The sequence below is a fragment of the Solanum dulcamara genome, chromosome 3 (genome assembly GCF_947179165.1).
Source record: "Solanum dulcamara chromosome 3, daSolDulc1.2, whole genome shotgun sequence".
Lineage (NCBI taxonomy): Eukaryota > Viridiplantae > Streptophyta > Magnoliopsida > Solanales > Solanaceae > Solanum > Solanum dulcamara.
The window spans coordinates 47,843,338-47,915,426 of record NC_077239.1 but is presented as its reverse complement, the minus strand read 5'-3'; the positions used below and the strand labels follow the sequence as shown (position 1 = coordinate 47,915,426).

General features: G+C 37.8%; 1 pseudogene; it reads left to right on the top strand.

Annotated features, from left to right (window-relative positions):
* Window positions 1-28,359: 28,359 nt before the first annotated feature.
* On the top strand, window positions 28,360-58,079 carry LOC129881640 (uncharacterized; annotated as a pseudogene).
* Window positions 58,080-72,089: the final 14,010 nt, after the last annotated feature.

The window sequence follows — 72,089 nt, the reverse complement described above, 5'->3', positions numbered from 1 at the left end:
ATTCAGGGGTTTATTAATGGATTGAGCTTGCCTCTCTATTTATCCTCACAACACTTGATAGTAATTGGATCTACTTTTACCTAGGTGGTCAATTATGTGAGGTCTATAGAGAATGCATGTGTGGGACTTACAGAGGTAGAGGTAGAGGTAGGAGATTCCACTATTAGCGCAGTAGAGGTAGCATCTCTCCTTGAGGTAGGAATCATCCTAGTAAGGGTTAGCCTCACTCTAGACCTATAGGACCTATGTCGGGAGAACCTCAGGTTCTAGACGGTCCTATGATAGGTTATTTCACCCACTATGTACAGAGTTTGCGACGAACTTTACAGGGTTTGCTAGTTAAGCATTCAGGTTTTGGGGCTTATATTAATTAAGATGGTTCATCTCAATAGGTTGTGTTTTATGGGAAGTTCTATATATGCGGTGAGTTTGGGAATCTGGCTAGGGAGTGTTCTACAGTCACATATCACAAGTGATAGGCTTAATAGAATCGAGCTCATAGGGCTCGAAGATAGTCAGTTAGAGGTAGTTCCCCAAGTATTGCAGTCGATAATACATATATTCCTTTCGAGGCCAAGCGCATTGCATCCCATGTTGTTTTAGGTTAGACAGAGGACAAGGCTCCAGGTATTAATCGAATTTTTGTAAATTTTATTTTTAGGACCTTTCTTGCTTATAGTGCTTGGGTGTTGGGATCTTCGTTCCCATCGGTGATTACTTAGCTTGTTAGATTCATCTTTTGAATCTGTTAGTTACTCTATATGGACTTATGTGGGCGTGCTTACTTAGACTGATTACTTGCCTATTGTTTTCTATGACAACTTTACTTAGAACTATGTGTATGTGTTTATCTTCTCTAGATGATTTCTTTTAGTAGTAGATCATATTGGTGTTACTTTTCTATGGCATTAGTGGTAGAGTTATACCTTGTGGATGTTAAGCTTAGTTGATTCCTCTGGGGGATTCCTGTTTAGCCATCCTAGAGTTTTCTTGAGTTGGCCCTTTTTCCCCTTCCTAGCTTGCCCCTCATAGAGTACTTAGCTAGTATGAGGTTGCTTCCAAAAGAAGGGTGTGTTAGTAGGTGTGGCTCTTGTGGTCTACTATGGATTTCTTCGTTGATTCTCTCTTGTTTCGATGTCCTATTTTAGTTCCTAGGGTGGTGAAGTTAAGGTCTATTCCTTCTAATTGGCTAGGTTGTATCATCATAGTAAGTTTAATGGTTAAATTATTGGTTCATCTGGTTGTGTGATGTGATGTTAGATGGCTATGTTTGAGTTGGGAAGGCTAGAATTAGAATTGCCTTTGTTTATTATATGGAGATATTTTAGCTTGAAGTGTCATGTAAAAATCATTTTATTGGGATTCATGGAAGAGATAGAGTAATATAGTTGTGATCGACCACCGATTAGCTAAAAAGGGGTGATTTTAGAATAAGAGTGTTCATATTGATAAGTATTGGTTTATCAGAATTGCCTTGGTGTGCCTTTTTGACTTATGAACTTTTAGGTGGTTAATCACTACGTCTCAAAAATTTCAGTCATAGGCTTATTTTGCTTTACAACCTGGACTACCTTCAATCTCGGTTATTTCTTTTATTCCTTGGTTCTACTGGTAAACTACAATGAGTTGTCAATGGTTCAAGAAGTTAGATTATTGATTTGGCTCTTCTGTTGTGGTGTTCTTTGACTAATTCAGACTCTGGCTTCTATGGACGAATAGAACTTCTCAAATGACTATCCTTCAGGATGGAGTCAAAGTAATTCATGGAATCATCTCCTGATTCCTTGTTCAGGGTGCGAGGTTCATGGGCATCATTGTGGTTAGCTGGTGGTGTTCCTTGTGGTATACCTTTCTAAGGTTCAGCTTCATTTGAGTCACTTTGGTTGGTTGATCCACTTACTCGCTACTTATTGGCTTAGGTTTTCTTGAGTTTGAGTGGTTAGCTCAGACTTGCACTAGCGGGTCGACTTATAGTATTTGATGTGATGAATCGGTTCCATTGGGTCACGTTTGGCAAGTTTAATATGCTAATAAATTGCTCATTGGGCTAGTTTTCCCCCTAGATTAGTGGGTTACTCAGATTTGCACTCGTGGAGTGGTATATGGACTCATGGCCTAAGTTCTATTGCTTTTGGTGTTAGATTCTCATATTGGTTCAGTTTTCTAGAAATTGTATTGGTAGCAAAGCGACATTGGAGTTGGTTTCAATGCGATATTTCTAACCGTGGGTTTGGTTGCCCCTTGGAGTAGCCTTTTCAATTTTGAAAGATAGACTTCAGACTAAAGTTATTGGTTTTGGGAGTTATTAGGTTGGAACTTTGGGCTTATGCCCTGGGCTAAGTTACTTATTTTGAGTTCTTTCCACTCTTTAGTGTTCAAGTAGTGCTTGTTTTTCCTTCGTGGTTGTTTAGGCAATGTTCAGATGGTGCTGGGAGCTGTTACAGTGGTTTAGGATGGGTAGGATACCCATGATGACTAAGGAGTTTTGAGTTTGGAGTATAAACCAAAAAAATCAACTTGGGAGTTATTTAGTATTTTCTCTTATCTTTGGTTCGCTTAATTATGAGGTATCTGTGTGGTTTTGGTTTATCTCAAGTTAGTTTGTTGCGTTCAACTGAGTTTGTTCTTGTTGGGTAGAAGTCAGTATCAATAGAGAGAGATTGGAAGTTGGGTTGAGTTATGACTAAGAAGAGTGAATTTTGGGAGTTTTCTCTTAGCTTGAGTTCAGGGTTGGCATCGCCCAACCCGGGTAGGCATCTGTAGGTCTAGCGGAGCTTGTGGACCAAGTTTTCTAATAGTTTCGTACCACTGGTTCTTTTCTATCCTTTGACTTTTGAGGACAAAAGTACTTTTAGTAATGGATGTTGTAATGACCCTCCAAGTCATTTTCATCCTTCTCCGATCTTTTCAGGGTTTAGAGCTTTCCTGTAGAGACTCCAAGCCATTTATGATTTGCTGGCACTGACACTTTGGTTGCCTAGTTGCTCGTTTGGTTTTTATGCTTGTTTCCCTGTTTTGAAATACTTGGAGTTTGAATGATTGATTTTTGTCAAAAATCTAGTAAAACGACCTTAGAATGGAATTCTGATGGTTTCATGAGCTCTATTAAGGTCATTTTAGGCTAGTACCATACTCGGCTCGAGTCCCAAGCCTTTCGATGCGAGTTTGAGAAGTTAGGCATTTTAGCCTTTTAGATTTAGCCTAAGGTTGACTTTGGTTAACATTCTTAGGAAATGTGCTCAAATTGAAATTCCATCAGCTAGGTTAGCTCTGGAATGTTGAGTTTGGTCTAGAATGACCTTTTGTGCGATTTCCGAGCCTTCTGGTCTCATTTCAAGCCTCCTTATAGATTTGGAAAAAATGATGCATTGGTGTGGCACTCACCTTTTGTCGAGATGATCTCCAATGAAATTTCGACCGCGCTATTGATTTTAGAATGTCGAACTTGGTAGGGTAGAATCGTTTGTTTGTGTGAAATGGATTCCGAATGAATCCCGAGCACCCCATGGGAGCTTTTTCAAAGCTCAAGTTTAAGCTGGTGCATTTCTTACTAGTGCCAATGGTTCTTTTCATCGCGATCGTGATGAAGCCTCTGTAATCACAGAGGGGCACTCAGCTTAGCCATTATGATCGCGAGGCCCCTGATTTCTATCACGAAGGGTTTCCAGTAGGGGTGGACCAAATGGTTATTGCGATCGCAAGGATTTACAACCACGATTGCGTTGGTAAATTAATCTGGGTATCATAATCGTGAACCAATCTTCCGTGATCGCTATGCATTATGTGTTTGGTCTTTTAATTTGAAAGCAAACGCGAACCAACCCTAACCCCCATATTCATTCTTCGATTTTGGGAGCTAAAGAACTCCAATTTGGGCGATTCCAAGTGCTAGTTGTTCGGGTTGATCTTGGATACGTGTTGGTGTGTTCAGGGAAGCATGCAAGGCGGCATTTTGAGGTAAAAAGCCACCCCAAAAGGGCTGCCCAAGCTTAGTTAGGGCTTTAATGGTGAAATTAATTATTGGGTTGTTTTCCTCGCTTTGAGCATCGATTTGTGCCTTATTTTGGGGTACAAGCTCAATAATGCATTTACAAACTTTTCACTGAGTCATTTTTAGGATTTCCATTGTGGGTCCCATAATCCCATTTTGACCCAATTTTAGGTTCGTCACCAAAAAATATGATTTTAGTGTCAAAATATTCGTATTGATGAGGTGATCAATATTTTGATAGCGTGGAGGCATTTAGAGTCATTTTTGGAGCGAAAAGCTACTGAAAAGTGAACTTGGAGCGCGTAAGTTCGGCTTTGAGGTAGGCTACGGTCTTCTTTCTGTTGATTGAGTCTTATGAGGTAGTGTATAGTATAAATTGCTTGTGGTTTGGATTGTATATGACGAGTTAGGCTCAATTCCTAGTTTCTTGGTTCTTTGTCCCGGTGTGAGCTATCACGACCCACCCTCGTAGGCTGCGACTAGGGTTCGACCTGAACCCCCGTATATACATTTATCAGCTATGGTCAAGTCAAACTATAAAAAATATCGTAGCATGAACCAGAACCCTATTGGGTGATAACATTTCCATAAACCTGTAGCCTCTTTCATTTGTATCACATCATGAAAGGGTACGTAGGCTAATAAGGCTGCCGCAACATAATAATATGTACAATATATCATATAGACCCAAATGAAACAAACTGACATACACGACCCATATATACATGTCTACAAACCTCTAAAAATATCAATGACAACATATGGCGGGACAGGGCCCCCGCCGTACCCCTGAACAACAAAACAAAGATATACATCAGTGGCTAATGACAAAAACCCCGCTCCAAAACAATGGAGCCTTTTCCAGCTGAGCTGAATGGAATCCTAAGCTGACGGACTCCCAAAACCTGTATCTATACCTACGGGCATGAACGCAGCCCCTCGAGAAAAGGGGGTCAGTATGGTGTTCAGGGAAGCATGCAAGGCGGCATTTTGAGGTAAAAAGCCACCCCAAAAGGGCTGCCCAAGCTTAGTTAGGGCTTTAATGGTGAAATTAATTATTGGGTTGTTTTCCTCGCTTTGAGCATCGATTTGTGCCTTATTTTGGGGTACAAGCTCAATAATGCATTTACAAACTTTTCACTGAGTCATTTTTAGGATTTCCATTGTGGGTCCCATAATCCCATTTTGACCCAATTTTAGGTTCGTCACCAAAAAATATGATTTTAGTGTCAAAATATTCGTATTGATGAGGTGATCAATATTTTGATAGCGTGGAGGCATTTAGAGTCATTTTTGGAGCGAAAAGCTACTGAAAAGTGAACTTGGAGCGCGTAAGTTCGGCTTTGAGGTAGGCTACGGTCTTCTTTCTGTTGATTGAGTCTTATGAGGTAGTGTATAGTATAAATTGCTTGTGGTTTGGATTGTATATGACGAGTTAGGCTCAATTCCTAGTTTCTTGGTTCTTTGTCCCGGTGTGAGCTATCACGACCCACCCTCGTAGGCTGCGACTAGGGTTCGACCTGAACCCCCGTATATACATTTATCAGCTATGGTCAAGTCAAACTATAAAAAATATCGTAGCATGAACCAGAACCCTATTGGGTGATAACATTTCCATAAACCTGTAGCCTCTTTCATTTGTATCACATCATGAAAGGGTACGTAGGCTAATAAGGCTGCCGCAACATAATAATATGTACAATATATCATATAGACCCAAATGAAACAAACTGACATACACGACCCATATATACATGTCTACAAACCTCTAAAAATATCAATGACAACATATGGCGGGACAGGGCCCCCGCCGTACCCCTGAACAACAAAACAAAGATATACATCAGTGGCTAATGACAAAAACCCCGCTCCAAAACAATGGAGCCTTTTCCAGCTGAGCTGAATGGAATCCTAAGCTGACGGACTCCCAAAACCTGTATCTATACCTACGGGCATGAACGCAGCCCCTCGAGAAAAGGGGGTCAGTACGACATATGTACTGAGTATGTAAAATGTAATATAATACGACTGAAGGCATATCTGAAATAGAGAAGCATGAGATAAAATGTCAAATCCGAAACCTGTACCTGTAGTCAATGAATCATAAAACCATGCATGCTCAAATCATACAATATAGACGGCCCTTTCGGGGATCCGATGAATTACCTCTGTAGGACCATCATAGGCCCGACGCCATCACCATCTTATTGCAACACATCATTATATTTATATATACGTTCCCTGACACTCTAGTGAGGGACTTAGTGAGCTTTTCATGTCATTGTATTATCATGTCCTCGTATAGTGTACCCGGCTATTTAGTGAAGGAATCAGTGGATAATGCAGTGAACTATGCACGAGAACATACCCTGTCCCGGGACTCAGTGATAGAAGGGTTACAATATTCACGAGTAGAGTAGTGAGTAACTATATGCAATTTAAATCATTATTAGAGACTCGACAAAATAAGAAAGTTTAAGCTTTTGCCTGAGGATCCGAGTAGTAGTGTAGTCATCTCGAGTATCGCTTTAACATATAGAAGTTTCAAGGGAAATAGTTTAACTACTAAAGGAGTTCAATACTCAGAAGTAAATAAGAGACTCTTAAGAATGGAATTACCCGGAGCTCATATCATATTTAACTTACAACTAAGACATGCCAAAATAGAAAGAGAATAAGCTCTATATAGTCTGTACTTTCCTTCCTGTGGTCATCATGGGTGGACAACTATGGCATCATAATCTTGTTTTCATACCAAGTACATATCAAGAGAAAGGAGACATAGCTTTCCACACACTACTTTTTATCACGTAAAAGCCTTAACAAGCAATACTCAATTCTTACAGGACTTCCAATACCAAGCAGTAGATAGGGATTATGAGGTGTACTTGGAGTTATAGGAATGGAACTATCCCCTCATTTCACATACAATTCACTTAAGGCTAAGACATGCCAAAAGGAAAGAAAGATAGCTTTACATACGTATGCCAAAAACATGCCAAGAGAAAGCTTCACATACCTCTTATGAGTTACTCTTTATCACCTTTGCCTCATCGTCCTTTGAACCCATTCAACACGGAAGCAATACGAATATCAATTATCCCTGACTTTTCAGCATCTTAAGTTGCACACGAGTATTCATATAACTCATTTCCTTGCTCGTCTTCTCGACTAGTTCTTTAACTAGTTAAGGAGTTAACGAAAATCGGGCAACACCTCTCCTATAATAGGCCCTATCCGAATTTCTAATTAGATCTATAATCACTAAAACCAACCAAAAATAACAACCTGCAGCTCATATACAAATAAAACATGGCAACTTTACACAACATAAGCTCCAAACAACTTGCTGAAAATTACGATACCAAAATAGGGTTTCTAGTCTTTATTTTGCAAAACCTTTAATTATACGAAATGAGGGGTCATATGGATGAAACCAAAAGAACCCACACCACTTTGAGAATACTTTTAGTCCCTGGAACACACCACCACACACCTACAGCAGCATACCACAAGCACAACACCTTGTTTCGACTACAATTTAACTATAGCGACTCTAATTTAGTTTGTCTTCAATGTCAAGCATTTATACTCAAATTGTATACTTCCATCCACCTAAAGGACGTTTAATACACTTCATAACAACACCATAGACTCCAAATTGAAAGGAAAGACCTTACCTTTTCCGAAATTGGCCAAAAATCGCCAAAACTCACTTCGAAAACCTCTTTGTTGTGCTAAAATGGGGCAGACTGTTTGTGTCACTTCCCCACTGCCCAAAATTGTGATTTTTTGTTATTAAACACTATTATGTAACCATGGGGTACCTTTAATAATTAATTCACAGAACAAAATTGGGTCTTACCTTTTTCTTGAAGCAAACCCGTAGCTCCCTCCTCTTGCTCCTAAAGTTTTTTTTTCCAACTTTCTCTTATTTGTTCCAAGTGTAAAGCTAAAGATATGGTTTCGTAGGAATCATAAAATACATATATACACCCCCACGTGATCAAGTAACACCGTAGATAATTAATTCGCGGAGAAAAATTGGAGAACTCACCTTGAACTCTTCCAAGCCGTGGCTGCCCCTTTCTTTTCCTCCAACATTTTCTCTCGTTTTTTGGCTGAGTTTTTGGAAAGAAACTGAAGTACTTAGTCACATAACATACATATATAGGGTGTATTTGGAGGTGAAACATGTCATCCCCATAGGGTGACACGTGTCCAGCCCCTATTGGGCCATAGATCTATGCCTTGCCCCTAGGCTGCCACATGTCCTTATGGGGCCCACACCCAAGCAAGTGGATCACCTAATTGACCCCAAGTAGGTGGGTCACCTTCTTCCATATGGAACCTTCCCATTCTGCCATGTGGTGCCTCCTCTTGCTTCCACGTATCATTCTACCCTCTTCCTCATGGGTTCATAATCTCATTTTATTTTAAGAGCCCGTGTAATCCTTTCTACGTAATCTTGGTATTGACTCAAGTGGATTAGGTATTCAAGACTTTTAAATTAGTAGCTTACGTAGGTAAATCGAGTCCTACGACTCATTACTTGGCCTCCAACTCCTTTTGGGCTCTCCTAGCCCTATTTCCAACATTCCTTCTCATGGGGTATCACATTCTTCTTTCCTTAGAGTTGTTTGATAGCGTAGTAGATTATATGACTCACTTGGTAACTTCTAAGAAGCTTGAGAGACATTTTGAGCTCAAGAGTGTGGGGTGTAACATAAGCCTTAGGCTAGATTTCCTTTATGAGACTTCCATTCTAGTTGGTAAGATTATCGATTATGCCTTAGTTGGCCTTGATTAACCTATTTTAGGTAACTTGACTAATGTTTATGATGATTGGTGGAGTATTGCCTTAGAATTGATTTTGGGTTGATCCTTAGTTGATATAGCCGTGGTTGGTGGGAGTTTTAGGGACTTAGTGTCCTTCCCTATTGTAGAAGCTATTTTGATAGACTTGGTGTAGTGGTTTTCTCCCAGTTAGGCTTGTGAATTACAGTTGGATCCCATTTCTATATTTAGAGCTAGAATTCCCTATGCTTTCTTATGTTGTTTGGATGGGCTAGCTATGGTTGTAATCTTGAAGTTGTATTCCTAGTTGGATCTAGAGGTATTAATTGACTAGCTAAGCACCTGTTTCCCTCATTTCCTCCTCCTTTTTACCTAGTTAGGGTTGATTTCCCTTTTGGGCCTTTTGATTGAGTTAGAGGAGGAGAGTTGAACTTTAGGCGTCGATTGGAGATCGGTTGCATTTGTTACCCCTGTTTTCATGCTCTAGAAGGAAAGGTGCTTATGGCGTAATTATTGTATGTGATTGTGCATGTTGTTTGGGTGCTGGTGATGGCATGTATTGCCTTAGATTATTGTTTTCTCACAGATGTATGCAACCCGGTGTATGCATTGGTTCTTGGCATGGATTTGAGAAAAATGGGTTATAACTCAAACTATTTTATACTGAATTTTGAATAGAGGTCATAATACCTTTATTACTACTATTTTCAGTGCACTAGAGGCATTGAGGATGCAATCATTTTATGATATTAATTCAACACATTGAGAATGCCCTCATTCTATAATATTAATTCGAGGGATCTAGGATGTACTCATTTTGTGATACTACCTCGGTCGTAGATATTTTTGGCCCTTTTTATACTGATTTGACATTTTATCTCCGGTTATCACGACGGAGTGGATTTTGGTGATCGGATATACATATTAATAGCTATATTAATATAAGACCTGGATCGAGACTAGAAAGGTATATAGGGGTGTTCCTGAGCCCTCATGGCATTCCTAGAGAAGCATCTGGGTCTTACTTCCTGGTCGGGACTAGATGTAGATGTATATGTCTTGGTATGAGCCGCCTGGAATAGATGGTACTAATGGTTTTACCGCATGACTTTCATTCATATATGCATTGCCTATCACTAGCATAGTTGTTTGTACCTGTCGGTAGTATGGGATGCCATGTGGGTTTTTCTATTTGTGAGTGAACTTCCTGGGTGAATAGGGGCTCGGGAGGTATTATCGTACTATTTGAGAATTTGTGACAGTTTAAAGGGTGGTCTCTTGTTTGAAGGTAGTTACTGCCCTTGTTCTTATTTGTATAATTTTTGTGCAGGGATTTAATTGATACGGTTCTTTAGGCCTTTATGTGATATCTGTGTTTACTTCTGTTAGTGGGTTGTCACTTAGTGGTTTCCCTTTGTAGTGTGTTGTCATGTTTAGCTCTTGGGCTGGCACCACCAGGTACCTCTTTGGTTCGTTACTTATTTCCTATCTTTTCTCTCTTTCTTATATCAGATGGTTCTTATTGCAGGCTTCTGTATTATTGTGTTAGTTACTTGTGATGTATACTCCCTGCTTACATATTCTTTGAACTTGCTTTATCTTTGGAGCTCAGTCGGCTGATGCCTACAGAGTGCCACTTATTATTACTCATACTATACTTCTGCATCCTGTAGATCATAGTATGGGTCTTCACTAGTGATTTGTATATCGTGCAGAGTAACTCTTGGATTTTTTGGACTTGGGTGAGCTCTTGGTATTTAGAGCTGTCGATCTCCCTTTATTTTGGACTTGGACTTGTTTTTATTTTATATTTGGAGATAGTTTGTATTACTATTACTATTACAGTTTCTATATAAACCTTGTACTTCCTTATTTAGATTAGTAGCTCTACTATCGATTGATACCAATTCTTGGAGATTATCTTGTTGTATTTATCTTGTCCTTCTTTTCTTCTTATTCTTCTTATTATTATTCATTTATTTTCTTCCTCTTGTGATAGTTTGTTGCCTATAGTTCTGGACTTTGGGATTAGGCTTACCTAATGGTGGGTTGATAGTAGGTATCATCATGACTTGAGAAATTAGGTCATGACAATGGGCCTTGGTTGTAGAATTGATTTAACATTATTATCCTTTTTAGGATCGATTTGATAGTCTTAGGCTATATTTGAGCCTTAGATGCTTAATCATGTGATATACCACCCTTATAGCTAGGCGTAGCTTCCGATATGGGTTGTTATGCATGATGTACCTTTCTGATAGTTCCTAAGAGCTTAGTGGCTTGTTGTAGGCATAGGTTTGGCTTAGCTATGCTCGTTGGGAGCTGAAATGGCATATTTTGAGGTAAGGCATCGATCCTAGAGCTATTTGTCCCCATATTTGATTTTGAGCGATTTCTCGATTAATTTTCTTTATGTTTATGGTAGGTTGTGATGCCTTATTGATCAGTATTATGTTATTAGACCTGAATCTGTATTCAAGGAGCAATTGGATCCAAGGTTAGTTTCCTTTTTCTTGGTTGTGTGGTAAGTTTCGGTATTATACCTTTGATTGTGTGTACCTTGTTTGGATACTATTGGTAGCATGCCTGCATTCATTGATCATTTTCACATGTTTTATGGTACGATCCCAATTTCCTCATGGATTTTTACTATTGTTTTTGAGAAGGCTTTCTCACACTTTTACTACTTTTAAACTGGTTTTAATGAGATTCATACTACCTGGATCACTTAGACATTGTTTTTGAGACTTATGAGGCATCGATGATGTTCTCTTTATATACTGGCAGTATCATAGGCATCAAGGATGCAATGAGTTTTTATTGATATCTAGTGCGACATCACCCTTTTTCTACATTGACTGCATCTGGGATGCCTTTAGCCTGTACTTGACTATCTGTGCGGCATTGCCTTTTTCTAGATCGACTTGATTACTCACTCTCCAATACCACTATGGGGATGCTATATATTATGTATAAGACTTGGTTCGGGCCCAAGAAGTATATATAGACTTCTTCTGTTCCCGATGGGCCCCTCTGGCTAGTGTACCACTGAACTAGATGAGGAAGCTACATAGGTCACACTTGGCAGGCAGAAGGTTGAGGTGGGTCTATACACTTGTTCATTGATGATCTCTGAGAGCCACTGATAAGGTTACTGATTTTTACTACAAACTTGCATTTATTAGCATCACCTATCACTAATATACTTATTTGTTGTTTGGTCCCTTAGTTTTAAGAGGGCCAAGGGTATGTTTGTTATTGTTTGTACCTTCTAGGGGTATGTGTAATGACCCTCAAGGTTATTTTTGGATTTTTTGTAAAATGACCATTTTACCCCTCACTTGAGATGCCCCGAGTCATTTCTAATTGTTACCGCGTGTTGATTTTTAGAAAATCCTATGAAAAGTTAAGTCCTTGGAAATTATGAGTTTCATAAGCTTTAAGTGTTAAAAAGTGGTATTTGGGGTCAATTAGAGCTACGGGTCTCAAAATGGAATTCCGTCGATTCCAGCAACTCCGAAATGTCGAAATAGGCTTAGGAGACTTTATGGAATCAGTTTTGGAGCTGTAACGAAGATTTGAGGCCTTGAGTTGAGAATTTGAGGAACTTTAAGCCACGGTTTGACTTTGGTCAACTTTTGGAGTTCCGATGCTCGGAATGGAATTCCGACAACTCCGTTGGATTCAGGAGATGGTTTTTGGTCTAGAAGAAGTGTTGGTTGAATTTTTAGAGGTCCCGGGTCCATTTTGGTATTTTAAAGGCCTAAGTTAGTTTAGTTGCGACTTTTTGAGTTTTGGGCTAACGAAATCTCTAATTCAAATTCTGATGGTTCCATCAGCTCCGGAATGACCAAATTAGGCTAGTAGCACTGTTGGAATGACTATCGAGTCAATCGATACGAGTTTGAGGCTATTTGACACTTTTGACTTTGAAACTTAGCTTATAGTTGACTTTGGTCAACATTCTTGGAAAATGCGCTCGAATAAAAATTCTGACAGCGCGGTTAGTTCCGGAATGTTGATTTTGGTTTAGAACGACCCTTCGTTCGCTTTTTGAGGCTTCCGGACTAATATCGAGGCCCGTTGTGAAATATGACTTAAAATGACTCTTGGATGTGGGACCCACTTTTTATTATAATAACCTCGTATGAGAATTCTGAATGCGCCATTGAGTCCGAAATATCGAATTTAGTAGGGTAGCATATCTGGTTTATTTTTATCGGATTCCGAACGAATTCCGAGTGTCCATTGGGAGACTTTAAATAATGGAAAACCAGAAAAATCTGGTGCAATAGTGCAGATTTTGCACCAGATTTTCAGATTTTTCTCTCAACTTTGAACCCTCATTTCTTGAGTTCTAGAGCTCTAAATTGGGTGATTCAAAAGGAAAAATTGTGAGGTTTTTCGTGGAGAACGCATTGGAGAGATTGAAAACTGATTTGGAGCATTCAATTCTGGTAAAAATCGCGATTTTAATTACAGTTGTGTCCATTTTCGGAATGGATTTTTGAAGAACTTTGACAAGTTATTTCTTGACCAATATAAATCCGATTTGGGTGATTCCAGAGGCTATATTGCGTGGAAATTTAAGGAGAACATCGTGGAAGTTTCAGAATCTGTTTTTGGCATGTCGTTCGAGGTATAAATTGATTTTTAGCTGCAGATTTAGTGATTTTCGGATTGAAATTTTATTGAATTTTGAAAGAGTGTATCTTGGTCAATATAACTTCGTTTTGAGTGATTCTTGAGGCTAGATTGTGGGGTTTTTCACAAGGATCATCATAGTGCAATTTGTTTGGGTTGAAAGAGTCTTGTATTTCCAGAATCTACGGATTTCGATGCTGCCATTTTTGGTCCTTTAGTCCGAATTTATGAGTTTTGGTTGTTTGTTCGTCTTGCGAAATTTCCCACCCCGAATTGTATTATAAATCTGATTTTTGAGCTTGGGGTGACGTTTAGAACCTGTTTTGGGGGTCAAATCCAGAATTTCGTATGTGGGTCCCACAATTCCCGTTTTCGACCCCAAAATTGGTCCATCTCCAAAAATTATGAAATTAGTGTCTAAACGACCGTATCAACATTGTGGTTCTATTTTTGACAGTGTGGCAGTGTTCCGAGGTCATTCGAAACGGAAAAGCTCCAGCACAGTGATTTGAAGCTCGCGTGTTTAGCCTACAGGTAGGCTACGGTTTACCTTTCTTTAGATTGAGCCGAAATGTCTGAAAGCATGTTGAAATAGTTGGAATTTGGGTTGGGTAGTTTGATTGTATATCTTAGGTGTTAGAAATTATGCTTTAGGCTTATTATCAAGTTTTCGAATATTTAGAAGCATGTGTATCTTGTCGTTATTTGTTAAGTATTATAAGTAGAGTATAATGAGCATGTTGTTGATACGGTGGGGTATGTTGGCCTTAGTATAGGATGTAAACTTGCTTTAGATGTCCCGGCGTCGCCCCGATAGACTTAGATCCTTGTAGAATGGTGTAGCGGGCTAGTGCCTGGTAGTTTGGCCTTAGCTAGGCGTTACTCTTGATCTTAAAAATACCATCATCCATAACTCGATATAATCGTGACTTTTGTGAGGCATCAGCAGCACTAGATTTCGTGATCGTTGACTTTGGCTCAGGTTTTAGTTTTGGCGGCATATTGGTTGACTCATTGGAAAGGAGATTCTCGATACTATTATTGTTTAGTTAGAAAGGAGAATATTCGGCACCATAGGATAAAATATCTATGAGTATCCGGGTACCCAGTCCCGGCCTCCATTCTGAATTATCGAGGAGCATCCGGGTACCCAGCCCCGGCCTCCGCCGACTTGCTAGTATGACGAGCATCCGGGTATCCAGTCCTGGCCTCGATCATATCGATGTGTTACAACGAGCATCCTGGTACCATTCCAGGCCTCGACTGCACCGATGTATTACGGCGAGCATCCGGGTACCCAGTCCCGGCCTCCATTCTGAATTATCAGGGAGCATCCTGGTACCCAGCCCCAGCCTTCGCCGACTTGCTAGTATACGAGCATCTTGGTATCCAGTCCTGGCCTCGATCATATCGATGTGTTACAGCGAGCATCCGGGTACGCAGTCCCGGCCTCCATTCTGAATTATCGGGGAGAATCCGAGTACCCAGCCTCGGCCTTCGCCGACTTGCTAGTATGACGAGCATCTTGGTATCCAGTCCTGGCCTCGATCATATCGATGTGTTACGGCGAGCATCTGGGTACCCAGTCCCGGCCTCGACCGTACTTATGTATTATGGCAAGCATCCGGGTACCCAGTCCTGGCCTTGACCACTTTGAACATTCGGGTGAGCCTTTGGGTCCCAGTCCCAGCCTCGACCCCTAAGTCACCACTAGATTGATTGACTCTTAGAGATTCTGGGTTTGGAAATGATATAATACTTCGGCTCCTAACATCGCAGATTCTTGGTTCCCAGCCTTGGTAGTTATAGTTATTCTGTGTACTCGGCGGGCTTATGGGGGTTCGTCCGAGTTTTTATTTAACTTGCGCACGAGTGTCCTGGTTGGGCTTATGGGGGCCCAGTTGGGTATAGTTAGCTGTAGTTTTAATAGGTAGTACTCTTTTCCCTTTTGATACTTATGTTGACTCCTATTTAGGCTATTCTTCTTTTTCATATTGTTTTTACCTTTTCTGCTCAGTCGTCCTATGATGCCTACTGGGTACCTGTTGTCTTGGTACTCATACTACACTCTGCATCTACTTTCGTGATGCAGAACCGAGCACCAGCTATCGCCGTGGATAAATCGATCCTGTTGCAGTCAACTTCGGAGACTAGGGTGAGTACTTGACGTTTTTAGATCATTCTTGTCTCCTTCAGCATGGATGGCCCATCTTTTGCCTTCTGAGACTAGACAGTTGTTTTATATCTTTTTGGTCCACTTTCGGGACTTGTACTCATATTTTATTTTATAGCAGCTCTATACTTGTGACTTCCAGGTTCTGGGAGGGATCTTTAGTTATTTAAAACATGTTTTGGTTTACTTCCGCTTATTCATTCTGTTTACTTTTATAATTCAATGCTCTTATATAGTTTTAGCCTTCAAACACATTACTTGAAGTTCCAGGTTGACAGGTTGGCTTACCTACTAGAGGGTTATAGTAGGTGCCATCATGACTTACGAAATTGGGTCGTGACAAGTTGGTATCAGAGCCCCAGGTTCGTTGGTCTCACTTGTACAGAGCTAACGTCTAGTAGAGTCTCGCGGATGGGTGCGGAGACGTCCGTAACTTATCTTCGAGAGGCTACAGGATATCATTAGGAACGATCTCTATGTTGCTTCATTTCGTGCATTCTTGTGTCTTATTGGTTTCCTAAATTCTCATTTGTTTCGCTCTTTCATCGGAATGGTTCATACGCGCGATACTATTGGAGATGATGACCCACCAGTTCCGGGTAGGCCTTGAGGCCAGCCCCGTAGAGTAGGTAGGGGAGCAGCACTAGCTTCCGATCCGGAGATAGAGCTGAAGCTAGTAGAGGAGCATCAGGACGCTCCTATTCCTACTTAGCCAGAGGGACCACCACCACCAGCACAGCCCCCAGCTGCACCAGTTATGACCCCAGTACTGTAGGCAGCGATTGTGAAGCTCCTCACAGCTATAGGGGTTGTACCACAGGCCCCAACCCCAGTAACATGCATACCAGCACCGCGGGATCTGTCCACCTACCCAGCACCTGAGGTTCAGCTGCCTCCACTAGTTGTTGCACCCCCGCCAACAGTTTTGGAGGGTGTGATGTCATTATAGGATCAGAAGATGTTGGGGGTATTTAGAAGGCTGTCACCCCCGATATTTTCTGGAGCTATTGGCGAGGATGCTATAGCGTTCTTGACTACCTGTCAGGAGCAGCTCCATTCCTTAGGTCTTGTGGAGTCCAGAGGCGTCGACTTTACTGCTCACCAGTTCAGAGGGGCAGCTAGACAGTGGTGGTGCTCTTATTTGTAGTCTAGGCTAGCTGGGTCACCACTATTGACATGGGCCGACTCCCGGATCAGTTTACTCGGTTGGAGAAGGCTCACATGATAATTACGGAGTACGAGGCCAGATTTCATCAGTTTTCCCAACATGCCACTATGATTCTACCCACTAAGGAGGAGGGGGTATGATGTTTTTCTACTCGGATTGAGACCTTACCTGAAGGTGGGGACTGAGCACTTGGTTTCTGTGGGCTGCTCTTTTCTGGATATGGTGGATCATGCCCGCACGATCGATATTATTCATCGTCAGACCCAAGGGGGAAGCGATAAGAGACCCAGGCATCAGGGTAGCTACAGTGGGTCCCATTCTAGAGGCCATGATAGTTATGATAGGCCCCGCCAGCGGTTTTAGCAGGATAGGTACCAGCAGGGTTAGTCTAGCCGGCCGATTCAGGCCGCCCTACCAGCAGTTGAGAGTAGCCAGCCCCATTCGGGGGGTTCCATCACAGGACAGAGCTCGAGGGGATTGGGTCCACTTTCTTCCTACCGCGGATGAGTTATCACGGGGCGCTCAACTTCAGGATGTTTCGATTGTGGCTCACTAGAGCACTGGGCTAGGGAGTGTCCCGGCCGGGCTAGATCGTTGGTAGTAGCACCACCTCCACCAGGAGGTATAGATTAAGGCCACAGCCGCGGCGATTGTCAGCAGGGTGTTCGAGGAGGTTCCCGAGGAGGCAGGTCAGGTGGTAGGGTGAATGTTCATGGGGGAGGTCGACAGGGCCACTTCTATGCTGCTCCGGCGAGGGCAGAGGCTGAGGCATCAGATGATGTTATCACAGGTACTATCCTTATTTGTCAGCAGATTGCTTCAGCTTTATTTGATCCAGGTTCCACGTATTCCTATGTGTCTATATATTTTGCTCCACGTTTGGGTATTCCTTATGAGTCACTTGAGGTCCCGTTACATGTTTCGACCCTGGTAGGGGATTCTTTAGTAGTGGATCAGGTTTGTAAATCCTGTGCAGTGACTATTAAGGGCATAAGACTCGGGCAGATCTTATTTTACTTGATATGCTGGACTTCGATGTTATTCTGGACATGGATTGGCTATCCCCTCATCATGCGGTTTTGGACTGTTATGCCAAGACCATTACATTATCCATGCCTGGTATTCCCCCGTTCTTGTGGCAGGGTATTTATAATCGCTCACCAACTGGGATCATATCCTTTATGCGGGCCCAACGGCTAGTTGTATCCGGGTGCTTAACGTACTTAGCTTATGTCCATGATGTGTCCAGCGAGGCCCCTACTATTGATTCAGTTCCTGTGGTTAGGAAGTATACTGATGTCTTCCCTACTGACCTACCTGGTCTACCCCAGAGAGAGATATTGACTTTGCCATAGATTTGGAAGTCGGGCACTAAACCTATTTCTATACCACCTTACCGTATGGTCCCCGCAGAGCTTAAGGAGCTCAGTGTGCAGCTTGAGGATCTTTTAGGTAAGAGATTTATTCACCCGAGTGTGTCGCCGTGGGGTGCACCCATCCTATTTGTTAAGAAGAAGGATGGGACTATGCAGATATGTGTTGATTACAGGCAGCTGAATAAGGTGACGGTGAAAAACTGTTACCCTATACCTCGTTTCGATGATCTATTCGACTAGTTTCAGGGTGCGACCATGTTTTCTAATATTGACTTGAGGTCTGGCTACCACCAGTTGCGGATTAGAGAAGCCGACATTTCTAAGACTGCATTTCAGACTCGCTATGGCCACTACGATTTCCTTGTGATGTCTTTTGGACTTACTAATGCCCTAACAACTTTTATGGACCTTATGACTCGAGTATTCAGTCCTTATTTTGACTCTTTTATGATTGTACTCATCGATGATATACTAGTATACTCACGGAGTAGAGAGGAGCACGTGCAACATTTGAGGGTTGTGCTCCAGACCTTGAGAGACCAGCAGCTTTATGCTAAATTCTCAAAGTGCGAGTTTTGGTTGGAGTCTGTGGCATTTGCTAGGACACGTGGTGTCCAGAGAGGGTATCAGGGTGGATCCGACGAGGATTAAGGTTATTCGTGGTTGGGCTAGGCCCATATCTGTTACAGAGATTCAGAGCTTTGTTGGATTGGCTGGGTATTATCGATAATTCATCGAGGGTTTCTCTATCATTGCATCACCATTGATCCATTTGACTCGCCAGGATGATCCCTTTGTGTGGTCCGAGGAGTGTGAGTTAAGCTTTCGGAAGCTTAAGAAGTGTTCAGTTCCAAAACATTAGTTTCATTTTGAGTTCTTGGTTTTTCAAGTTGAAATTGGGATTTGGGGCTTTGCGCTGGGTGACCTTGTTTCAGTTGTTTTCATCCTCCAATGTTCAGATAGAGCATGTAACTCCTTAGAGTTTAATGTTGTATGTCTTGGTAGGTGATTTTCGAATTGCGTTGAAGGTTTTCAGGATAGCTAAGGATTGGTAGAACGCCCTTAGTGGCTTGGAGAAAAGGATTTGAAAACAATAGAAAAATACTTGAAATTTTGAGTGAGTTGTATCTGCCATGGTCGTGTATTACTCAATTCGATGGTTTTGGTTTATTTTGGTCGTCCTCAATTGAAATCCAGTGTTTTGAGTCAAGTTCGGGCTAAACGAGTGAGAGTTGGAGCCCAAGAAAGGACTGAAGGAGTTTTTGGAGTTGGAAGTGAAATTGAGGATTTTCTTCTCAGCCTAAGTTCTGTGATGGCGTTGTTCGACTCGAGAGGGTATCTAAAATTTAGGCAAAGCATGCAGGTCCAAAACCCTCGTCCTTTCGTGCCTCTAGAGAGAGATTGTACTTTTACTTTCGCGGACGAAAGTTCTTTTAGTAGTGGATATTGTAATGACCCTCAAGGTCATTTTTGGAATTTTTGTAAAATGACCATTTTACCCCTCACTTTAGATGCCCCGAGTCATTTTTAATTGTTACCGCGTGTTGATTTTTAGAAAATCCTATGAAAAGTTAAGTCCTTGGAAATTATGAGTTTCATAAGCTTTAAGTGTTAAAAAGTGGTATTTGGGGTCAATTAGAGCTATGGGTCTCAGAATGGAATTCCGTCGATTCCAGCAGCTCCGAAATGTCGAAATAGGCTTAGGAGACTTTACGGAATCAGTTTTGGAGCTGTAACGAAGTTTTGAGGCATTGAGTTGAGAATTTGAGGAACTTTAAGCCACGGTTTGACTTTGGTCAACTTTTGGAGTTCCGATGCTCGGAATGGAATTCCGACAACTCCGTTGGATTCAGTAGATGGGTTTTGGTCTAGAAGAAGTGTTGGTTGAATTTTTAGAGGTCCCGGGTCCATTTTGGTATTTTAAAGGCCTAAGTTAGTTTAGTTGCGACTTTTTGAGTTTTGGGCTAACGAAATCTCTAATTCAAATTCTGATGGTTCCATCAGCTCCGGAATGACCAAATTAGGCTAGTAGCATTGTTGGAATGACTATCGAGTCAATCGATACGAGTTTGAGGCTATTTGACACTTTTGACTTTGAAACTTAGCTTATAGTTGACTTTGGTCAACATTCTTGGAAAATGCGCTCGAATAAAAATTCTGACAGCGCGGTTAGTTCCGGAATGTTGATTTTGGTTTAGAACGACCCTTCGTTCGCTTTTTGAGGCTTCCGGACTAATATCGAGGCCCATTGTGGAATATGACTTAAAATGACTCTTGAATGTGGGACCCACTTTTTATTATAATAACCTCGTATGAGAATTCTGAATGCGCCATTGAGTCCGAAATATCGAATTTAGTAGGGTAGCATATCTGGTTTATTTTTATCGGATTCCGAACGAATTCCGAGGGTCCATTGGGAGACTTTAAATAATGGAAAACCAGAAAAATCTGGTGCAATAGTGCAGATTTTGCACCAGATTTTCAGATTTTTCTCTCAACTTTGAACCCTCATTTCTTGAGTTCTAGAGCTCTAAATTGGGTGATTCAAAAGGAAAAATTGTGAGGTTATTCGTGGAGAACGCATTGGAGAGATTGAAAACTGATTTGGAGCATTCAATTCTGGTAAAAATCGCAATTTTAATTACAGTTGTGTCCATTTTCGGAATGGATTTTTGAAGAACTTTGACAAGTTATTTCTTGACCAATATAAATCCGATTTGGGTGATTCCAGAGGCTATCTTGCGTGGAAATTTAAGGAGAACATTGTGGAAGTTTCAGAATCTGTTTTTGGCATGTCGTTCGAGGTATAAATTGATTTTTAGCTGCAGATTTAGTGATTTTCGGATTGAAATTTTATTGAATTTTGAAAGAGTGTATCTTGGTCAATATAACTTCGTTTTGAGTGATTCTTGAGGCTAGATTGTGGGGTTTTTCACAAGGATCATCATAGTGCAATTTGTTTGGGTTGAAAGAGTCTTGTATTTCCAGAATCTACGGATTTCGATGCTGCCATTTTTGGTCCTTTAGTCCGAATTTATGAGTTTTGGTTGTTTGATCGTCTTGCGAAATTTCCCACCCCGAATTGTATTATAAATCTGATTTTTGAGCTTGGGGTGACGTTTAGAACCTGTTTTGGGGGTCAAATCCAGAATTTCGTATGTGGGTCCCACAATTCCCGTTTTCGACCCCAAAATTGGTCCATCTCCAAAAATTATGAAATTAGTGTCTAAACGACCGTATCGACATTGTGGTTCTATTTTTGACAGTTTGGCAGTGTTTCGAGGTCGTTCGAAATGGAAAAGCTCCAGCACAGTGATTTGAAGCTCGCGTGTTTAGCCTACAGGTAGACTACGGTTTACCTTTCTTTAGATTGAGACGAAATGTGTGAAAGCATGTTGAAATAGTTGGAATTTGGGTTGGGTAGTTTGATTGTATATCTTAGGTGTTAGAAATCATGCTTTAGGCTTATTATCGGGTTTTCGGATATTTAGAAGCATGTGTATCTTGTCGTTATTTGTTAAGTATTATAAGTAGAGTATAATGAGCATGTTGTTGATACGGTGGGGTATGTTGGCCTTAGTATAGGATGTAAACTTGCTTTAGATGTCCCGGCGTCGCCCCGGTAGACTTAGATCCTTGTAGAATGGTGTAGCGGGCTAGTGCCTGGTAGTTTGGCCTTAGCTAGGCGTTACTCTTGATCTTAAAAATACCATCATCCATAACTCGATATAATCGTGACTTTTGTGAGGCGTCGGCAGCACTAGATTTCGTGATCGTTGACTTTGGCTCAGGTTTTAGTTTTGGCGGCATATTGGTTGACTCATTGGAAAGGAGATTCTCGATACTATTATTGTTTAGTTGGAAAGGAGAATATTCGGCACCATAGGATAAAATATCTATGAGTATCCGGGTATCCAGTCCCGGCCTCCATTCTGAATTATCGAGGAGCATCCGGGTACCCATCCCCGGCCTCCACCGACTTGCTAGTATGACGAGCATCCGGGTATCCAGTCCTGGCCTCGATCATATCGATGTATTACAGCGAGCATCCTGGTACCATTCCAGGCCTCGACTGCACCGATGTATTACAGCGAGCATCCGGGTACCCAGTCCCGGCCTCCATTCTGAATTATCGGGGAGCATCCGGGTACCCAGCCCCGGCCTTCGCCGACTTGCTAGTATGACGAGCATCTTGGTATCTAGTCCTGGCCTCGATCATATCGATGTGTTACGGCGAGCATCCGAGTACCCAGTCCCAGCCTCCATTCTGAATTATCGGGGAGCATCCGGGTACCCAGCCTCGGCCTCCGCCGACTTGCTAGTATGACGAGCATCTTGGTATCCAGTCCTGGCCTCGATCATATCGATGTATTACGGCGAGCATCTGGGTACCCAGTCCCGGCCTCGACCGTACTTATGTATTATGGCAAGCATCCGGGTACCCAGTCCCGACCTTGACCACTTTGAACATTCGGGTGAGCCTTTGGGTCCCAGTCCTAGCCTCGACCCCTAAGTCACCACTAGATTGATTGACTCTTAGAGATTCTGGGTTTGGAAATGATATAATACTTCGGCTCCTAACATCGCAGATTCTTGGTTCCCAGCCTTGGTAGTTATAGTTATTCTGTGTACTCGGCGGGCTTATGGGGGTTCGTCTGAGTTTTTATTTAACTTGCGCACGAGTGTCCTGGTTGGGCTTATGGGGGCCCAGTTGGGTATAGTTAGCTGTAGTTTTCATAGGTAGCACTCTTTTCCCTTTTGATACTTATGTTGACTCCTATTTAGGCTATTCTTCTTTTTCATATTGTTTTTACCTTTTCTGCTCAGTCGGCCTATGATGCCTACTGGGTACCTGTTGTCTTGGTACTCATACTACACTCTGCATCTTCTTTCGTGATGCAGAACCGAGCACCAGCTATCGCCGTGGATAAATCGATCCTGTTGCAGTCAACTTCGGAGACTAGGGTGAGTACTTGACGTTTTTAGATCATTCTTGTCTCCTTCAGCATGGATGGCCCGTCTTTTGCCTTCTGAGACTAGCCAGTTGTTTTATATCTTTTTGGTCCACTTTCGGGACTTGTACTCATATTTTATTTTATAGCAGCTCTGTACTTGTGACTTCCAGGTTCTGGGAGGGATCTTTAGTTATTTAAAACATGTTTTGGTTTACTTCCGCTTATTCATTCTGTTTACTTTTATAATTCAATGCTCTTATATAGTTTTAGCCTTCAAACACATTACTTGAAGTTCCGGGTTGACGGGTTGGCTTACCTACTAGAGGGTTATAGTAGGTGCCATCATGACTTACGAAATTGGGTCATGACAGTATGGGCATTCGGTCGGTTATTATTTGATTATCTATGTACTTATCCTATATTGTATTTGTAGTTGTTCTATAGGGTGTCTTAGTATGGATTTATTGTTAGTACTTCCTTCTATGTTCAGTTGGATTAGTCCTTAGATGACTATGTGATTAGAGGTGGTAGTCAGTATTTCGTTCTTGATTAGTTTACCTCTATAGTGCCTTCTTATTGTAAATAGGTTTGCTGGTGCTTTTAGGTGCATTCATTGACTCTGGTTCTTTTCTCTATGTACCCTTTCTCTTTGCTCTTGTTTCCTATACTACCTTGTGTTAGCTTTCGATTAGTTACGTATGTTGTATTTACCTTGTTATATATTATTTATACTTGCTTTATATGTGGAGCTCAGTTGGCCTATGCCTTCTGAGTATCATTCATTTCTTACTCATACTGCACTTTTACACTCTATAGATCATAGTACGGATTATAGCCGATGACTTGGACTTGGTGCGGGGTAGCTTAGATTAAGAGATTTGGTGAGCTCCTAGCATCCGCAGTTGTCGATTTCCATTTGTCTTGGCCTTTCACTGCTTGCATACCATACGAACTAATAGAGTAGTACGAGATTCGATTGTACCACCACCTCAGAACCAAGCCAAGAAACTATGATTAAAATCGTTTATATTTTGATTAAGTCTATAATGATAATAATGATGATAATAATAATAAAGATGATAATGATAATGATAATGATGATAATAATGATGATAATAATAATGATAATGATGATAATAATGATACTAATAATGATAATGATAATAATAATAATAATAATTATAATAATGATAATAATAATGATAATAATGATCATAATAATAATAATAATAATAATAATAATAATAATAATGACAATATTAATACTAATAAGAAGTAGAAGAAGAAGAAGTCCGCGCAGCCATTCAGATTCAGTTTAAAATAATATCCTTAAGCTTAGAGGTGGGCGGTAGTCTGCACGACCAACAAGGATTAAATAGAAATAATAAAGATTTTTATTTAATTTTATAATTGTATGGAAATCTTTCACATGAGTAAGGGACTGTCAAGAATCACGATACATACTACCATTGAGCCCATGAGTCTAGTTGTGCTTATAGTGATAAACGCTGCCTTTTTCTTCTTTAGCGGGGGTTTATAGATTGTTATACACTTCTAGTTCAGAATATGATTATTATTCTGAGTCAGATTCTAGATCTGAAAGTGAAGTTGAACTTCTTGATTTATTTGATATTGATAAACCTATGAATTCTAATTTTGCTAACTGTGTAGATGATAATTGTGTTTGTAATGATGATGAGTTTTATAAACACCAATCTCAATTTGAAGATTTAAATATTAATACTATTACTCCTGATAGTGTGATAGGATTATTAAAAGAAGTTTCTGATAATAACCTTCATGATAAAATTGGCCCCATTTGATTTTGATATTCAGTATAAAAAGGGAATTGATAATTCTCTTCTAGACTTCACTAGATAGGAAGTCTGGAAGATAATTGTGAATTTCCTTTTTATACTGAATATCGAAATCAAATGGGGCTAATTGTGCCGACCACCTTATAAATATTAATTTGGAGGCATCATGTTTGAAATCTTTATCAAACATATATTTGACAGATTGAACATCGATTTTTATCAGAAATTGAGGATTGTATAAGTGAGCCTGAAATTTTAGAACACATTTAACAATGCATAGCATTTCATGAGCTACAGTAGCATATTTTCTCGGGGCTTCAGGCCATTTTTTTGAAAGAAATCGAATAAGATATTTACATTTATCATGGGGATTTGTTTGTTTAAGAATTCAACCATAACCAATATTCGAAGCATCGATTTCAATAATTTTTTGCCAAGCAGGATTAGCAAGAGTTAAACACGGCAAAGATTTAACACATTGTTTAATATTTTTAACCAATTCAGTAAGACTATTAGTCCAAGGAGATTTATGGTTCCTTTTCAACCTTTCATAGAAGGGTGATAAATCTCTAGAAAGATTTTTATAAAATGGAGAAATATAATTCAAACCACCCAAAAATCTTTGGAGTTGAGTCCTGTCAGTTATAACATTAGGATATTTGGATGCAAAGTCAATAGATCATTGAATGAGAGAAATTTTTCTTTGACAAATATTATGTCCTAGGAAGCAAACATCAGTTTGAAACAAACTCATTTTTGGTTTAGAAATTATGAAACCATTTTGTATAACAATTTTCCTAAAAATATCAAGATGCTTGATATGTATTTCAAAAGTTTTTGAATATACTAAAATGTTATTAATATAAATAATGATAAAATCTAAATATGGATTAAAATATCATTCATTATTTTTTAAAATTCAGAATGGGCATTATTTTAAACCAAAAGGCAATACGTTCCATTCATATTGCCCAAAAGGAACATTAACAACAGTTCTATAAGTATGCTCTTTGAAAATCTGTATTTGTCAATAACCTGATTTTAAATCAAATTTTGAAAAGATATTGACATCATATAATCTTGATAATAAATCTCTTTTATTTGGAATATGATACATAATCCACTTCAAAAATTTATTTAGAGGTTTATAATTGATAACTAATTGAGGAACTCCACGTTTCTTTTCTTTTGCAATATTAATATAAAAAGCAGTGCACGACCAAGGAGACTTGAACGATTTTATCAAACTTTTTTGTAAAAGATTATCAAACTTTTTTTTGTAAAATTTCACTAACTGTGCATTCATTTGACAGGGACGCGACTTAGTGGGGATATCATCTTCACAAAAGTTTCTTTCATATTGAAGAGTGACAACATATTTTTTTCTATTCCAAAAAGCACTTGGGTGATCGAAATAAATATCAATAGCCAGTAGTTCGAAAATTAATTTGTTTTTATCCTGTACTTTAGCAAGATAAAATATTTCAAAAATATTCATATTGTATATCTCTAGATGTAAAGAATCAATATGCTTTTTTCATATTAATTAAAGTATTTATATATATGATTACATGTTGATTAATAAAAGAAAAAGATATTTATTTGTTATTATAACTTGCAGTAAACCCTTTTGGATTGATTTTTGTAAAAGGATAAATAACATTTATAAAAGGGGTTCCAAGTATAGTTGGAAGGTGTAATTGATCTTTTACCAAGAAAATAAAATAAGGAATACAAACTTTATCCTGACAAATATGAGTATTGGACAATTTATACTTTATATTTAAAGCATGTCTAGAAGCAGATTTCACCAAATGAGTGGTTTTCTGAAATTATTTTGAAGGTACCAACCCTTCTTGAATACAACTAATATCTGCTCCACTGTCAATCATCGTAGTGCTAGTAATTGTAAATTCATTATTAATTAAAATAGTACATTTAATATATCATCGATGAGCAGTTACAATCTGCATCATCCCCCAAAACTTATTTTGTTTAGAAATATCAAGAATTTCTTCAACTTTACCTTTTCCTTTATCAGTAAGAGGTGTTGAAGCAGAATCATCCTTCTCATCATTCTCTAATTGAGAAATCCTGTGATCATGAATCATTTGATTCTATTTTAGAGATTTAATCTATTTTTTCAAGTTTTCAACTTCGATTTTTAAATTATCAAAATAAGTATCTCTTGCCTCCTTAGAAGGTTTATGAAGACGAGCTATAACCTCAGTCATTGAATAAGGGGCAGACTTATCAAGATCATTTGTTTGTTCAAAATATTTGTCAACAGATCTAGAATTTGAACTAGCAGCCATATTTAGAATTGTATCACGAAGGTTATTATCACAAACTTCTTTTAATAATTCTGTCACACTATCAGAAGTAATAGTATTAATATTTAAATCTTCAAATTGAGGTTGGAGTTTATAAAACTCATCATCATTAAAAACACAAGTATCATCTACATAGTTAGCAGAATTAGAATTCATAGGTTTATAATTATCATATAAATCAAGAAGTTCAATTTCACTTTCAGATCTAGAACACTACTCTCAATAATAATTGGATTCTAAACCAGAAGTGTATAACAATCCATAAACGTTGTCATGTATTTCCTCATAAACCAGAAGGTTCAAAGACTTTATCTTTTCAAGCTTGCAATTAGGAGCAATATGTCCATACTTGCCACAGTTATAACCCTTAAATTTGGCAAGGTCTCACTTTGAATGATTTTTTATAAATCTAGTAGACTTGCAATGAGCTTTCCTAGCCTCACGTTGTTCTCTAGATCTTCGAGAATGCCTTTTCCTATAAGGTCTATCAAGGTCATCATCGTATTGACGCCGCCTGTGTTTCTTATAACTTTTATCCTTGCTATTAGAAGGAATTTTGGGTAGACCGAATTGAGTACATAAGTCTCCTATCTGTGCTCATTCTTTAAGCTTATCAATCTTAATCTTCTGAGATAATCACATTTTATTGCACAGATTTAATCCTTCTTGTGTTCAAACTCCAATTAACTTACCATAAGTATAACTATCATAGGGGATGTCAGAGATATTTCCTCTTAATGTTCTATGAACCCTTTCTGCAAATAAATAAGGAGGACCATCTATAAATCTAGACTATCAATATGCTAATTTGTTTTGGAGTAATAGTATTAGTGGCAGTTTGGATTATCTTATAAGTTGTTTTCAGCTTTTTTGAGTATTTGGCTAGCCAACTTAAAGTCATTTTTTGCTTAAAATAAGCCTCAAAAAATAATTAAATTTGTTTGACTTAACTTATCTAAAATAACTTTTAAGCGGAAAACAACTTATTATAAGCAGCTTAAAAAAAGTTTATCCAAACAGGCTCTTAATATAATTTAGCATAAAGATTTTCCTTTCTCTTTTTGCTCCAATTTGTGTTAACCCCTCCGGCAACCATCGAAATTCAGAAGTTTTTACCTCTCTTTTCTGGATCAAAAGAAATGGAGTTCTTCTTCAGAACACGGAGTGAGGAGACATCTGATTGCTCCTTCAATGGCCAGGACATTCAAAGATGCCCATTCTTGAGTAACATCAACAAGCCAACAAACCTTTCTTTCTTTTCTGCTGTGAACTTCCCCAACCTTGTAAAGGGAGGTAAAGGTCCCATTTTTAAAGATGGCCCCAACTTCGATATGGCTTTTAAACTCTTATATAGAAAAGATGGGGTTTCCCCACTTTTTGGAAGATCTCAATTTTCCAATGACAACATGGAAGTAGAGTCTACCCCTCAATTTCATCCTTTAGCTACAAAAGCTGCCACCATAAGTTTATCTTCAGTCGGAGCAGGAGGTCCTTTAGTTTTGATTCTTTTTCTTGGAAATGGAATTTAAAGAAGAAGAAGCTGGAGTCATCCAAAAAGAAAACTCTTCTTCTCAGGATAAATCTTCTAAGCACGAGTCAATGGGAAATTATAACAACCCGACCTAGGGACTAGTCATAACACGATGATTGAAACCCCGAAGAGCTCCAACCAAGCCTCTTGTACATATCATAAGCATAAATAAGGTAAAATATAAGAGCGGAAACATCATAAGAGAATCTAAAACATGAATAGAAATCTAAAAATATCTTATGACAACATAGACTCGAACATATGTCCAACTAGATGCCTCTAAACATGAGTATGGGCGGGGGCTAAGACATTTCCCTAGCTCACCCTCAATATACAATGTAAATAAAAGTCTTTTGAAAAGAAAACAGTAACCAACTTGAAAACTAGTCCCCGATCAATGAGGACTCGACATAATACAGTCGGATAGAGAACGCCTACAAGTTACATGGATGATTAGGATCTTCAACCTCAACCCCTATATTATGAGACAATGTAGGAAAAAAATATTCATTAGTACGTTGGAATGTACTAAGTATGTAGGCGTGACATGCAACGTAAATCATGAAATGCAAAGGTCAAGTAAAACACATGATAAGATGGAATATGTAAAGTCATGAGAAAATCATATTGACCAAATCATTTAAAAGCATCAATTTAAAATCATAACATACTTAAGAGATCATATATATGTAGGATAGGAATCATAACCGACAATAAGACCATGCGAGCTATATCATGGAATCTCATTGTCTCCCCATACAACGAAGAAAAGGGGAATCTACTTGCCAAGGTAGACTCTACCCCGCTAGGCGGGTCATACATACACTATATATGGATCCAATAGCTAAGCCATGAAGGCAACCTACAATGGAACGAAGTTTATGGGACATGAGGCTGCTACTACGGCTTTTGGTAGGGCCCCCACCTCAAGTCCACTCGGTGCTAAGTCAAATCCCATAGAATACATACATAGCATAGAAATCATAATTACATATATCATAGTCATGATCATAGGTTTGAAATCATAGAGTAACTTATTTTTATAACATACTTGTAATGTGAGAATTGTCCTTTAATCATTACAACCATATTTGCATAATTCACACCGTTAGGCCTTAGGTCACCACATAGGGCTCTAAGTCACCTTACTTCATAACTTGCATGAAATTCATACCTTGAACTTAGAGTAAAAACTCAATTACATAATCAATTGACTTTGAAAATCATGTAATTCACTTGAAAACATGCATGATCATAACCTTTTTATCAGCCCATACATAATTCATATAGATAATATCCTCTGAAAGTATAATTCAAAATACTCATAATTTACATCATGAATTCTAGAGATCAAAATAGGAGAATTCATGAAAAACTCTTCAATTCAATGCAATAACCATCAATTTATATCAAAATAGACTAATGATCATACTTTAAATCATAATTCATGCAATAGGAATAGAGATCATAAAACTCATAAAATACCATACTTTAATTTAATAGAAAACATTGAGAAATTGATTGGGCTTAATGGATGAAATGATCCATGAATCAATACTCACATACCATTAGTGAGAACACCAAATAAATGGAAGAACTTGAGAGTTTGATTGGAGAAATTGAGTAAATCACTTGAATTCTTCATGGAAACCTTTGAGAGCCTTTTTGTATAGAGAGAAATATTTGATAGATAAATTGTAGAAGAATGAATAGAATTAGGGATTTAGGTGAATTTATAGAGTCGGGTTAGGCCCTAAAAACATCTGGGTTTATTGACTAATAATTTGGGAAAGGTCTAAAATGCCCTTAAAAAAACTCAACTCGTCTAGAAAACTTCCCAGGTCCGCGACGGGACCTATCGCGGATCCTACAATTTCGTGAATTTCTTCAAAAATCTATCTTCCGATATACGGGTCCTAAAAATCCACTGAGACCATTTTCCCGCAGGTTTTGACCCCTTGATCTATATTTTGAACTCGGATTTTCCAAAAAGATTAAGGATAACATATTACATGAGCGGCCTATTCCCAAGGCCTTTCTTAAGGCACTTGTGAGCATTTTGAGGGGTGTTATAATATCTCCCCCTTGGGAACATTCGTCCTCAAATGAGATTCAACTAATATAGGAAAGACATGAAAAAAGGATTTAGAAACCCAACATGGTCATGAGGACACCTTAAAAAAATGCATATAACATGTAAACTTCATACTTAACATAAGACATAGTCCTTGAGAGAAATCATTTTCATGAATCATGCATGCATATGAATGACATATGGAACTGAAGTGTAGAAGTTTAATCGATTTGATAATGAGAAACTTAGTACCTTTAGGCTTGAGTGAAAGGAAAGAGATAAGGATATCGCTTCATCATGTCTGATTCTGCTTCCCACATAGCACTCTCTACTTGTTGATTCCTCCATAATACTTTGACAGATGTAACGTCTTTATTTCTCAGCCTCTTCACTTGTCCGTCTAAAATCTCAATCAAGACCTCCACATAAGTCAAATTCTCTTCAATACTCACGTTCGCCCTTGGCATAGTAGAATTTGGATCACCCACAAACTTCCTCAACATCGGCACATAAAATACCGGATGAACCAAAGCCAACTCAAATGCCAAGTCTAACTCATATGCTACCTTGCCAATGCGCTTCAATATCCTATAAGGTCCTATATATGTAGGGCTCAACTTTCCTTTCTTACCAAACCACATTACCCCTTTTATAGGTGAAATCTTCAAATATACCATATCATCCACATCAAATTCAAACTCTCTTATCCTAGTGTCTGAATAAGACTTTTGACGACTTTGAGACATTTTTAATCTTTCTCTTATGTGCCTTACTTTATCCATTGCATCAATTACCAAATATGGACCAATAAAAACCATCTCACCAACTTCAAACCACCCCACCGGAGACCTACATCTTCTCCCATACAAGGCTTCAAAAGAAGCTCTTTGAATGCTAGAGTGATAACTATTATTGTAGGCAAACTCAATCAATGGCAAATGGTCATACCAACTTTCTCTAAGGTCAATCACATATTCCCTTAAGATATCCTCTAAGTTTTGAATTATTCTCTTGTCTTGTCCATTGGTTTGAAGATGAAAAATGGTACTTAGCTTGAATTTAGTGCCAAGACCTTTAAATGACTTCCAAAAATGTGAACTAAATTGAGTACCTCTATCCGATATAATTGACAAAGGAACACCATGAAGTTCACAAGTTCACGAATGTAAAACTTAGCATAATCTTCGGCACTATAAGAAGTTTTGACCGATAGAAAATGTGCCGATTTGGTCATTCGGTCCACAACGACCCAAATAGAATCATGTTGTCTTCTAGTACGAGGCTAACCCATGTCAAAGTCCATATTCACATCTTCCCATTTTTATGTAGGAATTTTGATTTCTTGAGCTAGACCTCCCGGCCTTTGATGTTCAACTTTCACTTGTTGGCAATTAGGACACTTAGCCACAAACTCCTCTATGTCTTTCTTCATGCCATTCCACTAATACCCTTCCCTTAAGTCACAATACATCTTGGTGGATCCCGAATGAATTGAATACTGAGAACTATGGGCCTCATTCAATATCAACTCTCTTATTCCATCAACATTTGGAACACACAACTGACCTTGGTAATGTAGTACCCCATCTTCTCGTAGGGAGAAAGCCTCAATGGATTTTTTGGCAACCGACTTCTTCAATTCAACCAAAATTGGATCATTGTCTTATTTGGCCTTGACGTCTATCGCAACAGACTATTCTGAACCATTATGTATAAGAACACCTGCATCATTGGAATCAACCAAACACACATCTAAATGTGCCAATCTATGGACCTCTTTGACCAATTCCCTTTTACCTTCCTCAACATGTGCAACAATACTCATAGACAATCGACTAAGAGCATCAACTACAACATTTGCCTTACTTGGATGGTAGAATATGCTCATGTTATAGTACTTTAAGAGTTCAAGCTACCTCCTTTGTCTAAGGTTCAAGTCCCTTTGACTAAACACATATTTCAAGCTTCTGTAGTCGGTAAACACATCAACATGCATCCCATAAAGATAATGGCACCAAATTTTCAATGCAAACACAACTGTCGCAAGTTCAAGATCACGAGTTGGATAGTTTTTTTATGTACTTTAAGTTGCCTAGAGGCATAGACTATAATCTTACCATATTACATCAATACACAACCCAAAATAACACGTGAAGCATCACAATAGACAACAAACCCATCTAAACATTTAAGCAATGTCAAAATAGGAGCTGACGTAAGATGATCTTTTAATATTTGGAAACTTTTCTCACATTCTTCCAACCATTGGAATATTGCCTTCTTTTGTGTCAACATAATTAAAGGAGAAGCAATAGATGAGAACCCAACAACAAACCTTTTATAGTATCCATCTAAGCCCAAAAAGCAACACAATCCTCAAGTGTCCCATATGATCTTCCTCATTTTGAGAGTAAATCAAGATATCATCAATAAACACCACTACAAACATATCGAAATATGGCTTAAAAATAAGATTCATCAAATCCATAAATATAACGGGAGAATTTGTCAACCCAAATGACATTACTACAAATTTAAAATAATCATACCTTGTCCGGAAAGCCGTCTTGGGAATATCACACTCTCTTACCCTCAATTGATGATAACCGAAATAGAGGTCAATCTTAGAAAAGTAGCTTGCTCCTTGTAATTGATCAAACAAGTAATCTATCCTTGGAATTGGATATTTATTCTTTATGGTGACCCTATTCAATTGCCGGTAGTCTATACACATTCGGAGTGATCCATCTTTCTTCCTAACAAATAATACGAGAGCACCCTATGGTGAAATTGTTACACCTCACCCTTTTAAACTCAGAATGTTTCATAAGTTCCTTGGACATTACCATATGAACCGGATATGCTACGACACTATCAAATGACTCCAACGAAGGGAGGATGTGATACCCCGTAGTAGAGAAGGTTGGAAGGGGAATCATATAAGAATCCGAAAGGAATAGGAGGCCAAGTAACGAGTCGTAGGACTCGACTTATCTACGCAAGCTACTAATTTAGAAATCTTACATACGTGAGTTACTTGATTACATACCAAACTTATGTAGCACGGATTACATAGGCTTTTAAAATAAGACGAGATTACGAACCTACGAGAGGGAGCAAAAACTAGTTTCCGAACTTACGAAAGTGAAGCAAGCAGGTGACAAGCAGGCAGGTGACTCACCTACTTGGGATGGACCCCACGCTGCCACGTGGCAGCCCCTAACTGGTTGCATAGATATGGTGGACCAATCACGGCTGGACACGTGTCACCCTAGGGGGCTGACACGTGTCACCCCCATAGACACCCTATATATATGTGTATTGTGACTAATTAGTTCATTCCTAGCCAGAAAATCAGTCCAAAACATGGAGAGAAAACGTGAAAAATGAAGAAGGGAAAGGCAGCCATGTCTGGAAGAATTTAAGGGTAAGTTCTTCAATTTTCTTCCGTGAATTAATTATATACGGTGTACCTTAAGTACGTGGATACGTATATATGTATTTTAAGACCTTCATGGAAGTAAAACTCCAGCTTTGCAATTGGAATTTGGAAGAGAAAATAAGAGAAAACATTAATTAATAAACCCGTTTTTGGAAGGGACAGTGGTTAGTAATATTGGTATAACTTCTTTTGTAAAGATTAGTTTCGAGTGATTTAATATGTTTTGGAAAGGTATTTCGTGGTTCTATAACTTTCATTCAGACTCAAAAATCCAGTTCTACTTGTATCAGCTTGAAAAGTGGTGATGAAGTGTAGAGGAGGTACTGCTCAAATTTGGTTTTGGAAATTCTACACGGACAGCTGTAAGTATTTTGGTCATATCTTTTTGTACAAAATTGATGTAGGGATGATTAGAAATTGTTTGCGACCCTAAGACATATGTATATAACTTTCATGAAGGGCGTAAATCCTATTTCCCTCCATTACCCCTTCGAAACGAAGCGACAAGGTAAAACAGTAAGCTGTCCAGATTTCACATTTTGGATAGTTTTGGCGAGTTTGACAAGTTTAACGTAAGGTAAGGTTTCTTCTTTAAATTTGAGCTTTATGTGTTCTGATGGAGCATGTTACACGCCCTATTGGTGGCTGGAAATATGAAAATGGCTTAGAAATACTTGGCGTTCGGAATAAACTAATTTGTAGTCGTTATAGTTGAATTGTTGTCGAAACAAAGTGTTGTTCTTGTGAGTTGCTCTGCAGGGGTGTGGCTTGTTGTTGCAGGGCCTAAATATGTCCTAATGTGGTTTAGGGTGCTGCTGGTAGAATCCACATGACCCCTCGTTATGTATAATTAAAGGCGTCACAAAATAAAGGCTAGACGCCCTATTGAGATATCGTATTTTTGGAATAGGTCGTTTGGAGTGTATGTTGTATATTGTTGGTATGAATTGCTGCAGGTTGTTGTTGTTGGTTGGCTGTAGGTATTAGGGACCTAATTGGAAATTTGGATAGGGCACATTATAGGGGAGGTGCTGCCCAATTTTCGTTAACGCCTTAACAAACTAAAGGACTAGTCGAGGAAACAACTAAGGCAATAGATTCCATTAACATTAAGGCGTAATCCAAGATGCTGGAAAGTTAAGAGTAGTTGATATTCATATTACTTTCATATTGAATAGGTTCAGAAGACGACGAGACGAGCAGGATAAAGGGTAACTCCCAAAAGGTATGTAAAGCTTTCTCTTGGCATGTTTTGGTATAGGCTCGTACAGCTATCTTTCTTTCCTTTTGGCAAGTTTTAGCCTTAAGTGAAGTGTGTGTGGAATGTGGGGATAATTCCATTCCCAAAACTCCAAGTATGCCTCATAACCCATATCCACTGCTTAGTATTGGAATTTCTGCAAGAATTGAGTATTGCCTAGTAAGGCTCCTATGTGTTAAACACTAGTAGGTGGAAAGCTATCTCTCATTTCCTTTGATACGTATTTGGTACGAAAGTGAGATTATGATGCCATAATGATTCACCGAGCCCCATGATGGGCCGGGTATGAAATATGTGTATGCAGATCCCATAAAGGAAAGTACAAACCATATATAGTTTATTCTCTTTCTTCTTCTGGCATGTCTTAGTTGTAGGTTAAAAATGATATGAGTTCCGGGGTAACTCCATTCTTAGCATCTCTTATTTACGTCTGAATATCGAACTTTTATAATAATCGAACTATTTCCATGGAAACTTTTATATGTTAAAAAGGTAACAAATGTACAGGCTCCAAGTCTTATAGACTATATGTTAACAAATGTTTCTGGTTCCATAAGCGATTTGGCTTTACTTTAGTACATGTCTAGGAGCCCCGAGATTATAATTGAGACAACCCATAATGGCATTTAGAGGACAGTCGAGATGACTACACCGTTACTCGGGTTCTCAAATAAAAGCTTAACTTTCTTATTCTGTCGAGTCTCTGATAACGATTTAAATTGCATATAGTTACTCACTACTCTACTCGTGTATACCGTAACACTTCTTTCCTTGAGTCCCGGGCCAGGATATGTTCTCGTGCACAGTTCACTGCATTATTCACTGAGTCCCTCAATAGAGGGCCAGGATACGTGTATAAATATATGATGATGTGTTGTAATAAGGTGGTGATGGCACTGGGGCCATGATGGTTTTACAGAGATGATTTTACAGAGATGATTCACCGGACCCCAGAAAGGGCCAGCTATATGATATGACTCGAACATGCATGTTTTTGTAATTCATAAAGTACAGGTACAGGTTTCTGAATTGATATCTTATCCCCTGATTCTCTATCTCAAATATGTTTCCAGTTGTATTATATTATGTTTTACATACTCAGTACACATATCGTACTGACCCCCTTTCTCGGGGGGCTGCGTTCATGCCTGCAGGTACAGATACAGATTTTGGGAGTCCGTCAGCTTAGGATTCCATGCAGCTCAGCTGGAAGAGGCTCCATTGTATCGGAGCCTAGTTTTTGATGCTGTCCACGGATGTATAGAAATTGTTTTATCCATTCAGGGGTACGGCGGGGGCCCTGTCCTGCCATATGTTGTCATTTATATGTTTAGAGGTCTGCAGACATGTATATGTGGGTTGTGTATGTCAGTTTGATTAAGCTGAGTCTACATGATATATGATATATGTTATTATGTTATGGCAGCCTTATCGGCTTGCGTGCCCTATCGGGTTGTGGTACAAATGAAAAAGGCTACAGGTTTATGAAAATGTTATCGCCCAGTGGGGCTATGTTACATGATATTGTCTTATTTATGATTCAATGTGACCTCAGCTAATAGATATATGTACGGGGGGGTCCAGGTCGGACCCCAGTCGCGGCCTACGGGGTTGGGTCGTGACAGAAGTGGTATCAGAGCAGTTCGTCCTCGGAGTGTCTGCAGACCGTGTCTAATAGAGTCTTGGTTATCGATGTGTTGCGCGCCACATCTATAAACAGGAAGCTATAGGACATTTAGGATGTTACATTTCTTCTACATCTGAGATCGTGCTTTAGATCCGAGTCATAGGAAAAATTCCTTATACTAACCTTGGATCTTAACAGAAGGACGACACCAATAGAAAAAAGTAATTGATGACACGGAAAGTTATAAAGCATACAGGTAAGTAAAGTAAAGCCACGAAAGATATTCGTCAGGTAAGGTATTGAAATATAAAGTTGAAACCTGAAAGGAAAGCAGACAGAAAGTGCAACAGATGCAGTTTGAAGTTAGACATATGAGGTAAGTCCGGTATTTTTATATTATTGTTGACGTTGAAAGCCCTGTGTGGCTGCGATATGAGATGACATTGAAAGCCCTGTGCGGCTGTGATATGATATGTATATATATATGTTGGCCCTGTGAGGCATTGTTGGTATTTTCTGCGTGCAGGTTTTGAGATAGTAAGGAGTGTAGAGGAAACTCTGCCAAAATTTTCCTAGAACAGGGAAAAGGGAATAAAACGTACCTTTATAACATGTCTTGGAAATTGATACCGAGTACCCGTATTATGCTAAAGTAAAGTTGTAAGAGGTACCCTTCATTTCATCAATAAGGGGCTCCCTTTTCACTCGAAGAATTTTATTTTGGAGGAACAAAGGCTTATTTAAGTAGTAAAGTTCAGATTACGGTATCTCCAGCCGTATTTGTCTTGTAGGAATATACACAGAGGGCTCAGAATGAAGGATAAGATGTCCCGCGAATGAGTTTCACTCTTTTGGAAAAAAAATACCAAGCCCTCAACTCCTAATTGTAAATTAGATGAGTTGTTCATAACTCGAGGATAAACTCAGATGGAGACCAGGTAGGTCAAGTACTAAAAAAAAAGTACTGTGATGTTTAAGAGGTTCTGATTTCTTCCAACAATGGTTGGAAAATGATGTACGATAATAGTTTATAATTTGCCACCGACTAATTGGGGAAAGAACTTCTAATAGAAGCACCTCAAAGAGATGTCAGGAACCAAATATATATACTAGTTAAAAAGGGGGATATGTAAGTATGAACTGAACAGTGTGATACGAGTATGCAGGGATAAAGTGGAACCACTAGTAAGACACACATAGTACGCGTTGCCTAAGTTAAAGGACTGCATTGAGAATGCAGTAAGAGCATGGGGCTTGAGATATAAAAAAAATGACGCGTGTACACAACGTCGCCCCAAAAATAGTGGAACCCTTAAGGGACGAGGATGGAAAACATAAGGAACAAACGATGCAACTTTTATTCGTCCCAAGAAACAAAGGATATAGGTTGGGACAAAACCACTACTTCGAGAAAACCTAGAATAGTTATCGTCAGAATACTAGCACTACCAAATTGGGATTGGAACAACTACAGGTGCTAAGTAATTCTTGGAAAAAGAAAAAGTAGAAGGTGGCCTTGGACGAGTTGTTCCCTAGTTCACATTGTTCAAGTACTGATTAGTACATAAGACATTACGTTAGATATGGAAAGGTTCTAGTCGCTTCGTAATTTAATCAAGGCTCCGTACGTGGATAGTCAGATTATAAACATGCAGATAAACGAAGACATGATGCGGTACCAAATAGATTGGTGAAAGGAATTGGACAAAAATTTAGACTGGACATAGAGACGTAGAACAAAGTACAAATAGAGGAAAGTGCGGGTACCCCCTAAATGGAGGAAGTTAATGAGAAAATGGAAAAGGTAGGAGGAGGCAATTGATATAGCAATAAATGTGAGATAGACGTCTAAACTTCGATAAGATATCTTGCTAAACCAAGTTGGAAAGGTCCGGAAGTTACCAATAATTGGATGGAAGCCAGAATGCTACATAAGGTAGCGTTAAGAAGTTTGTGACGAGACCCTGAACAACATAACACTAGAAGGTGGTTGCGGATAAAAACACATGTAACCATGGAAGGATATCGAATAACTCAAGAGACACTACGAAGGATAATGACAACATGCTAGACCAAAAAGCCAAAATGTTGGCTATAGAGTTGGTCGCAAATGATGTTACGATAAATGTATAACCAAGGACAAAGGAATAGAAAGCCTCCTATGGTAGAAAATGAGAAGAACACAAAATGAATAAAGGATAGGGGAGCTCATATGTCAAATTCCTTTAAAGCTATGCCTGCTAATAATAGCCAAAACTCAAAATGGCTCCAAAGGTTACTATATGAAAGAACTTTAGCGCTACTAAGTAGCCCACCCTAATGAATGGGTGCGTACAGAAAGGGGGGAATACAATAGGGGAAGTTAAACCAAACTGACCAAAAAGGGACATGGTTATAGCGGAACTAAAGGTCTATGCCGATACTGGTCGCAAGATAACAAAGAAAGGACAGGGCAAAACATAAAGACTCGCGAGACAATACTAAGGTAAATCTTGGGCTAAATTGAGTGCCCGCACATCGTAGAAAGGATTACAGTGAAACGATACACGAAGACTTCCCAGGAAGGTCACCCATCCCAATATTACTCTCACCCCAGCACGCTTAACTTCAAAATTTTGATGGAACTTAATGCGTTAGTGCTGGTGGGATCCCGCGAGATGGAGGAATCTGAACTAGTGATGGAGAAACGATATGAGATTATGTACCCAGAGTATTATAAGATACGTTAAGGCAATTGTAACAAGGGTTTAAGCAAAATAAGAAGGATTAGCTAATTGCTAATTGACGACGCACTTGAATGCCACAGTTCTTCAACATAGAACCAGTTAACGAGTGGAAAACCACATAATAACTATATAGGCCAGTTAAAGTTCTAAAGAAAGTCGAGAAAAACTATACGAAGCTAAGGATTCCCAAATTATCAACGTCACCACGCACCTATTCTAAACTTTTCAAGAGTAGGGTGCTATGCGGGTTATTGCGAGAAGACTAACGAATCAACCCCTTTGCTTCCAAGCAAGACCACCTATGCAACTGGAACTAGGTGAAGCTATATGACAAGGAAGTAGTAAGATTCCATGAAGTTCCCCAACTAATATCTCAGATAGAGGAACTTCAAATATGATTAACGTTTGGACCTCAGTCCAAGAAAAGGTCGGGATCACAGATAGACCTTCATACCGCATTTACCTCGGGCTTCTGAATAGACTGAGCATACTATCAACTGCTAGAAAATATATTGCGAGCTTATGAGGTTGGCTTTAAGTGTAGCTAGGACTATCGTCCATCAATTATTAGGTTTGCCTACGAGAAGGGCTACCATTTCAGTGTCCAAATGACCCCTACAAGATGTTGTAAGGAAGCGCCTATATGTCCCCCTGATGGGAAAAAGACTAAGCTGGTAGGCCAAACAGGATTAAGCAAACTATTGACTAAAAGCCCAGAGTCGGGAGGAATGATATACAGATAATCGACGTCGACATGCAGAGTTCAAGTTGATGATTGGAAGTTCATAATGGGGTCACCTAGAAAAGGAACTTGACCCAGAATATGTTAGACTGTATCAGGTTGCGCGTAAGGTGGGCAACGCGGCTGGTAAGTTGAGCTTACCACTTGATTTGGAGACCATACGCCCAGCCTATCAGATATAGATATTTCGCGAATGTACTAGCGATCCACCCATAGTATGTCTTATAAATGAAGTCCATGAGATGGGAGAGTTATCCTATGAGGAGATACTTATTGCCATCTTCGATTGGCAAATTAGAAGGTTGCGAACTGAAGACGTGCCTTCCGTCAAGTTATTGTGGCAAAATCAAAACTAGAAAAGGGGATGACCTAAGAAATTAAAAAGAGGACATAAAACACCAGGTAAACAGGTAACCCCAAATCCTGAAACTCGTATACTAAGTACTTCGATGGAAATATGTGTAAGGAAATAGAAACGAATCCCCCGATGGTCTGTATAAGTTCTAAGGGAAGTTTTGTTTAACATTCGGGGACGAATGTTCTAAAGGGGGAAGGATGTTACACCTCACCCTTTTAAACTCAGAATGTTTCATAAGTTCCTTGGACATTACCATATGAACCGGATATGCTACGACACTATCAAATGACTCCAACGAAGGGAGGATGTGATACCCCGTAGTAGAGAAGGTTGGAAGGGGAATCATATAAGAATCCGGAAGGAATAGGAGGCCAAGTAACGAGTCGTAGGACTCGACTTATCTACGCAAGCTACTAATTTAGAAATCTTACATACGTGAGTTACTTGATTACATACCAAACTTATGTAGCACGGATTACATAGGCTTTTAAAATAAGACGAGATTACGAACCTACGAGAGGGAGCAAAAACTAGTTTCCGAACTTACGAAAGTGAAGCAAGCAGGTGACAAGCAGGCAGGTGACTCATCTACTTGGGATGGACCCCATGCTGCCACGTGGCAGCCCCTAACTGGTTGCATAGATATGGTGGACCAATCACGGCTGGACACGTGTCACCCTAGGGGGATGACACGTGTCACCCCCATAGCCACCCTATATATATGTGTATTGTGACTAATTAGTTCATTCCTAGCCAGAAAATCAGTCCAAAACATGGAGAGAAAACGTGAAAAATGAAGAAGGGAAAGGCAGCCATGTCTGGAAGAATTTAAGGGTAAGTTCTTCAATTTTCTTCCGTGAATTAATTATATACGGTGTACCTTAAGTACGTGGATACGTATATATGTATTTTAATACCTTCATGGAAGTAAAACTCCAGCTTTGCAATTGGAATTTGGAAGAGAAAATAAGAGAAAACATTAATTAATAAACCCGTTTTTGGAAGGGACAGTGGTTAGTAATATTGGTATAACTTCTTTTGTAAAGATTCGTTTCGAGTGATTTAATATGTTTTGGAAAGGTATTTCGTGGTTCTATAACTTTCATTCAGACTCCAAAATCCAGTTCTACTTGTATCAGCTTGAAAAGTGGTGATGAAGTGTAGAGGAGGTACTGCTCAAATTTGGTTTTGGAAATTCTACACGGACAGCTGTAAGTATTTTGGTCATATCTTTTTGTACAAAATTGATGTAGGGATGATTATAAATTGTTTGCGACCCTAAGACATATGTCTATAACTTTCATGAAGGGCGTAAATCCTATTTCCCTCCATTACCCCTTCGAAACGAAGCGACAAGGTAAAACAGTAAGCTGTCCAGATTTCACATTTTGGATAGTTTTGGCGAGTTTGACAAGTTTAACGTAAGGTAAGGTTTCTTCTTTAAATTTGAGCTTTATGTGTTCTGATGGAGCATGTTACACGCCCTATTGGTGGCTGGAAATATGAAAATGGCTTAGAAATACTTGGCGTTCGGAATAAACTAATTTGTAGTCGTTATAGTTGAATTGTTGTCGAAACAAAGTGTTGTTCTTGTGAGTTGCTATGCAGGGGTGTGGCTTGTTGTTGCAGGGCCTAAATATGTCCTAATGTGGGTTAGGGTGCTGCTGGTAGAATCCACATGACTCCTCGTTATGTATAATTAAAGGCGTCACAAAATAAAGGCTAGACGCCCTATTGAGATATCGTATTTTTGGAATAGGTCGTTTGGAGTGTATGTTGTATATTGTTGGTATGAATTGCTGCAGGTTGTTGTTGTTGGTTGGCTGTAGGTATTAGGGACCTAATTGGAAATTTGGATAGGGCACATTATAGGGGAGGTGCTGCCCAATTTTCGTTAACGCCTTAACAAACTAAAGGACTAGTCGAGGAAACAACTAAGGCAATAGATTCCATTAACATTAAGGCGTAATCCAAGATGCTGGAAAGTTAAGAGTAGTTGATATTCGTATTACTTTCATATTGAATAGGTTCAGAAGACGACGAGACGAGCAGGATAAAGGGTAACTCCCAAAAGGTATGTAAAGCTTTCTCTTGGCATGTTTTGGTATAGGCTCGTACAGCTATCTTTCTTTCCTTTTGGCAAGTTTTAGCCTTAAGTGAAGTGTGTGTGGAATGTGGGGATAATTCCATTCCCAAAACTCCAAGTATGCCTCATAACCCATATCCACTGCTTAGTATTGGAATTTCTGCAAGAATTGAGTATTGCCTAGTAAGGCTCCTATGTGTTAAACACTAGTAGGTGGAAAGCTATCTCTCATTTCCTTTGATACGTATTTGGTACGAAAGTGAGATTATGATGCCATAATGATTCACCGAGCCCCATGATGGGCCGGGTATGAAATATGTGTATGCAGATCCCATAAAGGAAAGTACAAACCATATATAGTTTATTCTCTTTCTTCTTCTGGCATGTCTTAGTTGTAGGTTAAAAATGATATGAGTTCCGGGGTAACTCCATTCTTAGCATCTCTTATTTACGTCTGAATATCGAACTTTTATAATAATCGAACTATTTCCATGGAAACTTTTATATGTTAAAAAGGTAACAAATGTACAGGCTCCAAGTCTTATAGACTATATGTTAACAAATGTTTCTGGTTCCATAAGCGATTTGGCTTTACTTTAGTACATGTCTAGGAGCCCCGAGATTATAATTGAGACAACCCATAATGGCATTTACAGGACAGTCGAGATGACTACACCGTTACTCGGGTTCTCAAATAAAAGCTTAACTTTCTTATTCTGTCGAGTCTCTGATAACGATTTAAATTGCATATAGTTACTCACTACTCTACTCGTGTATACCGTAACACTTCTTTCCTTGAGTCCCGGGCCAGGATATGTTCTCGTGCACAGTTCACTGCATTATTCACTGAGTCCCTCAATAGAGGGCCAGGATACGTGTATAAATATATGATGATGTGTTGTAATAAGGTTGTGATGGCACTGGGGCCATGATGGTTTCACAGAGATGATTTTACAGAGATGATTCACCGGACCCCAGAAAGGGCCAGCTATATGATGGCACTGGGGCCCTGTCCTGCCATATGTTGTCATTTATATGTTTAGAGGTCTGCAGACATGTATATGTGGGTTGTGTATGTCAGTTTGATTAAGCTGAGTCTACATGATATATGATATATGTTATTATGTTATGGCAGCCTTGTCGGCTTGCGTGCCCTATCGGGTTGTGGTACAAATGAAAAAGGCTACAGGTTTATGAAAATATTATCGCCCAGTGGGGCTATGTTACATGATATTGTCTTATTTATGATTCAATGTGACCTCAGCTAATAGATATATGTACGGGGGGGTCCAGGTCGGACCCCAGTCGCGGCCTACGGGGTTGGGTCGTGACAGAAATACTTGGTATTATAAAACCATTATCCAACAAATCCTTCAATTATTATTTGAACTACTTAAGTTCCGCCGGATCCATATGGTAAGAAAGAGTAGAGATAAGTTGGGTATCGAAAAGAAGATCTATGTCAAAGTCAATCTTCCTTTCGGGAGAAATACCAGGCACATCATCGGGAAATACGTCGAAGAACTCATTAACTATAGGGACTGACTCAAGAGTAGGAGTTTTGGAATCAATGTCCCTAACTCGAACTATATGATAAATGCACCTTTTGGAAATCATTTTTCAGGCCTTAATACATGAGATGAATCGGCCCTTAACTACTAAATCATTACGCTTCCATTCAAGAATAGGCTAAATAGGGAAGTGAAACTTAACCACAAGAGTTCTACAACATATAGATGTGTAATCAGCATATAACCAATCCATACCAAGAATGATGTAGAAATCAATCATGTCAAGTTCAATAAGGTCACATGGAATAACTTTGTGCAAAACCTATACGAGATAATTTCTATAAGCTTTCTAGGCTAATACCGAACCACCAATGGGAGTATAAATCAAAAAAGGTTCTATTAACACTTCAGGGCACACATCAAATCTGATAGCAATGTAAGAAGTAACAAAAGACAAGTTAGCACCTAGATCAAGCAATGCATAAACATCAAAGTTAAAGACTCGTAACATACCCGTGACCACATCGGGAGCCTCATCAACCTCTTGCATAGCATGAAGAGGATACAATCGGTTGTTGCATTGGCTACCCTTAGATTGAGCTTGGGCGCCTTATTACACTTGGCCTCCTATAGGACCACCGTATCCACCCTTGTTTGAAACAAGAGGGCACTCAGATCTCTTATGGCCCATCTTACACCATCCATAGCAAGTATCCATTCCCATCAAGCGCTTTCCTCCACGATTCCTTCCATACTTTACACAATTTGTAAAAGAAGGGTTACTAGCATTTACACCTCCATCTTCTTGAGATTTAGGGTATGGAAACCTATCATTAGCAAACTTCTTCCTCAAGCTTTATCCTTAATGAGAGTGTCCACTGCTACCAATGGCCCTAACATTGGAGAACCCACCTTCATACCGGGCCTGCTTTGTTATACCCCGTACTTTTATATAGGGGAATATTTGTTTAGTTACCTAAAATATTGCCATATGATCCATGATATCTATGACATTACCAAATGATTCGAAGGAGAGGAGGATGTTGTAATGCCCCATAGTTTGCATAGACTATTATGTGTGAGTAGTGATGGTTGGAAATAGGTTTGGAAGGATTTGAAAGGAGTTGGAGACCAAATAATGAGTCGTGGAAATCGACCTACTTGCATAAGCTATCGATTTGGATGTCTTACATAATTAAACTACTTGAGTACATATCAAGCTTAAGTAGCAAGGATCACATAGATTCTTAAAGTGAGACAAGATTATGAACCTATGAAAAAGAGCAAGTAGGTGATGCACCTACTTTGAATGAGTAGGTGATGCACCTACTGAAGTGGACCCCACCAAGACCAAGACACATGGTAGCGGTTGGTTAGTGCATGGATGAGGTGGACACATATAGGAGCTGGACACATGCCACCCTTGGGGGATGGACATGTGTAGGGGATGAAAACATGTCACCCTTAGGGGCTGTACAGATGTCAACCCCACATGGACAACATATATAGGCCTAGTAATGACTAAGAGCTTGTCCTTAGTTTATTCTTTTTCTTAACTTAGAGAAAAATAGAGAGAGAGGGTGAGAGCTTCTACCATGGCTGCAGCAAATAAGTTTCTAAATTGTGATCCCTAAATTAATTCTCTAAGGTAATTTTGACCAATTGGAAGGTGATCAACAACGTGGGTGATCTTAGGAGAAGCAACATCGAGTTAATCAAACCCGTCAACTTTCAGCCTTGTTGAGAAGCCAAGTTGCTAAGTTAGGGTTTCTTCTTTTCAATTTGGAGTCAATGATGTTGTAATGGAGAGATTACTTTGTATTAAGTGGGGTTGGAGGTAAGACAATTATATGAGTATTATTGATGTTGTAAATGGATAGAATTGAAGTTGTTCTAGTTGGATTAAAGTTTGATTAGTGTTGTCATTATTATGGTATTGTATTTGAAGGTAATTTATGTATGTTGAAGGGCTAGAACTATAAAATTATACATGTTACTGTTGAAGGGTGCTGAAAATCGTGTAGGGGCTATTTTGAAGTAAAAAGGATGAATCAATTTTAATTAACATCATGATTGTTATTTTTATATGAGGATGAAGGAACTAAATGAAATTGAAATGAGAAAACCCCATGATTAAGTATTGGTGTTGAAACGGGCAGAATCAAAATTTGCGTAAAGTAAATTGGGTTGAATGTATATGGGTTGATTGTTGTTTTGCTATTATGCTTATAGATTATGTGTTAAAAGTAAAGGAAATTGTATATGCTAATGTTGACTTTCCATTTGGGCCATGTTGGGGGACTGTTTTGGTACATTGTTATTCTTGTTGAACTCGGAGGATTAATAGTAGCTAAAGTTACACGTTGTATTACATGTTGGCCGAGCTATTGTGTTTAAGGGTTATGATCAAATGTTATATGTGGGGCTGATTCAAAATAGCATGTGGGATGTCCAACGTGTTTTTGAGTCTTGGCTCGAATAGGCTCGATATGATATAGTACATGAACGTATGGGTATTGATGTTGGCTTAGTTGGTACGAAGTTGATTTGAATATAATGGAAACATCACCTAATTTTCTAGAAAGGAGTTACTAACATTAGAATACGTTTTGGACCTTCATGTAACTTAAGCATAGTTCTTGACATCTTAATATAGGTTAAGATGCTTCGGGCAGCGTATATGTGTCGTGTGGCAAATAAGCGCTAAAGGTATGTAAGGCTATCCCTCTTTTCTTTTGGCATGTCTTAGATATAAGTGATATATGATATGAGCTTTGGGGTAATTCCATTCATAAGCTCCGAGTATGATTCATGATTCTTATTCACTTCTTGATATTACAATTCTCAAGTGATTGAACCTCCCCCTCCAGTTTTCTGTACGTTGGATAGTAGTCGATATATACCCATTTCTATCCTTAGGGACTCTATGATAATTAATGTTCAGATTTCTATAAGAAGTTTCATACTATAGTAACATATGACTATGATTCTTGAGGGTCTTTGACATACTTTATGATGATATTCGAGGGATGTCTAATATGTTACCGAGTTTTACATGTATGTATGTGTATTATATTATATATGGATTGGGCCATACGTTCCTCGGCACTATTATATTATATATGGATCGGGTTATTCGTTCCTCGACACTATTATATTATATATGGATCAGGCCATATGTCCTTGGCACTAACATGTTATATTTATGTATCGGGCCAGATATTTCTCGTCACTATTATATTATATATGGATTGGGATGTACGTTCCACAACATTAACAGTTATACTATAGTCTATGCCTTCCATACGCTATAAAGTTAAATTCAGTTATATAGAGTTATGCAGATATTATCACATGTTGGCCACAGATGCATTCAATTATTGAGACTTTTTTCATGATTCATCTATACTTAATGTTCTTATGCTTTATATACTCAGTACGTATTCCATTCTGACCCTCTCTCTTCGAGGGGGGGGGGCTGTATTTCATGCCTGCAGGTACAGACACACATTTTGAGGATCCGCCAGCTTAGGACTTTCCACGCAGCTATTTTGTAGTGCTCTATTATACTGGAGACTAGAATTTTGGTATTGAACATTTTGATGTATATATTCATTTTTTCAGGGGTACGACAGGTGCCCTATCCCGCCATATAATACTTTTGACTCTCTTAGAGGTCTATATACATATGTGTATAGGTTGTGCATAAGTTTTGTTCAGCTACATCTATATGATGTATTGTGAATATTAATATGAAATGGAAGCCTTGTCGGCTTGCGTATCTTTTCATGATATGATTGGTGGCGACTCCTTATGAGACAAATGATAGGGATATATTTATATGAAGACGTTATGAACCATTGGAGTTCTTATGTAAGTTATCATATTGTTCGTAGTTTAGCTTGACTACATCTGATAGTTATGTATACGGGGGTCCAGGTCGGACCTTAGTCACGGTCTACGGGGTTGGGTCGTGACACTTTTAGAATACCTCATCCTCATTTCCTTGAGCTTTTCTCCTTTAATTTGTTAGGCAAAAGTCCTGAGTTGAGATATGTCCATATCCTTAACAAGCATAGCGGTGCGACATTCCTTGGCAACTAAGTTGGACATCCTTGATATGAATTTACTCATTCGGGCACGTGGATAAACAACCATTAAAGAAGCATACTTGGATAAATTAGCAAACTTAAGGGCATAGTCCCTCATCCACATATTGCCTTGTCGAAGATTTATGAACTCTAACACCTTAGCCTCCCTTAACTCAAGAGGGAAAAAGTGATCAAGGAAAGAAAGTTTGAAAGCTTCCCATTCGACAGGACCTTAATCCACCCTCTCCAACTTCCATTGAGTGTACCATATTTAAGCAACACCCTTGAGTTGGTAAGCCGCCAACTCCTCCTTTTATTCTGAAGTCACCCCCATATTACTCACTATCTTATTGACCTCATCAATAAACTCTTGAGGAACCTCATTGAGTTTTGAGCCATGAAACTCCGGAGGATTCATTCGTGCAAAGTCCCTTACTCTTGAGGCTGGAGTAGGAACATTAGATGGAGCCACAACACTTTGGTTGGTCACCACTCGGGCTAGCATAGTAATAGAGGTTTGAAACTCTACATTAGTCACTTGGTCCGGTAGAGGACCATTGTCTTGAGGAACCGGGGGAGCTTGGGCTTAATTGGTATTATCTCCCCTTAGAAATGGTGGTCTTCTTGGAGCTATCTTTCTGAAAATCGCAAAGAAAGTCCATAAGGGAAAAGAAATCTTATGGTAAACTCTATAGCATGACATGGATCATGAAAGAAGTGAGAATTCCTAAATGCCTCATAGAGTTCTACTCATAAGTATGGCTTACTTCACACCCATGAATAAGACTCTACTTGACGTGGCATGTTGGACACCCTAGGACACTTGAAAAACCTTATACTCTGATACCACGTTTGTCACGATCAAACCTAGGTCCTAGTCATAAAATGGCGATCGAAACTCTAAAAGGCTCCAACCAAGCCTCTTTTTCATGACCTAAGCCCAGGGCCTAGACGTGACATGGAGAATGAGGAACCCAAAAGTACCTCAAAAAAGCCTCTTAGCATTCTTTTAGCCTTTTATAGATAATGATGATAAATAAACAAGCGAAAATCATAATAGTAAATCTTCAACTTACATATGTCCAACAATACTTCTAACTATTAGATTTAACGGGGTTAAGACAAGTCCCTAGCTCACCCTCAATTATAATAGAAGAAATGCCATAGTAAAATATCTCAACATATCATAAGCTAGAAAGATAAAGGAGTATTGTTCCCGAAACAAGGGAACTCACCAAAAGTAGTCTTCAATGAAATCTCAACTAGCCACGTGGAGGAGAACGAGGAGGAGCACTGGTCCTTACATGGTGATATCATATAGGCAAAAGAGTATGCGTTAGTACTTTGAATGTACAAGGTATGTAAGGATGCATGAACATTGAGGAAACATTATCACATTTATGTAATATGGAACATATGTAATACATGCATAATAAATCATATAGATATCCTTTAAAATATTTATTTTGTGGGAAAATGATGATAACCGATATTTAACACCATGCGAGCTATTACATGAAATCCAACATAACCCCCTACGTTGGCCGGGGAGACTACTTGCCAGGTAGAACTCCGTCAACTTCATTCATTTCTTTAACTTTAACTTTAAGGGCTTTCATGGATCCATTAGCCTAAGCCTACAAGGGCTCCTATATTGGCACATAGTTAATGAGACAAGGGGTTGCTACTAGGATTCCCTTACCGAATCCCACCTCAATGCCTCATTCGGTGCTAAGTCAATCCAATGGAATAATTTAATACTTTAAAATATTCATAGCATATAACTTGAGAATTCAAACATCATATTCGGTAGAATAGCTCATTAAAACATTTGAAAATTCAAATATGCAAGAATTGTCCTTATTGCATAAAGAATCCATCATTCATATCATTTCATCATTCTTTATTTTCATAAGACTACGTTTTGATCATAGATATTGCTTTCACAAACATTTATTTGTAGTCAAGGCTTTCAAGTCAAACTTTATTAAAAATATAGTAAAATTAGGTGGGTTCAAATCACTTCAACTTGCAAATATGTATGTAAATAAATATACATAAATACTTTGAAATCCATTAATTAAAAATCATGCTTTAAACAACCCACCATGAATTTCAAGAACCTTTAATTAGATAAATAGAGGGATTACTTGCAAACCATCAATTCATACATATGAAATTATGTCGCATCAAAATAGATCAATAATCATTAGTTTAACCATGATTCATACTATTAAGTAAAAATAAGAATTACCATAAGAAAATATTAGTTGAAATCAAGAGACTTAATTGAAAGAGTTTTTGGACTACATGGGTGGAAGAACCCATGGACAAACACCCAAATAACTTAGAGTAGAGCTTAAAAAAATAAATATAATTTATCATTTAATCAAAATAATTTAGACATGAAAGTGGAAGGAATACTCTCATTGAAGCCTTACATACCCTGAATCTGAAGCTTTAGTCGGAACCGAAGGAGTTAATGAACACTCTTAAGTCCTAGCTTTTCTCCCTTCCAGAACATTTTGTGTACTACCCGGAGTATATGAATCATCGGAATAGTATTTCTTCACTACTAAGAATTAAACTATATTTGAGAATGAGTAAAGAAGTGTATAGAGAGAAGAGTTGTTTAAGAAAGCTTGATGAATAAAATGAGTAAATAAGGTAGGTATTTATAGGTGTGGAGGAGGGACCTAACAATAAATAAAATAATTATAAAGAAAAAATCTGAAAATTTAATGGAAAATTGTGATGTCATGGGTGATGTTAAATGGAGGACAATTGATGTAATGAGTGATGTCAAATGTATATAGATCTTTCCATGGTAGGTGAGATGAGTTTTTTAACAGAATACTCTTTTTCGTAGCTGTGTTTGAATAAGATAAATTCCTTAATAAGATTTGGTGTCTTCATAAGAATTGTAGATATGGAAGTCTAGTTTCATATCGTTTAAGAATCAACTAATTTGGATAATCGTACAATGAGATACGATTTTTCCTCTATAAATACTCCATTTCGTCACAGCATCCTGTCTTACAATAATTAATTTTTTTATCTACTTAACCTCCAAAACTTAAAATATGGTCTGCACAAAAGTTGTAGGTAATGATATTGTGTTTATCAAAAATTTGAATCACACAATTTGGACAATCCTATGAAAAGTTATCTCCAAAATACAGAGGCTGTATTATTTTTAAGCGAGAATTGAAATATTATATACAAAGTTTCTAGAGGATGTTACACCCTTGTACATATCATAAGCATACATAAGGTAAAATAGAAGAGTGAAAACATCATAAGAGAGTCTAAAATATGAACAGAAATCTAAAAATATCTTATAACAATATAGACTCGAACATATGTCCAATTAGATGCCTTTAAACATGAGTATGGGCGGGGGTTAAGACATGTCCCTACCTCACCCTCAATATACAATGTAAACAAAAGGTTTTTGAAATAAAATAGTAACCAACTTGAAAACTAATCCCTGATCAATAAGGACTCATCACAACACAGTCAGATAGAGAGCGCCTACTAGTTATGTGGACGATTAGGATCTTCAACCTCAACCCCTACATTATGAGACAATGTAGGCAAAAAGTATGCATTAGTACGTTGGAATGTACTAAATCTGTGGGCGTGACATGCAACATAAATTATGGAATGTAAAGGTCAAGTAAAACACATGATTAGATAGAATAAATAAAGTCATGAGAAAATCATATTGACCAAAGTATTTAAAAGCATCAACATTTGCCTTACCCGGAAGGTAGAATACGCTCATGTCATAGTGCTTTAGGAGTTCAAGCCACCTCATTTGCCTAAGGTTCAAGTTCCTTTGACTAAACACATATTGCAAGCTTATGTGGTCGGTAAACACATCAACAATCACCCCATAAAGATAATAACGCCAAATTTTTAATGCAAACACAAACACCGCAAGTTCAATATCATGGGTTGGATAGTTTCTTTCATGTACTTTAAGTTTCCTAGAGGCATAGGCTATAACCTTACCATGTTGCATTAAGACACAACCCAAACCAACACGTGAAGCATCACAATAAACAACAAACCCATCTAACCCTTCAGGCAATGTCAAAATAGGAGCTGACGTAAGACGATCTTTCAATATTTGGAAACTTTTCTCACATTCTTTCAACCATTGGAATTTTTCCTTCTTTTGTGTCAACATAGTTAAAGGAGAAGCAATAGATGAGAACCCTTCAACAAACCTTCTGTAGTATCTGGCTAAGCCTAAAAAGCTTCTAATATTCGAAGGCGATAATGGTCTAGGCCAATTCTTAACTACCTCTATTTTCTTTGGATCTACTTTAATCCCATCACCGGACACCACATGGCCAAGAAATGCAACCTCTCTTAGCCAAAATTCACACTTACTAAATTTAGCAAATAATTTCTTTTTCCTTAATATTTGAAACAAAATCCTCAAGTGACCCATATGATCTTCCTCATTTTGAGAGTATATTAAGATATCATCAATAAACACCACTACAATCATATACAAATATGGTTTGAAAATACGATTCATCAAATCCATGAATATAAAGAGAGCATTTGTAAATTCAAACGATATTACTACAAATTCAAAATGACCATACCTTGTCCGAAAAGCCATCTTGGGAATATCACACTCCCTTACCCTCAATTGATGATAACCAGAATGGAGGTCAATCTTAGAAAACTAGCTTGCTCCTAGTAATTGATCAATCAAGTCATATATTCTTGGGATTAGATATTTGTTCTTTATGGTGACCTTATTCAATTGCCGGTAGTCTATACACATTCGGAGTGACCCATCTTTCTTCCTAACAAATAACATGGGAGAACCCCATGGTGAAATACTTGGTCTTATAAAACCCTTATCCAACAAATCCTTTAATTGTTCTTTCAACTCCTTAAGTTCTGTTGGAGACATATGGTAAGGAGGAATAGAGATAGGTTGGGTATCGGGAAGAAGATCTATGCCAAAGTCAATCTCCCTTTCGGGAGGAATACCAGGTAAATCATTGGGAAACACGTCGAAGAACTCATTAACTATAGGGACCGACTCAAGAGTAGGAGTTTTGGAATCAATGTCTCTAACTCACACTATATGATAAATGTACCCTTTGAAAATCATTTTTCGGGCCTTAATACATGAGATAAATCGACCTTTAACCACTAAATCATTACCCTTCCATTCAAGAATAGGATCAATAGGGAAGTGAAACTTAACCACACAACTTTTACAATATATAGATGCATAAGCGGCATGTAACAAATCCATACCAAGAATGATGTCAAAATTAGTCATATCAAGTTCAACAAGGTCACATGGAATAACTTTATGCAAAACCCATATGGGAAAATTTCTATAAGCTCTCTAGGCTAATACCGAACCACCAACGGGAGTATAAACCAAAAAAGATTCTATTAACACTTTAGGGCACACATCAAATCTCATAGCAATGTAAGAAATAACAAAAGACAAGTGGTCACCCAGATTAAGTAATGCATAAACATCACAGTTAAAGACTCGTAACATACCCGTGACCATATTGGAAGCCTTATCAACCTCTTGCTTAGCATGAAGAGCTAGAATCAGTTATTGCGTTGGTCACCCTTAGGTTGATCTTGGGCGCTTTGTTTCACTTGGCCTCCTATAGGACGACCTTCTCCATCCTTGCTGGTAACAAGAGGGCACTCGGTTTGCTTATCGCCCATCTTGCCATATCCATAGCAAGCAACCATTCCCATCAAGCACTTTCCTCCATGATTCCTTCTACACTTTGCAAAATTTTGAAAAAAAGGTTACTAAGATTTACGCCTCCTTCTCCTTGAGCTTTAGGGTATGGCACCCTATCCTTAGAAAAATTCTTCCTCAAGCTTTGTCCTTGATGAGAGCATCCACTGCTACCAATGGTCCTAGCATTGGAGAACCCACCTTCATACTGGCCCCCCTTAGAATCCCTCATCCTCATTTTCTTGAGCCAATATATGTCCATCTCCTTAACAAGCATAGCGGTGCGACATTCCTTAGCAACCAAGTCGGACACCTCCGATATGAATTTACTCATTCGAGTACGTGGATGGGCAACCATTAAAAGAGCATACTTGTATAGCTTAGTAAACTTAAGGGCATAGTCCCTCATCCCCATATTGCCTTGTCGAATATTTATGAAGTCTAACTCCTTAGCCTCCTTTAACTCAAGAGGTAAAAAGTGATCAAGGAAAAAAGGTTTGAAAGCTTTCCATTCGACGGGACCTTAATCCACTCTCTCAAAATTCCATTGAGTGTACCATATTTGACCAATACCCTTGAGTTGGTAAGACGCCAACTCCTCTTTTTATTCCGAAGTCACTCCCATAATAATCACTATCTTATAGACCTTATCAATGAACTCTTAAGGATCCTCATTGAGTTTTGAGCCATGAAACTCCGGAGGATTCATTCATGCAAAGTCCCTTACTCTTGAGGCTGCAGTAGGAACATTAGAAGGAGCCACAACACCTTGGTTGTTCACCACTCAGGCTAGCATAATAATTGTGGTTTAGAACTCTACATTAGTCACTTGGTCCGGTAGAGGACCATTGTCTTGAGGAACCGGGGGAGCTTGGGCTTAATTGGTATTATCTCCCCTTAGAAATGGTGGTCTTCTTGGAGCTATCTTTCTGAAAATCGCAAAGAAAGTCCATAAGGGAAAAGAAATCTTATGGTAAACTCTATAGCATGACATGGATCATGAAAGAAGTGAGAATTCCTAAATGCCTCATAGAGTTCTACTCATAAGTATGGCTTACTTCACACCCATGAATAAGACTCTACTTGACGTGGCATGTTGGACACCCTAGGACACTTGAAAAACTTTATACTCTGATACCACGTTTGTCACGATCAAACCTAGGTCCTAGTCATAAAATGGCGATCGAAACTCTAAAAGGCTCCAACCAAGCCTCTTATATATAGCATAAGCATACATAAGATAAAATATAAGAGCAGAAATATTATAAGAGAGTCTAAAACAGGAATAGAGATCTGAAAATATCTTATGAAAATATAGACTCAAACATATGTCCATTAGATGCCTCTAAAATTGAGTATGGGCGGGGCTAAGACATGTACCTAGTTCACCCTCGATATACAATGTAAACAAAATTCTTTTGAAAAGAAAAAAGGAACCAACTTGAAAACTAGTCCTCAATAAATAAGGACTCACCACAATATAGTCAGATAGAGAATGCCTACTAGTTATATGGACGATTAGGATCTTTAACCTCAACCCGTACATTCAGAGAAAATGTAGGCAAAAAGTATGCATTAGTACGTTGGAATATAATAAGTATGTGGGCATGACATGCAACATAAATTATGGAATACAAAGGTCAAGTAAAACACATGATAAGATGGAATAAGTAAAGTCATGAGAAATTATATTGACCAAAGCATTTAAAAGAATCAATTTAAAATCATAACATACTTAAGAGATCATACATATGTGGGATAGGAACAATAACCGACAATAAGACCATGCAAGCTATAACATAAAATCCTGTTGTCTCCCTATTCAATGAAGAAAAGGAGAACCTACTTACCAAGGTAGACTTTACCCCGCTAGGCGGGTCATACATACGCTATATATGGATCCAATAGCTAAGCTATGAAGGCAACCTACGGTGGCACATAGTTTATGGGACATGAGGCTGCTACTAAGGCTTTTGGTAGGGCCCCACCTCAAGTCCACTCGGTGTTAAGTCAAATCTCATAGAATACATACATAGCATAAAAATCATAATTACATATATCATAGTCATGATCATAGGTTTGAAATCATAGAGTATCTCATTTTCATAACATACTTATAATGGGAGAATTATCCTTTCATCATTATAACCATATTTGCATAATTCACATCGTTAGGCCTTAGGTCACCACATAGGGCCCTAAGTCACCTTACTTCATAACTTGCATGAAATTAATACCTTGAACTTAGAGTAAAAACTCAATTGCATAATCAATTGACTTTGAAAATCATGTAATTCACTTGAAAACATGCATGATCATAAACTTTATATCAGTCCATACATAATTCATATAGATAATATCCTTTGGAAGTATAATTCAAAATACTCATAATTTACATCATGAACCTAGAGATCAAAATAGGAGAAACTGATGGGGCTTCAAGGATGAAAGGATCCATGAATCAATACTCATGTACCTTAAGTGAGAACAACAAATAATTAGAAGAACTTGAGAGTTTCATTGGAGAAATTAAGTAGATTACTTGAATTCTTCATGAAAACCTTTGAGAGACTTTTTGTCGAGAGAGAAATATTTGATAGATGAATTGTAGAAGAATGAATAGAATTAGGGGTTTAGGTGAATTTATAGAGTCGGATTAGGCCCTAAAAATGTCTAGGCTTATTGACTAATAGTTTGGTAAATGTCTAAAATTCCCTTAAAAAGACTCAACTCTGCTAGAAAACTCTCCCAGGTCCGTGATGCGGACCATTCGCAGATCCTACTATTTCATAAATTTCATCAAAACTATATCTTCCGATATACGGATCCTAAAAATCCACCGAGAATATTTTCCCGCAGGTTTTGGCCCTTTGATTAATATTTCAAACTCGGATTTTCCTAAAAGATTAAGGATAACGCATTACATGAGAGGCCTATTCCCAAGGCATTTCTTAAGAAACTTGTGAGTATTTTGAGGGATGTTACAAAAATGAGTGGTTGGACACAGGGAAATGTCCTATCGCCAAATATTATAGAGTTGTTAGTGGTGTTCTCCCACTTGTGGCATCTACTTTTCAGCTGCCTCCTGGAATGAAGCTCAATTGACCACCTGTAGTTATTGTAGCCAAGGCTGCCCTCGCCAGGACTGCTTTTATGAAAATCATGTAGCCTCAACCACTATCTTAAAAGATGCTTATTATTTGAGCTTTTGGCATGGCCTCTTGTATTCCTTTAGGCATATGGAGAGATCACGCTCAGAAGGTCTCACTTTTATGGTTTACTGCAGTCCATGTTGTTGTTCCCTTCATAGCTATGTTGAGGAAGTCAGTTATGATGCCCAAAACAACTATGACATTAACCATTACTTCTTCTATCTTGGGAAAGTTCATTGGCTCAAGAGAAGAGCGACTTCAAATGAAAGCAAAAGCCGAGAGTGTTAAATTAGTAGCACAGATTGGCTCAGATGGGGTTATTGGACAGACATGTACAAATGTTGTTATTGTAGGTCTCAACTCAATCCAGGTCAGTGGTATGCCTAGGGTTCATTGTGCCACTCAGGGTATGCTTAAACACCAACCCTCAAAAGAACCTTCAAATACTATCTCTCCATCTGCTGGTCTATATTTCTAAACCTTTTTTGAACTGGTAATTAAGCAGTAGATCTATAATGCTGCACATAAGAGGTGTGCCCCTTGCCATATAAAGCAAGAGATTTAACAGTAGTATGCATTATTACATGTTTAGTGTTTGGATTCCTCATTTCTTTTTCTTGGTAAAAGATCAATTAAACCCTCAAATTATACTTGGAACCCCTTTTATAAATGTTATTTATCCTTTTACAAAAATCAATTCAAAAGGATTTACTGCTAGTTATAATAACAAAGAAATATCTTTTTCTTTTATTAATGAATATGTAAACAGAGATATAAATGTGTTAATTAGTATGAAACAAAAGCATATTGATTCTTTACATCTAGAGATATACAACATAAATAGTTTTGAAATATTGCATCTTGCTAAAGTACAGGAATTTTTTTCTGACTTTTGAACTACTGGTCATTGATATTTGTACCGATCACCCAAGTGCTTTTTGGAATTGAAAAGCATATTGTAATTCTTCCATATGAAGTAAACTTTTATAAAGATGATATTCCAGTAGTCGCATCCCTGTCAAATGAATGCCGAGTTAGTGCAATTTTGCAAAAAAGAGATTTCCTCTTAAAGTTTTGCGACCCTTTTCTACAAATAAAGAAGGAAGACCATCTATAAATCTATACTTCCAATATGCTAATTTATTTTCGGAGGAAAAATCCATCATTTGACTCAAAAGGTATCTTTATACCATCGAAATTCACCCAAAGCCCTATATCGAAGACCATTTAATAAAGTATGAAGAGACTCGTACTGGTTGTTAATCTACCATTAAAATATTCAATAGAATTGAGAAGCAGTGTATAAACTAAATCTTCCCTGCCTTTAGGAAGGGGGGAACCAAGATTATCAGCACTTGCTTCTTTAGCAGTTGTGTTAGTAATATCTCGTTTATTATCAGGTGTCAAATAATTATCCCACCAACCACGAAGTTGGCCAGTAAATCCTGCAACTATCATCAAGCAACTAGTTTTGTCTTTAACATTCTTGAATTTACAAATAGTAGAATACATTAACATACGATGCACAAGAATAGAAACTTGTCTATCATTTATACTATCAAGATTCCATTCATAAAAATTGGCACAATTATAAGATGTGTTAGTCTGATTCCAATCGTTTTCCTCTATCAAAACATCTTGAGGAGTGGGACGAGAATAACAAAAAATATTCATGTTAGTTTTATTAGCAAATTTATAATTCTGTTTAACCCTAGCTCTGAGTTTATTTAACTCATACCAAGTTTGTTCTTTATAATCAAAACTGTTTTCAAGCTTATCCGCAAAATCATTTGATAAATCAATAGGTTTAGCACTTAGGCCAGAAAGCTTTCTTTCAAGAAGTTTTTCTAACTCATCCAAATTATTAAATGAGAAAGAATTTTGAGGGAGTTCAAAGGTCTTTGAATATGAGTAGGAAAAGTTGGAAAATATGATTTACTTCATGAAGTGGAGGCAATATCAATTGAAATTTTACTCATATTTTTTATTAAAATAGTTATCTCATCTAGTTTTTCATCAAGTGAAATGATATTTTCACGTAAGACTTTAACATATAAACCCAAATAATTATTTTGAGCAATAATATTATTAATCTTATTTATTCTAATTTTACCAACATCATTTTCAATAAATTTTTGAAAAGATGAGATAGTAAGACCAGTAATATTGGGTAAAATAAAAAATAATTAAGAAGAGCATCTGGTAGTTATTAACTTACCAAGAGGTTGATATACCTATGAATCTTGACTTGTTAAACAAGTAGACTATTCCAAAGGTTAAAATAAAAACCATTTATGATCATGGTTTCTTTGATAAATTCTCTTCTAAACAACTGATAAAAATGACAGAACAATCGTTAACTTTAAATTCTAATGAATAGACTATTTGTTTATTAAATAAACGTGATATTGATTCTTTTAAAAACTTATTTAATTATATGCATATTGACATGGTGAAGATTGCTTTTAATCCTTTAAATCTTAAATGGTTACCTGAAACTTTTCTGGCTACTTTAAGAGATGCTAGAAATTTAAATTTTAGATAGTAGTTGATGGGTCAATTGAATCTACTTTGGCCTACTATCCGGTTTATTTCAATACAAAACCTAATCTTCAATTGTCTTTATCTGATGTTAATACCCTTGATGCTTTAACATTAAATGTTAATTCGCATGGTTATAACTATGTTGTGGATCTGAACTTATATGCTTATCTTATAGAATTTATTTTAAATTATTATCCTAAATGTAAATTTTATGATACATCTGAGCAAGCTATATTGGTGAGAACTAATTTTGCCAAGTCTAAGGTCACCATAAGGAGACCTATTAAGTGGGAAGAAATTAATTTCCCAACTACATGGACTTTGGATTCGGTTATATCCCCAAGTCAGGTCACCAATGATTTGACTAATAATGAATATTCTCATATTACTCAAAATCCTGGTGGTAGAATTTATATTCAATTTACATATAAATGTCCTATTTATAAATCTCTTATTTATAATCAATTTACAGATAAATCTCCTATTTATAAATCTCTTGTTTATAACTGACGTTCTTTTTTAGCATATTTCTCATATTGAACCTGCTTATGGTCCAGCTCGAAATTGAGCATTATCTTTGCATACAGTAAGTGATGGTTCCATTAGTGGGGTAAAAATAGACCCTCACATTAATATTGTGCAGGCATCTGATAAATTATCAAATATTGATCCTACTGAATCCGAAATGGATTTTGATCCAAATGAGTCTGTCAAAAATAAGTTGTAAATGAATTTATACCAAATTGATTTTAGTCTAGGGTCTCTGGCAAAAAGATATATGAATTTTATTCTGAAAAATAGAACAAGTTTAAAACTTGTTTTTTTAGGCTTATAGCCAAGATAATTTAAATAATATTTCACAAGAGTTTTATGAAATTTGTACTTAACATAATCAAATTATGTATTTTATTCCTTGATTTATAACCACTTATTAACCTTTATATATTAAGGTTTTAGAAAGAACTTACAAAGATGGAAATGGTAAGTTAATAATTACCAGATACCCTCCTTAATCATCTTTTATTTTATCCAATAATACTAGTCTTACTTTCTCAGCTTTTCAAAGATTTATTGAAAATGATGTTTCTAAAATTAGCATTAATGAGATTAATAATATTATTGCTCAAAATAATTATTTGGGTTTGTATGTGAAAGTATTAGGTGAACATATCTGTTCGCTTGATGAAAAACTCAATGGGTTAACTATTTTGGTAAAAAATATGAGTAAAAATTCAATTGATATTGCCTCCACTTCAAAAGTAAATCAGATTTTAAAACTATTCATACTCATATTCAAAGACCTATTTAACTCCATCAAAATTCTTTCTCATTAAATAATTTGGATGAGTTAAACGAACTTCTTGAAAGAAAGCTTTCTAGCCTAAGGCTAAACCTATTGATTTATCAAATGATTTTGCTGATAAACTTGAAAACAATTTTGATTATAAAAATAAATATGGTCTGAGTTAAATAAACTCAGAGGTAGGGTTAAAATCTATTATAACTTTGATTATAAACCTAACTTGAATGTTTTTATTATTCTCGTCCCACTCCTCAAGATGTTTTGATAGAGAAAAAGGATTGAAATCAAACTAATACATCTTATAATGGTGCCAATATTTATGAATGGAATCTTGATGGTATAACTGATAGACAAGCTTCTTTTCTTGTGCATCATATGTTAATGTATTCTACTAATTGTAAATCCCAGAATGTTAAAGATAAAACTATTTGCTTGATGATAGTTATAGGATTTACTAGTCAACTTCGTGGTTGGTGGGATAATTATTTGACCCCCTGATAATAAATGAGATATTACTATCACAACTGCTAAAGAAGCAGGTGTTGATAATATTGTATCCCCCTTTCCTGAAGGCACGAAAAATGTAGTTTATACATTGATTCTCAATATTATTGAATATTTTAATGGTAGATTTATCAACCAGTACGAGTCTCTTCAAACTTTATTAAATGGTCTTCGATGCAGGGCTTTGGGAGAATTTCAATGGTATAAAGATACCTTTATGAGTCGAATTATGGATTTGCCCTCCAAAAATAAATTAGCATATTAGAAATCTAGATTTATTAATGGTCTTCCTTCTTTATTTGCAGAAAGGGTTCATAGAAATTTAAGAGGAAATCTCTCTAACATCCCCTATGATAGTTATATTTATGGTAAGCTAATAGGAGTGTGCACACAAGAAGGATTAAATTTGTGCAATAAAATGCAATTATCTTAGTAGATTAAGATTGATAAGCTTAAACAACGAGCATAGGTAGGAGACTTCTGTACTGAATTTGGTCTACCCAAAATTCCTTCTAATAGCAAGGATAAAAGTTATAAGAAACACAGGTAGTGTCGATACGATGATGACCTGATAGACCTTATAGGAAAAGGCATTCTTGAAGATCCAGAGAATAGCGTGAGGCTAGAAAAGATCACCGCAAGTCTACTAGATTTGGAAAAAATCATTCAAAGAGAGACCTTGAGAAAATTTAGTGTTATAACTGCGGTAAGTATGGACATATTTCTCCTAATTGCAAGCTTGAAAAGGTAAAGTCTTTGAACCTTGATAAAGAAATACATGACAAGGTTTATGGATTGTTTTCTGGTTCAGAATCTCGATTATTATTTTAGTCAGATTCTAGATTTGAAAGTGAAGTTGAACTTCTTGATATATCTAATAATGATAAACCTATGAATTCTAATATTGCTAACTAGGCAGGTGATACTTGTGATTGTAATGATAATGAGTTTTATAAACTTGTACTTTACATAATCAAATTATGTATTTCGTTTCTTTTTCTTTTTTATTCCTCAAGATGTTTTGATAGAGGAAAAGGATTGGAATCAAACTAATAGGTCTTATAATGGTGCCAATATTTATGATGGAATCTTGATGGTATAAATGATAGACAAGTTTCTATTATTATGCATCGTATGTTAATGTATTCTACTATTTGTAAATCCAAGAATGTTAAAGACAAAACTATTTGCTTGATGATAGTTGCAGGATTTACTTGCCAACTTTGTGGTTGGTGGGACAATTATTTGACCCCTAAAAATAAACTACAATGAATCTGAAGGTATTTTTCATCTTTTTCCAATATTTTTAGCATTTAGAGCCTTCCTATAGCAACCCCAATTCATTTATGACTTATTGGTATTGATAGTTTGGTTGTCTGGTAGATCGTTTGGGTTTTATGCTCGATTCTCTATTTTAGAAATCTTGGAGTTTGAACAGTTTACTTAGGTCAACACTCTATGAAAACAATCTCATAACAAAATTTTGATGATTCCATAAGCTTCGGAATGGCCAAATTAGGCTAGTAGCATGGTCGGCATGAGTATTGAGGCAATTGGTATAAGTTTATGGTCATTTGGTGCTTTAGTCTTCGAAATTTAGCCTAAGGTTAACTTCGGTCAACATTCTTGGTATATGTGCTCAAATTTCAATTTTGTCAGTGTGGTTAGCTCCAGAATGTCATGCTTGATGTAAAATGACCTTTTGTTTGTCTCCCGAGGCTTTTGATCTCATTCCGAGCCAATTCGTAGATGCTGCTACGCACCTTACCTCGGGTAGGTTGAAAAAGTTAGTCTAACTTAGGTGCTTGGGTGTGGGGCCCACTTTTTATTGAAATGGACTATGTTGGAAATTTCAATTTCTCCATTGAGTCTATAACGTTGAATTTGGTGGAGTAGCATAATCCAAATGCGCACAGGATTCTGAATGAATCCCGAGCACCCCGTTGGATACGTTGGACTTTGCTAGAATCTGATGTTATAGCAAATCTAGAGCAGGCCCATTTTACCCTTCACGTTCACGCCACTAGGGTCGCATTCATGCCACTGGGGTAGCATTCAAGGAAGCCAGAGGCCTTTCTTTCCGCATTCGCGGATATGGTACTGCATTCGCGGCTGCCTAAAGCATTAGCCTCCACATTTGCAGGGAATCTATCGTATTCATGGATCTTTGAGAACTCAGCCTCTGAGTTCATGGACTTTTTCTCCACATTTATGGAGAGTAATTCACTGTTCTTATAATTATGACCAGTGACGCGAACTAGCCCGACCCATTTCCCTCTTTGGCAATTTTGGTAGATAGGAAGCTTCAAATTAAGCGATTCCAAGTCTGGTGGGTCTATATTGATCGTGGCTAAGTGTTGGTATATTTAGGGAAGCGTCCAAGCGACAATTTAAGGTAAAAGTCTACTTCAAAGGGGCTTCCCTAGCTTAACTTTAAGGTTTAGTGGTAATTTTAATTGTTGGGATGATTTAGGTCATTTTAAGCATCGATTTGTGCCCCATTTTTGGGTACAAGATCAATAATGCATTTAGAACCTTTTCACAGAGTCAATTTTGGGATTCCCATCGCAGATCCCATAATTTCATTTCCAATTTTGGGTCTGTCTTTGAAAAATGCAATTTTAGTGTCAAAACATTCATATTGATGAGTTGATCAATATTTTGATATGTAATGACCCTTCTGATCATTTTTCTAATACTGCATCTGTTTCGATGTTTATAACATTCCTAGAGAAATTCTAGGTCATTTATGACCTGCTAGTGCTGGTAGCACGATCACCTAGTCGCTTGTTTGTGTTTTAGACCAATTTTCCTATTTTAGAACCTTTTATAACTTGAAAAGTTGACTTTGGTTATAACTTTAGGAAAATAACTTTAGGACAAAATTCTGATAGTTCCATCAGCTATGGAGTGGCCAAATTAGGGTAGAAGCATGATAAGCACGAGTATCACGGCAATCGATACGAGTTTGAGGCCATTTGGTACTTTCGCTTTTGAAATTTGACCCATGGTTTACTTTGATCAACATTGTAGGAAAATGCACTCGAATAAAAATTCTGATAGCACGGTTAGCTCTGAAATGTCAAGTTTGGTCTTGAAACGACCCTTCATTCGCTTCTCAAAGCTTTTGGTCTAATTATGAGGCCCATTGTGGAATTTGGCTCAAAATGGCACTTGAGAGTGGGACCCACTTTTAGTCGTAATGACCTCATATGGAAATTTTGATTGCTTCACTGAGACTGGAATGTCGAATTTGGTGAGGTAGCATATCTCGTTTGCACGCACTAGATTCTGAACAATTTCCAAGTAACCCATCAGAATACTTGAACTTGATAAAACTCAGCTTTTCAGCTGATATCTAGTGTAGGAGAATTCATTCTACGCAATCTCGAGCCCTTGGCCGCATTTGCACAAGTCGAGGAAAATTATTCTTTGCATTCACGGAGCTATGGACGTATTTGCGGAGGTACTCCTTTTCTGCCTCCGCGTTCATGGGGCCTTGGCCGCGTTCGTCGAGGTATAAGTCTTTTTCCTCTGTATTTGCGAGCCTCTGGCCACGTTTACCAAGGTGAAGCTTGCTGAACTCCGCATTCGTGGGCCACTTAGGCCGCGTTCGCGAAGGCCAAGGTCTTGGTGTTTTAATAAAAGACCAAGGACAATTTCAGCCATAGCCTGTGACTTCCAACTTCAATTTCTCCTCCATTTCTCAACCAAAATTAGTGATGGGTCTAAATTCAAAATAATTTTGTGGGTTAATCCGGTGGTGACCTTGGAAACTTGAGGGGACGTTTCATGTGCGATAAATTTACAAAATTAGCTACTATTTTAGTCATTTTTGGATTTAAATTTTGTTGAATTTTTTAAGATTTTATCTTGGTCAGTATAGCTCCATATTTAGGGATTCTTGAGGCTAGATTGTGGGGGTTTTCTTAAAGAACATTGTGGTATGCTTGGTTTGGGGCGTGAGGGTGTTGTTTGTGACAAAATAATTGCATAAAGGTGCTGCCATGTTCATCTCTTTAGCTAAAAATTTGGGAGATTATTGTATGATCGTCTTGCATTGTTTTTTCACCACGAATTATGTTATAATTCGATCCTTGAGCTTAAGATGCTGTTTAAAACCTATATTTGTGGTCAATTCTAAAATTTCAGACGTTGTTCCCACATTTTCTGTTTTAGATCCCAAATTGGCCCGTCTCTAAAAATTATGAAATTAGTGTCTAAATGGTCATAAAAACATTGTGATTCTATTTTTGAGAGCGTGGCAGCATTTTGAGGTCATTTAGAAGGAAAAAGCTCTAGCATAGTTATTTAAAGCGCGCGTGTTCAGCTTACAGGTAGGCTACGACTTTCCTTTCTTTCGATTGAGCTAGAATGTGTGATAGTATTTTGAAATAGAAGGCATTTGGGTTGGGTAGTTTATTTGTACATCTTAGGTGTTAGAAATCATGTTATAGGGTTTTATCGGGTTTTTTGGGTAATTAAAAGCATGTGTTCATTTCCGTTATTTGTTGGTATTATAAGAAGGGTTAAATACTTATGTTTTTGATAAATTGGAGCATTTTGTCCTTAGTATAGGTTCTAAACTATCACGAACCAAGCCTAGATCCAAGACGTGACATGGCGAATGAGGAACTCGAAAGTACCTCAAATAAGCCTCGTAGCATTCTTTTAACCTTTCATAGGTAATGACAATAAATAAACACCATAATTCATAATAGTAAATCTTCAACTTACATATGTCTAATAATACATCTAACTTTTAGATTTAATGGGGCTAAGACAAGTCCTTAGCTCCCCCTCAATCATAATAGAAAGAAATGTCATAGTAAGTGTCTAAAGTTCTCAATATATCATAAGCTAGAAAGATAAATGAGTATTGTTCCCGAAACATGGGAACTTACCAAAAATAGTCTTCAAACAAAATATCAACTAGCCACATGGAGGAGACCAAAGAGGAACACCGGTCCCTACATGGTGATATCATGTTGGCAAAAGAGTATGCGTTAGTAGTTTTAATGTACAAAGTATGTAAGTGTTACACCTCGTACATTGGTACCTTGGAATGCTTCTTAAGCTTCTTAAGTTTCTGGGAAGTCTCTTAAGTTTCTTAGAAGTCGTCATGTGGGTCGGATAATCTATAACGCTATCAAACAACTCTAAGGAGGGGAGAATGAGATACCCCAATAATAGGGAAGATTGGAAATAGGGTTATAAGAATCCGGAAGGAGTTGGAGGCCAAGTAATGGGTCGTAGGACTCGACTTACCAATGTACACCACCGATTTGGATGTCTTACATAACTAAGCTACTTGAGAGCACGTCGAGCTTAAGTAGCAAGGGATACATAGGCTCTTAAAGTGAGAGGAGATTATGAACCCATGAAAGAGAAATAAGGAGATGTAGTACCTACTTAAAACAAGTAGGTGATGCAGCTACTTGGACTAAGTAGGTGATGCACCCACTTGGACTAAGTAGGTAACACACCTACTTGTGGTGGGTCCCATGCTGCCACGTGGTGGCTTTGGATTGGATGCATGGTTGAGGTGGTGCTCTAGGGGCTGCCACATGTCACCCCTAGGGAGATGACACGTTTCACCTCCTAATGACATGTATATACATGTGTCTTAAGGCTGAATTTCTCACAAAACAACCTTGAACTTAAAGGAAAAGAAAAGGAAACCCTAGGAGGCTAAGAGAGAGGGGCGACGGCTTGGCCAAAGTGAAAGATAAGACCATATTTCTTTCTATGAATTAATTATCCAGGGTATACCATGATGATATCAAGGTGTTAATAATTTAAAGTTATGGTTTGGAGCAGCAAAAAATGGATAGCAAACAGCCACAACGTTTCAGCCGTAATTAAGGAACTTCCGAGGCAAGTTTTGGCAAGCTTTGGCCAATTTCGGGTAAGGTAAGGATTTTTCTTTCAATTTAGAGTTTATGGTGTTGTTATGGATTGTATTACACGTTTTCTATGTGATTGGAAGTATAAAAATTGCATAAATATGCTTGACATTAGAAACAAACTAAGCTAAGGTCATTTTAGTTAAATCGAAGTCGAGTAGTGTGTTGTGGTTATTGTGTTGCGCTTGCAGGTGGTTTGATTGTGTGTTGCAGGGATGGAAAGTTTTCAAAAAGTAGTGTGGTAGCTTCTGGTTGCAGCCACACGACCCCCCGTTACGTATGGTTAAAGGTTTTATGAAATAGAGATGAAAAACCCTCTTTTGGTATCGTAGTTTTGAGCGGGCTATTTGGGACTTGCTTTGGGTAATTTTGCAGTGGTATGTTAGTGTTTTGGCTGATGGTTAGTGTGGGTAATATGGATTATAAACTTATAATTTGGATAGGGAAAGTTATAGGGGTGATGCTGCCCGAATTTTGTTAACTTCTAACTAATTAATAGACTAGTTGAGATTAGTCGAGAAAGGTGAATAAGGAATTGGTTCCTAGGGGTAATTGGTGATAGAATTACAAGCTGGAAAGTCAAAGGTCACTAACCTTAGAATTACTTTCATGTTAAATAGGTTCAAGAGATGATGAGGCAAACGTGTTAAGAGTAATCCGTATGAGGTATGTTCAACTAACATTTCTTTATTTTGGCATGTCTTTGGCATAAGTATATTAAGCTTATTCTATCTCTTGGCATATTTTAGGCACAAATATGTAAAGCTAATCTTCCTTTTTGTCATGGTTTTTATGAAGCAAGTCTATAACTTTTATATGATTCCAAGGAAGTTCCTATTCATAGAGCCGCTAAGATGGCCAACTTCTTAATTTTCCAAAAGATATTTTGTTATGCCTTGATATGTGTATATGATTCCCAAAAGTTCTATTTTGATATAACCCATAGTAACTTTTAAAAGGTACTTGATATGACTCTTGTCTTGATTTTTGAATGATAGCTCATTTTAAGTACCCCATCGAGTCTCAAATATGATTTAAATTGCATCTAGTTTCTCACTACTCTACTCGTGGATGCCTCAATGCTTCTTTTACTAAGCCCGAGCTAGGTTTGTTATTGTGCGTACCTCTCTACATTGTTCATTTTGCCTCGATGTGAGAGGGAAGGTACGACCTGTATATGGCATTTGTGGAGTTATGATGTGCTATGTACATATATGGTATGATATGATCTGATATGATATGATCTTTTACGGAGATATTCCCTACTCTGGATGTATGCTGTGTTGTGGCGCCAGTGATGGGGTAGCGACCACGTTTTGTTCACCGAGTCCCATAATGGGGTCGGATATGGCATATATTTTTCTGTATGCACTATCTATGTTAAGATAAACATTATGATATTCTGGATATTTTGCTTATTTTTGCACATTCTGTTCTGGTAATGACTTTACTTATTATAGTCCATGCTTTACATATTCAATACATTTTCTATACTAACCCCCTTTCTTCGGGGGGCTGCATTACATGCCCACAGGTACAGACGCTCGGTTTGCTGATGTCTTGAATCCACTGCTACCCACCCTGAGTCGACTATTGATCTATCTCCCAACTAGGACATCCACCATGTTGCTTGTCAGTGCTCCTTTGTCCGAAGCCCTATTTTGGTACTAACTTTTCTGTTGTACATTTGTACATATTGGTTAAGGGTACGATGGGGCCCTGTCCCATCATATGACTAGACTACCATTCTGTAGAGGTCTGTAGACTTATGATGTGGGTTATGTATATATGTTTTGGGCTTTGTGTTCCATGATGGCCTTAACGGCCCTCATGTGCTACATCTGTTCTCATGCGCTCTATAGCGACCCCTTTTCGATTTCTACTTTTTTTTATTCGACTAACATGCTAAGTGGGGATAAGGGTACGTATGGGTGCCCAAATTGGGAAGCAGTCATGGCCTATGGAGTTGGGTCATGACAGTAAGCATGCATGAACATTGAGGAAACATTAAAATATTTAGGTAATGGGAAACATAATGCAATGCATGTATAATAAATCATATAGATATCCTTTAAAACATTCATTTTGTGGGAAAATGACCATAACCGACATTTAAGACCATGCGAGCTATTACATGGAATCCAACATAACCCCCTATGTTGGCCGAGGAGACTACATGCTGGGTCAAACTCTGTCAACTTTATTCATTTCTTTAACTTTAACTTTAAGGGCTTTCATGAATCCATTAGCCTAAGCCTACAAGGGCTCCTATGTTGGCACATAGTTAATGAGACAAAGGGTTGCTACTAGGATTCCCTTACCAAATCCCACCTCAATGACTCATTCAGTGCTAAATCAATCCCACGGAATAGTTTAAACTTCAAAATAGTCATAGCATATAGCTTGAGAATTTAAAATATCATATTTGGTCGAATAGCCCATTAAAACCTTTGGTAATTCAACTATGCAAGAATTGTCCTTATTGCATAGAGAATCAATCATTCATATCATTTCATCATTCTTTCATTTCATAAGACTCCCTTTTGATCATAGATATTGCTTTTATAAACATTCATTTGGTGTCAAAGCTTCCAAGTCAAACTTTATTGAAAACATAGTAAATCTAGGTGGGTTCAAATCACTTCCACTTCCAAACATGAATGTAAATGAAATTATGAATAAATACTTTGAAATCCATCAATTAAAAATCATTCTTTAAACAATCCACCATGAATTTCAAAAACCTTTAAAGAGCTAAATAGAGAAAATTCTTGCAAACCATCAATTCGTACATATGAAATCATTTTGCAAAAAAATAGACCAATAATTATTAATTTAACCATGATTCATACTATTAAGTAGAAATAAGAATTACCTATAAGAAAATCTTATTTGAAATCAAGAGATTTAGTTGAAAGAGTTTTAGACTACATGGGTGGAAGAACCCATGGATGAATACCCACATATCGTAGAGTAAAGCTTAAAATAAATAAATATTATTTATCATATAATCAAAATACTTTAGGCATGCGAGTGGAAGGAATGCTCTTATTGAAGCCTTACATACCTGAAATCCGAAGTGTTACTCAGAATCGAACGACTTAATAAACACTCTTGAATCCTAGCATTTTCTCCTCACAGGAGCATTTTATGTACTACCTGGAGTATATGAATTACCAGAATAGTATTTATACACTACTAAGAACTAAAATTATATTTTGAGAATGAGTAAAAGAGTGTATAGAGAGAAGAATTGTTTGAGAAAGCTTAAAAAACAAAATGATGAAATAAGGTGGGTATTTATAGGTGTGAAGGAAAGACCTAACAATAATTAAAATAATTATAAAGAAAAATCTGAAAATTTAATGGAAGATTGTGATGTCATGGGTGATGTCAAATGGAGGACTATTGATGTCATGGGTGTGTCAAATGGATCTAGATCTTTCCATGGTTGGTGAGATGAACCTTATTTTAACGGAATACCCTTTTTCGGAGCTTCTTTGAAAAATATAACTTTCTCATTAGGATTTAGTGTCTCAATATGAATTGTTTATCAAGAAGTCTACTTTTATGTCGTTCAAGAATCAACCGATTTGGAGCATCCTACAGTGAGATATGACCTTTGTTCTATAAATACTCTATTTTATCACAACATCATCTCTTGCAACAATTAATTTCTTTGACCTACTTAACCTCCAAAACGTAAAATATGGTCCACAAAAGTTGTAGGTAATGATGTTCGGGTTATTCAAAAATTTGAATCACCTAATTTTGACCATCCTATTAAACGTTATGCCCAAAATACAGAAGAGATATTATTTTCATCGAGAATTGAAATATCATATACAAAGTTTTTAGGGGGTTTTACATAAACTTGCCTTAGTTGCCTCAGCGTCGCTCCGGCGGGCTTAGATCCTTATAGAATGGCATAGTGGGCAAGTACCTGATAGTTTGGCCTTAGCTAGGCACCTTGCATTTATGAATACCCTTATCCATATCTTGGCATTATTGTGACTTTCGAGATGTATTAGAGACACTAGACTTTGTGAGCGTTAAGTTTTGGCTCTAGTTCGAGCTTTGGTGGCATAGTAGTTGACTCATTGGGAAGGAGATTCTCAAAACTATTAAGTCTAGTTGGAAAGGAGAATATTAGGCACCTTGAGATAATCATCTATGAGTATCAGTGGACCTAGCCCCAACCATCATTTTGAATTTCTATCGAGGACCATTA